The sequence below is a fragment of the Vigna unguiculata genome, chromosome 3 (genome assembly GCF_004118075.2).
Source record: "Vigna unguiculata cultivar IT97K-499-35 chromosome 3, ASM411807v1, whole genome shotgun sequence".
Classification (NCBI taxonomy): Eukaryota; Viridiplantae; Streptophyta; class Magnoliopsida; order Fabales; family Fabaceae; genus Vigna; species Vigna unguiculata.
Window position 1 is genome coordinate 28045992 of NC_040281.1, and position 72089 is coordinate 28118080.

At 35.6% G+C, this 72089-nt stretch overlaps 3 protein-coding genes across 3 annotated transcripts; 1 reads left to right on the top strand and 2 right to left on the bottom strand.

Annotated features, from left to right (window-relative positions):
* Positions 1-15703: 15703 nt before the first annotated feature.
* LOC114177764 (lecithin-cholesterol acyltransferase-like 4) lies at positions 15704-21742 on the top strand. Its single transcript, XM_028063275.1, has 11 exons — positions 15704-16115; positions 16953-17044; positions 17134-17252; positions 17827-17962; positions 18121-18172; positions 18560-18660; positions 19249-19431; positions 20117-20274; positions 20389-20443; positions 20859-20912; positions 21067-21742. The coding sequence occupies exons 1-11, from the start codon at positions 15869-15871 to the stop codon at positions 21472-21474; spliced, it is 1605 nt and encodes a 534-aa protein (XP_027919076.1). The 5' UTR covers positions 15704-15868; the 3' UTR covers positions 21475-21742.
* A 1125-nt stretch (positions 21743-22867) lies between these two features.
* On the bottom strand, positions 22868-24065 carry LOC114176735 (protein PHLOEM PROTEIN 2-LIKE A1-like). The gene is made up of 3 exons (XM_028061869.1): positions 23674-24065; positions 23456-23574; positions 22868-23372 (listed from the first exon to the last, which is right to left on the bottom strand). Exons 1-3 carry the CDS (start codon positions 24031-24033, stop codon positions 23003-23005), a joined length of 849 nt encoding a protein of 282 aa, XP_027917670.1. The 5' UTR covers positions 24034-24065; the 3' UTR covers positions 22868-23002.
* A 30786-nt stretch (positions 24066-54851) lies between these two features.
* LOC114175260 (uncharacterized mitochondrial protein AtMg00860-like) lies at positions 54852-55256 on the bottom strand. Its single transcript, XM_028060039.1, has one exon. The coding sequence runs from the start codon at positions 55254-55256 to the stop codon at positions 54852-54854; it is 405 nt and encodes a 134-aa protein (XP_027915840.1).
* Between the last annotated feature and the right edge of the window lie 16833 nt (positions 55257-72089).

The window sequence follows — 72089 nt, forward strand, 5'->3', positions numbered from 1 at the left end:
GCCACCAGAACTCCGGCAATGCCTGCGCCACTGCCCACATCTTCTCGCACCAACTGCCATTCTCGCGCCTCTTCCTCTCCTTCATCCCGATGCAACCACCGTCGCTCAATCGCCGGAAAACATAGCCCTCGTGGCTGAACCAGTTCTGCGCGACATCTGCATCCTCTTCGCAGTCCTGCAACCACCACCACACCGTGACAGCTTGCGTAGGGACAACGGCCGCCACCTCCTGCAACTCTCGCACCACCGTGAACCACCGTTGCGTCTTCTTCATCACGAAGTCACCACCAACGCGCGCACACCAAAACCGCAGCCCCTTCATCTTCGCATCATGCCAGTATCACCATGCCTGCAGCATTCTCTCACACGTCCAGACCCACCACTGCTGCACCAGGTCTGCTCTTGAGATCTGCAACGACCAACTCAAAGCTCCGCTGCGTTGCCATCGCCACCATCGTCTTCGTTCAGGATACTGTGGGAAACACCATTGCAGCGGCACTCGCGGCTTCTGCAGCAGCCACGACCACTCACGGAACCACCACCAAACCCTAATTGCGGAAAGGAAAACTGATTTGGGAAGAGAGAGACTGCTCCGACACGTGGCAGCCTCTAGTTGGGTTGTTAAAAAGTCAAGACTGGTCAACCAGTCAACTCTGAGCAAGGATTTGGTCAACAGTGGTCAAATTATCTATTTTATGCTATATCAGGCAGGTGGTTCCTCTATAGGAACCCTAAATTGGCCTAGGAAGGAAAAGATAGTCTGGCGGCAGTTCACCACTAACCAGACTAATTCTGGAAATTTCCCAGAATCACAATCTTTAAAAATGGAATATACAAATCCTACATAATCATACCAAATTCAGCATACCAATCAGAATTAAATTAATCAACGCATGAATTACCCTATTTAGCATGCCATTCAAATTAAAAATAGAGTTAACGCGTAAAAGCTCCCCTAACCTGGTTCCTTAGCTTAAATTAGACAATTGATGAAGCTCTCCCTTGATCACCAATGGCCACCTTTGGTTTCCCTCAATTCTGCCTTCAACTCCCTCACGTCAGCCCCTCTCACTCACCCTTGCCTCTGTTTTTCTAAGTCTAGGTTCAGCCTTGCCAAAACCTTGCCTAAACTCTAACTTTTTCCTTTTAAACTAGTACTTTAGGTTACCTAAAAATATTAAAACGAATTTAATTTCATTTACCTTTTAATAACCCTCCATCTCTCATCATGAATGAGAATGCAGCCCCCCCTTGGCCGTACTGCTTCCCATTGCCTCTGTTAACCTTTCCCATTTCCCTCTAAAGTCACCATTAGCAAAATAAAAATAAGCATAATTTCCATTTAGCCTTTCCAAGGTTTGAACCCATGACCCCATTGTTACCACTCAAGTGCATAACCATTTCAACCAATCATGTTTCATGCTAACCATCACAATTCAAGTATCATAACATACAAGAACATGTTTTCATAAATTTAAATAACAAACCATAACATCAAAAGTTAGCATACATAGGACTCGAACCCAAGTCCTCTCGCACAATCAAAGTGCTCTCAACCATATGAGCTAGCACTTTTCCACGTCTTACCAATCATAATTTAATGTCATAATTATTACCCCTCCAGTATTTATTAATTAATTATTTATTTAATTAATTAAATTCTACAGGTCTTACAGTACCCGTCCAGCTAAATGGGAATTTTGTACTCCCATCTGCGTTCAAGAAATAGGGCTTGCCTTCTTCCTTCACCACAACTTTGAAGTACCCGTCCTTAAAGTGCTTAAAAGACTGGGAAAATGCGTCCAGTCTACTGATACTAGGACGACTTATCAGAGACAGCCAAGTAGTCGGCTGGCGGGGTCTAGTGTCATAGAAGTACAGGAAAGCGTAAGGTGAAGGCTCCAAGTATAGAGATTGGAACAAGATGCGGAAGGCTTGCAAGTAAGCCCAACTATACGGGTGCAACTGTGTAGGTGCCACGTTCAGCGTGCGCAACACACCCATAGTGAAGTCATCTAACGGTAGTCGCACATGTAGCTGAGAAAAGTGACACATGTACATGTAGAAGAACTTCTCTGTGGCCCCCTCCTGCCCGTGACACACACAGTCAATAGCGCTAACCCTCTTCAGGGAAACAATATCCCCGCTTACACCCTTTGTGATGACAAGCGTACAGTTCAGCCAAGAGTTCAATAAGCGAGACCACCGGAATAAAGATGATTGATTGCGGACATCGACAACCACCCACCCATAACGGCCTTTGGCCGGCCAGTCACTCTCGGCCAACTCCTCTAGGGGATCTTCTCGGACCTCCCTCACCATTTCCATGGGGATCCCGCTTACCATACCTCCAGAACTGGTACCCTCTTCATCAACTTGCCTACCTCTACTCCTCTCCGACCCCATACTCTCACTACTAGATGTGGACAACGACACGCTATCACTACTAGACATACCTTTTCTCATGTTTTCGGAAAGATATCGGCTGAAATTGGGAACTAGTCGGACAGGAAAACGCACACAAGACCTTTGAATACGAAATTCTCGCAAATGAACCAAGTAAACCCTCGCTTGTTTTGAAATCCATATTTATAGGCCAAAATCCCAAACGGCGAAAACCCCTTCTCGCCAAAACAACAACTCATACCAATCGACACCATCATCACAAGAGACGTGACTCTAAAAAACGACGACGACAAAACTTCCTGATTTGATCCCTGACACCCCTTCCCCTACCATCAAACTGTTACCACTTTTTAGCCTTAACACTGTTCATCATACTTAAAGGCTAGGAGACTGGTGTACCACACCTAGCCGATCTCGCGAGCATACCAACACATAATCACCCTTGACCGACAACTCATATCGGCCAAGGCTGGGAGACTGGTGTACCACACCTAGCCAAAGTCAACCGAATAAGTAAATGATACATATATGCCAAGGCGGTCAAGTAGTCAGCCTAGGTCGAGTTGGTCTAAGCCTTACCAGATTAAACCGATAGCATAAACCGTCGAGGAAAGTAGTCGGCCTAGGCCGACTACTCCAATATACTTAGTAAAATTGAAGCCTCTTCGTGTTCAATAGGTCCTAAGAGCCTGGACTAGGGCCTAGGCCCACTTACAGCCCAAACTAAAGCCCAAGCCAAGGCCCGGCCCATGGCATAACCAAACATAATTAATGCTCTATAAATACACGTGGACCCCAGTAATTAAAGGTACGCATTCATTAATCATTGATTTGACCTTTTGAGAGTTTTGACTCACTTGAGCTTCGGAGTCCCTTCTGCAGGTAACCCCTCTTGGGTCCAAACCGACATGTACCAACCGGGAAAAGGCCAACTGAGGAGATAGCGAACTACATGGGTAAGGTGACGCTTGTGCCTAACTTATCTTGTTTGTTCTCTGCAGGAACACTATCATCACACAATGCAATCAATTTAAATAGCTAACCTCCCTTATATGACTACAAGCATAATACACACTCTTCTCTACCTCTAAGCACTCTTAATAATAGAGAAGGCGACATCTACACAAAAGATGTATAAATAATCACAGCCTAACAATCCTAATTCAATAAAGAATCATCAAGAGCTTTTAGACTAGAAATGCAACCATAAACATTGTCCAAGCCAACGACTAAACAACTCTGAAAAAGAGTAAAGAGAAACTTTTGTTCGATAATTTGATAAGTGGTACTCTTGATTTTCAAACAAAAGCTTAGAAAGAAGTTAATTGATTTCTATTTATATGAAAACTTTTTAATAACAAAGTAATTTAGTGTCTATTATAAAACTATTTCTCCTTTTAAGTATTTTATAAAGTCTTATAGGACGTATATTTATTATTTGAATGAAAATTTCAATTATGTGCAATTTGTGCAACTTCAATATCATATTTGATTTGAATTGTATCATGCACAAAGTAATTATTAATCACTCTTACTAGACAACGATAATTCACTTAAAGTAATTTTTTTTGTGGTCTCCACACTTTATTAGTTAGAATTAATCTACATTTTTTTAATCTTTTATATTTTGTAAAAGATTAATTTTTTTTGTATGAAATTTAGTCTTAATTTTTTAATTCGGTTTAATTGACTTTTCTAATTGTTGTATAATTAAGAGTATTATTCTCTTTTGATTTCTTTTGTGTCTTTTAAGTTTCTATTTTTTTACATAAACTAAGAAAATAAATTTTTATTCTAATAAAATAGTTGTAAAATTATTTATTTTAGTCATTTATATATATGTTTAATCAATATGTATATATGTGTAAAATATTTAAAATTAATGTAAGGGCTAAATGTATAATAGGTAAAGAAAGAGTAAACGTGTTTTTGAAATTCTAAAGAACACATAAATATCAACAATTTTTTTTTGCAAACTTAAGACATAAAAAGGAATGAAGGGGATAATAATTGAATCAAGTATTTATAAACTTTTTATATTTTCTTAAGAAAACTTTTTTTAAAAGAAGTGTTCACTGAGGATAGGAGAATAACTTAGGTTACCTTCTTTTCTATAATAACTAGAATTTTGTTCCGTGCAACGCATGTAGAGCTGTCAAAATGGGTTGGAACCTGCGAGCCAACTCGGCTTATCACAGGTTCGGGCTGGGTTTGGTTGAATTTTTTTTATAAATTTCAATACGGGTTAACTTTTGACCCGGTTCATTTAGAACCCGGCTCATCCGGGTTGAACCCGTGATGAGCCACCGGCTCACCAACCCGCAGATAAAAGGGTCACACAAGTGTTTTTATTTATTTTTATTAAGTTGGGCTTTACATTTGGGTCATGTTAGATTTTTTTTTATCCAACACATAAATAATTTGTATTTTTTTATTTTGGTTTGTATTTTGATTGTATTAAATTTTATTTAGATTTTAATTAGAATTACAATTTAGTTTTGACTAAAAAAATAAAAAAATAATTTTTTTTAATTAAGTGAACCCGTGAGTCAACCCGTTTAACCTGCCAACCCGTGGTGGGCCGGGCCGGGTTCGAATTTTTTTGGCTCGCTAAAAAGTGAGTCGAGTTAGGTTGGCTCACTAAATCATTAACACGTGATGGGTCGAGCCGGGTTACCCGTTTTGACATCTCTAAACGCACGAATTATTTTTTAGATGAATGAATTTTGGTTTTTTAGTAAATGGAAAAAAATTAAGTTAAAAATAGATATAAAAAATAATGATAAATATAATTTAAATTAGGAAATATCAATTTTATCATGTTTATAAATGAATTTAATAATTCTGAATATCTAGGATCATGACAATACTAATCGTGGTAATTATTGTTTTATCCAATATAAAGTTTTAACTTTCTGAACATTTATATATGTACCTGTTATGACATTTGTACAAAACTTCTAATTGATTTCATGGGTCAAAAGACCATTATAATCTGCAATATAAAATCGATATAATTTTATTAAATTTAAAATTGGATTAAAAAAAACAAGGGTTAAATATGTTTTTATCCCTTAACTTTCAGTGAATTTTGGAATTAGTCCATTTTGAAACTTTGAACCAATTTAGTCCTTCATCTTTTGAAATACGTGGATTTAGTCCTTTTAATCAAATTTTGTAAAGTTTATTTGACATTTCAAGCGCGTTTCACAATAGTATTTGACTTAACATTAAAGCAAAAATGTGTCAAATAGTATCAATTCAAATACAATCCTAAAATGCGTACGAAATATCAAATAAACCTAACAAAATTTGATTAAAAGGACTAAATCCACGTATTCCGAAAGATGAAGGACTAAATTGGTCCAAAGTTTCAAAATGGACTAATTCCAAAATTCACTGAAAGTTAAGGGACCAAAAACATATTTAACCCAAAAAACAAAAAACTGATAAGATTAATTTTAATTAATATAATAACATATAAAAATATGAAAATAATTAAAATAAAATAAAAAAGGAAAAATAAATTAAAAGAAGAAATTTCTTATCATTTTTCACAAATAACATTAATATAAATTTCTTTATACAATAAATAATAAATAATAACATTAGAATTAATAAATACGAAAAGTAATAAATACTAATGTTATAATTAATAGATACTAAAGGTTATTATGTTTTGGTTCTATACAAAATTGTGGTTGCAAAATTGAGAAATTATAATTGTATAAATAAAATCCAATTCAATAAATTTTCAATACATTACAAAAATTTTCAATTAAAAATTAATACAATTATAATTTCTCAATTTTATAACCACAATTTTGTATAGAATCAAAATATAATAACCTTTAGTATCTATTAATTATAACGTTATTAATTATAACGTTAGTATTTATTAATTTTCGTATTTATTAATTATAATGTTATTATTTATTATTTATTATATAAAGAAATTTATATTAATGTTATTCGTGAAGAGGAATAAAAAATTTCTTCTTTTAATTTATTTTTCTTTTTTTATTTTATTTTAATTATTTTAATATTTTTATATGATATTATATTAATTATTTTCATACTTTATATATTAATATTATTTGTGAAGCCTAATAAAAAAATTGCTTCTTTTTTATTTTATTTTAATTCTTTTCGTATTTCCATGTTTATTAAACAAAAGTATATATAAATCATTTCAAAATTATATATTAATATTTCATGTTTGAAACAAAATATTGTATTTTAAAAGTACACAATATAAAATAAATACTAAAAAATTAAATTAAATATTAAATTATGTAATTAAGTATTAATGAGAGAGTTTAAATACTTTCTTTTTTTATCAAAATCAATATTAAAATAAAATCACTAATTGTTCTACAAACTTAGAAGAAACTACAATTATAAAAGAAAAACTGGTCGTATCATGAAAAAAAAAGGTGGTAGATTCATTTCCTTTAAATTTAACTTTATTAGAGACAATCCTTCCATATCTAATATCATTAAATTTTTTTATCTCATGTTGAATATTATGATCTTCGTAATGTGTGCTTGAACTTGAAATATATATTGATTTTAGAAATAAGATAAAATTTTTTAAAACAAATATCATGATAATCTGATTTTTTTTCTTTTTTGTGATGTAACTGAATTTGTAAACAATTTTATCATACATAACACACATTACTTCGATGTTGGACAGTCCGATGCTTACTGATTTTAACATTGTATTGGGAGATTACGAAATCATCTCATGAAATTTATGCGACTTCCTTAAATCAAACCATGTGAGTGTAAATTTATGTTCTTTAAATTCTCAGATCTTCTTTTCAACTCTTTGCCTCTCTTCCAAACTGAGAAAAACCAGCACAACATCTTTGAGTGAAGTTACGTTCATGAAAATTGGGTAGGCAAAGTTGAAAGCAAGAAAAATCTACACTTTACAATAATTTACCATTAAACAATTAGATCAACACAAAATGCAGCAAATTTCTTTGTTATTTCTCCTCGTAAAAAAGCTAGTAGAAGTTTAGTTAAGCTGATCCACATTGTTGAACTTAATTTCTATAACAATTAACATGATCCATCTTAAGTAGCAAAACTATTAAATTATACTTTGAAGCATAGGAATGAAAGTAAAAAAGTAAACAACTTGCTCTTTCTTGTCCCTGGTTTGGATAGATCATCCAGTTTATTAAAAGCAAATCTATTTCAACATAAATTAGAGTCTAATGCTAATAATTTTCCAACAATTTTCCAAAAGCAATGTCAAAGCTATTTAATTTATGTGCAAAATAATATATAGTATGCCAAACCTGTAGAATAAATTTCATGAAAAACTATTAAGATAAATTATAAATAAATATGTTAGTGTTTTACCCAATGTATCAAAGCTCTTTAATTTATGTGCAAAGTATGTGTAGTATGCCAAACCTATAGAATTAATTTCATGAAAAACTATTAAGACAAATTATAAATAACTATGTTAGTGTTTTACCCAATGTATCACAAAAAAATATTAAAATAAAAAAAAAGAAAATCTATTATAGAATGAAATGATCAGAAGTATGTGTATTGTGTACTAGTTCACAGCTTCTACCAGTACCTTAATACAACAATATTTAACATGCCAACCGAAATAAACTAAAGAAAATGGGTGAAGGAGAATTTTGTTGCTGAGCTATTTCTTCAAGGGAGTTTGAGAGCATAAAGAGAACAGTAAATAAATAAAAATAACCTAAAATGCACAAAATTAAGTATGAATATCTAAGGGAAAAAATTGATGCTGAGTTAATAATTATATAAAAGGATGATGAGTTTTACCAAAATACAATTTTCCAAATCTTTCGTCTCCTAGTTCTCTGTCAGGATCAAAGAAGTTTGTAGTTTCTTAAAAGTGTTTACTTCCCTTCTCAAATTCTTCTAAAGAGGAACTATGTGAGATTATTTTATAATTAGATAGTACAAAAGATGTTATTGCATGGAGATAATTCTTTTTCATTAGACAACCATAACACAAAATCTAAATGAAAATAGTCAAATACAATTACAGACCAAAATTCTGATTATAATTTGTCTTTAGACAAACAACAACAACACAAATATCATAACATCAATCTTCCAAAATAATCTGAATGAAGACAAAATAGAAATGTTGATAATCCAAAAGTTTAGACAATTCATTTGCAATACACAACACACTTTTGTTTTTTAATATTTTTTAGCAACATCTTCAATGATAACTCATCATTGTATGTGATGGGGAAAACAATAACAAACAATATACCAGAGAATGCAGCGGATATAATTTCCCCTAACTTGCAAGAATCTATGAGGAGCAATAATCAAAGAGCAGCAATAATAAATCACCAAAAGCAGAAATAAAGACACCAAGATTTTTAACGTGGAAAACCCCTCAAATCAAGGGTAAAAACCACGAGTCGTCCAGACCAAAGAAATAGCTCCACTATGATCAACAAGAGTACAAAATAGTCTCAATCAATAGCACAAATTAGTGCCAACACCCAACCAAATAACAAAGCAACAAAGCTTTCAAATACTCATCACAAGAATACCTTGTAGAAGGTTGTTTCTGTCTATCAGACCTCCTGAGTTGGACTTGAGGTGATTCAGATATATCACCAAGATCATCATCATCATCATGTTCCTCTTGAGCATCATCAATTGGAACCTCTACTCCACTTCCAAACTGTTGATCATCAACATCACCATGTTGCTCATTGTCTTGAGCTTCTATTTCAACATTCTCCAAATTGTGAGCGGACAACCTCATCGGATTACCATCAGTGAGATTACTGTCTTTTTCGGGTGTGGTCTTCTCCACCTTATCAATGTCTTCAATGGTCTGGTCTTCCATGAATTGTACATCACGGCTTCTAACAAGCTTCTTCTCAACAGGATCATAAAACCTGTAGCCAAATTCATCCTCACCATAGCCAATAAAGATACATTGCCTTGTCTTTTTATCTAACTTGGATCTTTCATCCTTAGGAACATGAACAAATGCCCTGCAACCAAAGACACGCAAATGGTCATAGCTAACATTCTTACCAAACCAAATTTTGTCTGGCACCTCAGTATTCAAAGCAACTGCGGGACTGAGATTAATAACATGCACAGCTACAAGCAATGCCTCTCCCCAAAAGTGCTTAGGCAACTTTGCTTCCGAAAGCATACATGTAACCCTTTCAACCAAGGTCCTGTTCATCCTCTCCGCTAGACCATTCAACTGAGGAGTTTTAGGAGGAGTCTTCTCGTGTCTAATACCATGCTGCCTGCAATAAACATCAAAAGGTCCACGGTACTCACCACCATTATCACTACGGATGCATTTCAGCTTCTTGCCTGATTGCCTCTCAACCATAGCATGAAATTCCTTGAACTTTTCAAGTACTTGACCTTTCCGCTGAAGAGCATAGACCCATAGCTTCCTGGAACAATCATCAATAAAAGTAACAAAGTAAAGTGCACCACTAAATGACTTTACCTTTAATGGGCCACAAACATCAGAATGCACCAATTCAAGCAATTCTGACTTCCTTGAGGGAGGATGCTTCTTAAAAGATACTCTGGTTTGTTTACCAGCCATGCAATGAGAACATTTCTCCAATTCTGCATTTCTCAATCCCATAAGCACATCCTTTTTAGCTAAGCAGTTAAGCCCTTTCTCACTTATATGACCAAGCCTCCGGTGCCACAAAGATGCCTCCATATACATAGCATTCACACTGTCTTTAGCAACCAAAGCTTTAGTCCAATACAATTTAGATTGTTTCTCCCCTCTAGCCATAACCAAGTTACCTTTAGTGAGCTTCCATTTACTAGAACCAAAGTGATTGTCATAACCACAATCATCAAGCAACTGCACAGAGATTAAATTAAAACGAACATCTGGAGCATGTTTGACTCCTTTAAGCAACAACTGCACTCCCATGTTGGTTTGCAGGCAAACATCACCAACACCAATCACTTTAGACTCACCATCATTACCCATCTTCAACACTCCAAAATCACCAGAAGTGTAAGATGTGAAGAACTCCTTCCTAGGTGTAACATGCAATGTAGCACCACTATCAATAATCCACATGCTCTCATCAGATACAAGATTAACGGACTCAAAGTCACGAAGAAGAACAAGATCACCATCTGTAGCAGTAGTGACACGATCATCATTATCATGGTCATTCTCTCTCTGTTTGCCCTTCTTGTCTTTGTTCTCCTTTTTCCACTTAAAACAATATTTCTGAATGTGCCCAGTTTTATGACAAAAATGGCACTCTAAATTCTTGTATCTTGACTTGGACTTGCTCCTACTCTTCTCTCTACCACCTTTATGTTCCTTTGTCTGACTTCTCCCCCTAGCTTCTGTAACAAGCATCTCAGACTGAGATGAAGAACCATGTGCCTTCCTTCTCATCTCTTCATTAAGAGCACCGCTTTTTGCCATCTGAAAAGAAACAACACCATTCGAGGCAGAGTTCGTAATTGAAACCCGAAATACCTCCCAAGACTCTGGTAGAGTATTAAGCAACCATAATCCCATAACTTCGTCATCAAACTTTATGCCCATTCCTGACAATTGATCTAGGAGCCCTTGAAACTCATTTAAGTGATCAGAAATAGAAGAATTCTCCTTGTACCTCAAATTCATCAAGCAATTTAACAAATACAATTTATTATTGCCCGACTTAGAAGCATACAAAGACTCAATCTTCTCCCACAAAGCTCTGGCATGTGTCTCATTAGCAATATGATTATAAACATTATCTTCAACATATTGCCGAATAAAACCACATACCTGTTGGTGCTCAAAGTCCCATTCTTCTTCAGACATAGAATCTGGCTTCTGTGTAGTAAAGACCGGAAGATGCAATTTCTTGACAAATAATAAATCTTTCATCTTGCCCTTCCACAAATGATAATTTGTACCATTCAAAGCAACCATCTTTGCATTTGCCTCCATCATTCAAGCAAGTAAATATAGCCCAACCAAAAGCTCTGATGCCACTCTGATGGGGAAAACAATAACAAACAATATACCAGAGAATGCAGCGGATATAATTTCCCCTAACTTGCAAGAATCTATGAGGAGCAATAATCAAAGAGCAGCAATAATAAATCACCAAAAGCAGAAATAAAGACACCAAGATTTTTAACGTGGAAAACCCCTCAACTCAAGGGTAAAAATCACGAGTCGTCCAGACCAAAGAAATAGCTCCACTATGATCAACAAGAGTACAAAAGAGTCTCAATCAATAGCACAAATTAGTGCCAACACCCAACCAAATAACAAAGTAACAAAGCTTTCAAATAGAGAAGAACAAGAGGGAAAACCTCTACAAATCACTGCTGCAGTGCGAAATTAATATCTCCCAACTCAGACCTCGTATCAAAGATCCGACCGGTCAGAATGAAGAGCAATGAGTTCCGAAGCTGCTGTAAAAATTTCAGCCCGATCCAACGGTGAACGAATCCACAGCGCTGAATTTACTGCGACAGCTCTATGAAAAACGTGAACAGAATTTTCCCTCTACCTCTCCCTCTATGTGTTAGGACTTTCAGTGTATTCTGACTCTATTGTTCTGCCTCTCTCTTTATTTTATAGCCTCCTCTCCACTAGGTTTAAGTGAGACATGGGCTTCTCAAATTTTGGGCCTTTTCTCCACATAGGAAGGGAGCCCAATACCCAACAGTATGACTCTAACATAATTTCAAAATCTCTTTTAAGAGAAGTGGTTGGCAAATCAGTATGTAAAACTCTCCAAATTATTGATTATTTAGTAAACTTGCTCAACAAATCCTGATAAATAAATACACATATTTAGAATATAGACAATGATAAGTGCATTAATTTCTTAATGAGTAAAAGCTTATAAAAATAACCTACCAAATATAAAAATAACACAATATGACATATGAAATCATGGAAAAAAATAGAAAAAGAAAACCATACAAAAAAATTGTGCAAGCAAAGTTTAAAAGTTAAATAATTACAAAACACAAAAGGCTAATATCACGTTACAAAAGGATTCAAATAAAAAACACTTGAATATAGGCTATATATTTGATTTGTTGTTGACAATGTTATAATCATGTCAAAACTTAATCAATCAACCAACATTTTTTTAAAATAAACAACAATTGGTGAGCAAAATTAACACAACAAAGTATGACAAAAGATTGGAATCTATAAATACAAATGTTCATAATATGAGTAAACAACAAAGTGTGAAAAGATGTAATTACATGAAAGTATGACAGATAGAACAAAATATTTCAACACAAAATCAGCACCAATGCAGGTTAAAAACAAAAGAGATGAAAGAAATGGAAAACTTCAATACAAAAACTAAAATTTTAAAAAAATTATCAACCATGACCATAAGATCCAATGAATCCAAAATTTAAAAATTGCAGATAAAATGTGTCTCATAACTATTACCTTTAGGTATTCCAAAGGTTGAATGCATGTATTCCAATGCCAAGAGTTGTAGAGTAGACCACCTATAGAGTTTCTTAGCAAGGACAAAGACTATATGCTAACATACACATATAGTTTATAACATTAACAATGATTCACTACACAAATATACATAATCGTATTAGTACCTCTTTCCTCCATTGCACCATGTTGGTCCACAAGTGTTCTACTTTCTCAATATCAAATTCATTGCTTCTAAGAATCTACGACAACATCACAAAACTAAACTTCAGATCCATGGCTTACAAACAAAGGTGAATAAAGAAAATCAATACAATTTACAAAACATAGTATTAGCCATCTCTTATTACAAATTTAGCATGTATTTTTAGTTTATATTGCAAGTGAGAATAAATTCCATCTCAATGACTAATTTCAAACAACATTTTTTTACTTTTTCATCTCGAGTCGTCCACTTACCATGAAATTCCTTTTCATCAGTTAAGACCATTGGTTCTTTGAAAAGAGTCTCCTTTTCATCAATTAAGAATATCGAACATCAGTTGCTAGTCATCAACCATGGAAACATACATATAGTGAGGTAGATCGAAAGGAAAAAAATAATTAAAAAACAAAATAAATGTAAAATATATAACTACAAAAATCAATGGTGAAAAGAAGATGACAAAACCTTCGGAAGCGCGGTAAAGAGTCTCTTTTTCATCAGTTAATACCATCAGTTTCTATTCATAAACCATGGAAACAAAATATAGTGAGCCAGATCGAAAGAAAAAACAAAAACATAGAAGAAGAGAAAGATCCAAAACCATACATCCATAAAATGTAGGTCATAAGAAACCAAAATTAACGAAGAAAGAAAAATAGGGATTTGCTCGTAGAGGAAGAGTGAGGCGGCACAGGGGATGAGAGAAAAGTTGGGAGTGAAAAAATTAGGGTTTGAGGCGGCAGAGGATGAGAGAAAAGTTGGAAGTGAAACAATTTAGGGTTTGAGGTGACAAAGGGTGAGAGAAAAGTTGAGAGTGAAGAAATTAGGGTTTTAGCACATGAGATGAATTTTTCTTTTTGAATTTAAAGCAGAAAGAAGAGATCACACGTGTAAGAGCCACACTTTGCCACTTGTCAAAAAAAATGGAGTGTTTAAACTTTCCACTTTTAGTTAATTTTGTGTGTTCTTCTTTTTGTGGTTGATGAAAAAACTTACACTTTATACTACCTTCAATTGCATTATGTATAGATTTTATCTTAACAGTTCACTTTTTGGATAAATCTTTAAAAATTTATTAAATTACAAATATTGTTTTTGATCACTTTTAACATCTAGTCAAATATTTTTAACTTGTTTCTCAGACTACGTTTTAAGTATTATTTATTATACCCCTCTCTCAGATAAAAGTATAACTAACCGTAGAAAAATTTGTATTCACAATTGTTGGTTGATACCAAACTTTGAATGATATTCTCCGTTGTTTTATTTTATTTTCTTCTTTTATATATATATATATATATATATATATATATATATATATATATATGAAAAGTTTAAAAATTAGCTGTTAAAATACATTAGACTTAGATGAGAAGAAAAAAATAATTAAACATTAAATGCTTTTCATCAACTATATAATATAACTTAGTCAAGTTATGCTGCTTAAGTTGATAGGCTATTTTTGACTTTATACAATAGATTTGTCATGTAGCAAAATAAATTAGTTTTATTTTGTTTTCTATTCTTTTATGCTAATGAGTGTCTTTTATAATAATCCGTTGTCCAATATGTTATCTTAGTTTTTCTGTGAAAAATTATCTTCAAAATTATAATTAATTTAAATAGATGATTTTTTAAATCTAGGCTAATTTAGTTGCGAAATGACGGATCTGGATCTGATTTTAAAATAATTATCGAAAGAGCTAAGTCGTATATCTTAGAAATGACTTTTTTTTTTTTGAAAAAGTCATGAAATGCACCATGATTTTTGAAAATAAAATCGTGGAAGAAAAGAACAATTTCTTTAATAATGTTGAAGTTATACTTATCAAAGACAATTTCTATGAAAATTTAGTTTAATTAATCGCACATGATTAAGTCATCATAGGATTAATGACTTTAGTTAAAAAATTTGTTAAACTAAAGTCTAACCAGAAGTTGGTCTAACATATATTGGTCAAACAATAATGAAGATTTTTACTCCTCATTATTCAAACGTTTTAAATCAAAATTTATTTTGTGAAGAACTCCAAAATTTTCACGTTGGTTACTTGTTTTTACAATTTCGTGAAATTTAAAATTGTTTGAGGGTGTTACCTTGTGTATTTTGATCATTTCAACACAATAGAAAATTAATGATTTTTTTTTGTGACGTTGATAAAATAAAAATATATTTATGTAGTGAATTTCATGAAATTCAATTTTCTTTCATATATATATATATATATATTTATTTATTGAGTTCACGGTTTTTTTAAGTGACTTAACGTATCTATCATATAAATAAAATTAAAATTTGTTTCACTTTTAAGTTTAGAATGTTTACTGCCAAAGGAGAAACTCTTTTTTTAGGCACAAATATGGGTTGTGTTATGCATTGTGAAGCTTGTGTTATTATTTTTATTATACCAATTTTTTTAAACAAAAACATTGGCGTGAACTTAAGAAAAGTGGGGTAGAAATAGTAAAGTCTCTTTAGACATGTGAATGAAGCCCAGAAGACAACTGTAAATTAAAAGTTGTTGATGATAATGTTAAGAAATATATTTACTAATCATACCCTTGACTTTTTGTTTTCAGAGCGTGATTAATGGTAACCATAATAAACATGACAAGTGGCAATTAATTATTCCCTTCAATTCCACGCTATCGTTTCTCTTCTTCTTCAAACTGTGAACCTTCCGCGCAACGCAGAGTTGTGCTGGAACACTTATCCTGAAGAAATAACCATTTTACGGAACATAATAGCACCTTCCCCAAATCATCCAAAGATTCCAAACCCTAATTCGTGATTCTTGATGGCGATCTTGTTGGGCGAAATTCTTCAATCCGTGGAGCTGTGGCTCAAATTGATGAAGAAGCCACAGCCAGAGGCCTACGTCAACCCTAATCTCGACCCCGTTTTGCTGGTTCCCGGTGTCGGCGGCTCCATTTTACACGCCGTTAGCGACCCCGATGGGAGCCAGGAGCGCGTTTGGGTTCGCTTCCTCAGCGCCGAGTACAAGTTGAAGACCAAGCTTTGGTCGCGTTATGATCCTTCCACCGGTAGACCTAATTTTTCATTTTGCATAAATTAAGCGCATTGGAAGTTGAAACTGATGCTGTTTAGTTTCACCTGTTGCTTATTTATCTAATGATGTTTTCTGATAAAAGAAAAGTAAAAAGGTTAAATGTGATCAGCGAATGTGTTATTTTTTTTTTCTTTAAAAAAAATGTTAAATTGCAGCTTTATGTGGTAAAACACCGAATTGTGCTTTTTTTTTTTTTGTTTTTTTCCCTTTCCTATAATTAATTAATGGCCATAGTTAGTCAGGGAAACAAGAAATTGTATGATTGAAAAATGACGTATGTGGATTAACAGCTTAATTAAGCTTATGTATGATAAGAGTTATTACAGTGAGAGGTTATCTCTTTTGAAGCTTCCACATGAAACTCGTTGACCGTATGTTTGGTTTAACATGTAGCAGTATTTGATTCTCATCGAGCAAAAGCTATAAATAGTAGCTTCTGAGTTATACTTTTTATGTTATTGACATGAAAATGTCACCTGACTCACGAATTTGATGTGCAAACAAAAGCTAAGTAAAAAGCTTAGGAGCCACTTTCAAAAGCTTAACTACATTTTTAGCTACTTCTTAGTCAACCTTCAATTTTAAGCTTGAGTTCTGTATGATAACTCCAAACAAGCTCTGCAGAAGCTCTTCCAAGTGGCCCTAAATTGTACTCTTGTGTCTTTAACGCCTGCGCGTACCCAAGCTTCTGTGCCTGCCCAGTTTATTTATTTCTTTACTGAAATCATTTGTGTTTTGTGCTGAAGAGTGTGCTAGGAAAAACTTTGAATTTGGTGATCTGAACATCTACAATAATCTTCTTTGAAACCAGGAAAAACTGAGTCCATGGATCCAAATTCAACAATTATGATTCCTGAAGATAGGCATGGACTCTATGCAATTGATATTTTGGACCCTGACTTGGTATGCCTGTTTTATACTGAGTTGCTTATATCTGCACTGCAGATGTCCATCCAATTTATTCATGAATCGTATATAATTCTTTTAAGCAGATGATTGGAAGTGAGGGTGTGTATTATTTCCATGACATGATTGTTGAAATGCGTAAGTGGGGATTTGAAGAGGGGAAGACACTTTTTGGTTTTGGATATGATTTTCGCCAAAGCAACAGGTAGCTAATTAATTTAACGCTGGAGCAGTTTAATGATTCTTGAAAAAGGTGTCATTTCCTTTCTCATCACAAATCCATATGGCGATGTTGTTGAATGGTAGCACCATGTAGGAATGGAGTGATCCTGCTATGTGATGTTTCTGTGGCAGAATTTTGGCCTTCTGCCATTGGTAACACTGCATAACACTGAAACTAAGGAAATTCAAACACCCTACTCTGCACATATGTACAATTTGTGAGATTATTTAACTACATCTTTCTGCATGGAAAAACTATCTCATATTTATTATGGAATTGATTCTTTGTAAGGAATTCACTAGTTTTATAATTTGTTTTATTTTTATTAAAGGAACATTTTTCGGAGGAAGTGAAATTTTGATAAACTAACGTAGCCTAAAGTGAATTGTAATTGTGCAAATGGAACTTAATCTGATTGATGTCTCTCAAGTGTATCTTTTTAATTATTGGTTTCCTGGTGGTTTATTTCTCACCGAAGGATAAGGTCTCTACCAAGTATTTACTCAAACAAAGTGAAGGCAATTTTTCTTACAACTTCTCTGTTTATATCAATTAGGTTGCAGGAAACAATGGATCGGCTGGCTGCAAAATTAGAGTCAATTTATAATGCCTCAGGGGGAAAGAAGATAAACATTATTAGTCATTCTATGGGTGGTCTTTTGGTGAAATGTTTCATGAGCCTGCAAAGTGATGTAACACATCTGTTAAGCTTGTGATTTTGGTTTTATTTTATTTTGTTGTTTCCATTTAATCTTATCAGTGACATTTGTCAATTCATGGTTTATAAACTTCAATCTTGGAATTATCTACTGCTGAAACATGACTATATTTCTTTTGTTGCCTTCCTCAGATTTTTGAGAAATATGTTAAGAACTGGGTTGCGATTACTGCACCGTTCCAGGGTTAGTAATTATATTGTGTATTTATCAAAAGTATGGAATTATAATTAAGGATATTTGATGAATGATTCTTTTAGCATTTCAATGCAATTTATATAATGATAGGTCTATTAGAAATTTGTTTTCCTTGTTTAGTATATTTGAAGGCAATGCCATATTTTCTTCATATGCTAAAATAGTTAATGGAAAAACGTAGTGCATGATAGATCGCTACTATATTTTCACTTGATTTTAACCTAGATATTATTTGAACTCATAACATTGTGTAATTTAATAATTTTATTTAATTGCTTTCATGTGTTTTGTTTTAGCTGGTTAGGGGTTTTCTATTTATTTGTTTTTGCCATAGAAATTGCATGACGGTGTAGTTGTATGATTATATTTATGCAGGTGCACCTGGAAGCACCAATGCTACCTTTTTAAATGGAATGTCATTTGTGGAAGGATGGGAACAGAACCTTTATATTTCCAAATGGAGCATGCACCAGTTGGTATATATCAGTTATTTGTCTTCTTGATTTGTGCTATGAATTTGTTTATCAACTCTCTGGGCAATTTATCCTTCCTTACCATTCAGCAATGGCCACTGCCCGAAGTGTGGGTAGATTAAGTGTTTATTAACCAGTCTGAAGATATTAGAAAGCAGTGATGATGACATCTTCCTGAAATCCAAGTCAAATAACTTAATTGCTTAATTACTAGCCACACTTCACAATTATGCTTTCTAAAACTATGATTACACTAGAAGGAAAAAGAATTCAGAGCCCGAATATGGTAGAAAAAAAATATAATGGTAGTTTTGTCAGTTATAGTTTTGTAGAAGTTATTTTATTAATTGATTGCTTTTCATATTTTGTATGATCTTCGGATATAGTGTGCATGTTCTGATTTTCCAGTGTATGTGTTGTTGGATGGTTCTTTCTGTTGTTTGAGAAAGGATTATCTAAAGCATAATCTTGCATTGTTTTTGTTATTGTATTCTTTTGTCTTGTTTTGATTAATTTTGTTCTCTCTTTCTGATTTTGTATTTAGATACTTCAATATTGTAAATTATTTATTGAAGTTTGTTCCAATCACAGCTTATTGAATGCCCATCCGTGTATGAACTGAGAGGTTGTCCTAATTTTCATTGGAAACATGTTCCTGCTCTGGAATTGTGGCGTGAGAGACATGATTCTGAAGGGAAATCACATGTTGTTCTGGAGTCATATCCACCATGTGACAGCATTGAGATTTTGAAGCAAGCTCTTGTAAATAACACTGTGAGTTACCTGTGTTAACTTGCTCAGAATGGACATTAATGGAACTTCGTTAAATTTGAGTATGGAATTTTGATGGAATTGGATGCATTATAGTTTAAATTTTATTTTTGGAGCATTGGACACTTTTTGCCGTCGACTATTAAAATCTACAAATAATGATTAATGGATAATTTGGGATGGAAGAAATCATAATTTAAAGATGCTTTGCCTTTTTCTATCTAGAGATGAACTTGGAACTTTAACTTGGTCTCTATTCTCTCTTAATTTAAGGAAATCTTTAGAGTAAATTACACTAACACCCCTTGTGATTTCTTGACATTGCACACAACCCCTGTACTTTTCTATTGTTCACAACAACTTCACTTAATGTTTTTCAATCAATAAAAGGGTTAGCTTAATGAATAAAGGGTTTTAGTGTAATGCATAAAGGATATCAGTGTAATGTTTTTAAAACAATTAATTAGGCAGTGAACGGGTAGAAGAAACGAGGAATATTGGGAGAAATTTAACAAAACTGCGGGGAGTGTCAATTTAATTTATTCATCTTTATTTATTCCAGGGGTGGGGAAAGTGGAGTGGTGGATTTCTTTAGAATACATTAATGCATTTAAGGAGTACTAGTGTTGCTATTCAAGATCTAGTCATCTAGGATGTTTATTTATATATAGCTCTAACTGTGATCCAGGTTAATTATGATGGTGAGAATATACCCCTGCCCTTCAACTTGGATATCCTTAATTGGGCAAACAAAACATGGGAGATTCTATCTTCTGCCAAACTTCCCTCACAAGTTAAATTTTACAATATTTATGGGACCAATCTTGAGACTCCTCATAGTGTTTGGTAATGCCTCTATCAATTCTTTGTATGTTACTGTGGTTACTCTAGAACATGCAAATATTTATAATTCTTTTGGAAACATGTGAGTCGTAACTTGACACAACTATTATTCTACAGTTTAGGGAGTGCGGACAAGCCTGTAACAGATCTGCAACAGCTACGTTATATCCAGGTCAGTACATTTATGATTGTGTTAAATACGTGATTCGTGATTCATGTTATGTATTGATTGAGACGGAGAGTTGCCCAGGTTTAAAATACATTATTACTTTTGTTACTCTGAAGGAAAGTCCGGAACCATCTGGGTTTTGTCTGTCTGTATTTGATTAGTTCAATAAACTGTAGACTAAGAGAATTGTTAAATTTAAATAATTTGTTTTTAAAGCCCTTGTGGTATGCCTGACTTTGAAATATGACAACCTCTTCTCTTCATAACGTTATCTCACTTTTCTTTCTGGTGTGATAGAGTTCAAGTATTTTCTTAATTGATCATTTTTTATGCTAAATCTTTGTAAATTATTTCTCCTCATCATATGTATACTTTGCTTTGGTTGCCCATGCTTACTTTTATCTTTCTTAAAATCCAGGCCAAATATGTATTTGTTGATGGAGATGGAACAGTTCCTATAGAATCAGCTAAGGTTTGCTTATTTTCCTATACTCAATCCTTGTGCAATTGATATATCTAATCTAATTAAATGTTAGTTTTCTTGATATTATGTCTATTATGTGGCATTACTGTTGGTGGTAATTGAGCTAAGGCCCAAAATATATTTGGATTAAACCTAAATGCAGGCTGATGGTCTTAATGCTGAGGCAAGGGTTGGAGTGCCAGGTGAACATCGGGGTATCCTTCGGGAGCCACATGTATTCCGGCTTATAAAGCACTGGCTGAAGGCTGGAGTTCCTGATCCCTTTTACAATCCCCTCAATGATTTTGTGATTCTACCTACTGCTTTTGAAATTGAGAGGTATAAAGAGAATGGTGTTGAAGTAGCATCCCTAAAAGAGGAATGGGAAATTATTTCCAAGGACCAAGATGACCTGAGCAATACAGCGGATAAAATGTGCTCCATATCAGTTTCACATGAAGGAGCCAATCAATCTTACTCTGAGGCTCATGCTACCCTGGTTATTCACCCAGGCACTGAGGGTAAACATGTTCAACTCAATGCTCTGGCTGTTTCAGTTGATGCCTTGTGAATCACATTCAGTTGAAGTAACTTGGAGTGGAGGGAATAATTTCTATATAATTCATTATGGTTGGCAAGGCATCTCTTTGTATATAGTGAGTGATATTTGTTTGATTTGCTTTGCCATATTCCCCCCGTTTCATGTAAATGATATTTGTGAACCTTCTGTATCTGTTGTGAAAACGAATACCATCTTCCTCACATTCTTGTATATATTATGTGAATCTTATGAATCAGTTATGAAATGAACTGATTTATTTGTGACATTCTTAATTTCACGTCAATGGCGGCATGCTCTGTACAAAGTTGTTCGTTTTAGTATAGACTTTTGCATTTGTTTTTACGTTTTTCTCCAGTGTGTCTGTATTTTATTTTTGATCAAAGGAAAGTACTGCTGCATTAAACAAGAATGTAGATCATAAAAGGGAAGTAACTCTTTGATCCCCATTTCCTGCAGCCATGGTATTTCTTGGGGGTTATCTTTCATTTATTTGGAAATGTAAAATATACATTAATGCAAATAATTATTTAAAAACTACTATTGAAAAAAGTTATATATAAACATAAATATAAAGAAACAAATTTATTTTTATTCATATATCATGATATACCTGCAACTTTTTTCTGAAACAAATACACACAGAAAACAACAATGAAAACATCTAATGAGTTAAAATAAAATATAATTAACACAATTAAGAAACTAAAAGACTAAATAGATATAAAGAGTTAGTCCCATAAATATTAATAATAAATATAAATAAACTTATTTATTTAACCTTGATGTCTTAATTAAAAAAAGTCTTTAAAATAATCAACTACAAATAGATAACAATTAGTCTATAAATATTAATAGTAAATATGAATAATTTGCTTTATTTAACATTGACGAGTTTAAGTATTCTTTGTACTTTGAAAAAAATCAAATACGGACATTGCATACTGACCCACCCTATCTTAGGCGTCCAAATTTGACTAATGAAACGAAGACATAGACTAATCCACCTTATAATATCATCCTATATAAATGTAGGATTTGGTTCCATAAATATTAATAATAGATATGAACAAATTGATTTAATTAACACATGATAAATTTAATTTAATTATTTTATTTTCTTTAAAGAATTACATTCATGATTATCTTAAATTATTATATTTAACATTTATATACTTTTTGTGAGTTTTGATACTATTTTTGAAGATTTTTTAGTTTTGTCTTCCACTCTTGAAACAAAAGTTTAAAATTATCCCCATAAACACATTTGTGTTGACAAGGGGTCATTTTTTACCAAATAAACATGGATGAGTTATTACCATATCACATGTTCATATCAATGTGATAAAATAAAGTAAAAAGTAACAAGTAAATTTATAAGTTTGAGATTACTTTCATGATTCCATAGGAGAGAAAAAGAAAGAGAAGTAGATTAAAAAGCAAAATATAAAAGGAAACTAAATTGAAGTTGTAAAAGCTGAATTTTTATCTGCACTTTAGAAAGTGCAAATAAAAACAAGTGTTAAGTAGAAAATGCTTGCTAATTCTTTGGTTTGATGGCAACACCTTGAATGACAAGACCAGTTTTCCACATGCCACCATCATATTCATACATAGAAATCTCCATCTCACCAACATCTTTTTGAGAGGCAACAAAGTCACCTACTGGAACCTCTATCCACCTCTCCCTTGGCTTCTCCATTAAATTTTCCCTGTGCTGTTGTTTCCTCCCTCCAGGAAGAACAACTCTAACATTTACAGGAAGTTCCCACCCTTCAGCTGAATCTTTCACCATCACAATAAATGACACTTGATACAAAATTCCTGGTGAAACCATTCCAATGTCAAATTTTCCATGCACTTCTAGCCAGCACACCATTTTCAGTTTAGCCAAGTCTATCATAGTGCCACTGCAACACACACATGTTGCTATGAATCAAAAAAACTAAAGTCTGCATCACTTTTTATATTTATAAATATAAGAGATGTTTACTTTTCTACTTTCTGTTGTTCCCATTTCCAATAGTTTTGATTTTCTGCCCAGGTGATTGAGAGTGCTCTTGCATACAGCACGAAACAGTTGCTGTTGGACTTCTTCTCTACCCAATATTTCTGTGCACAAATAATGTTAATCACACCAAACATTGTTCAATCCGTAAATCACAATCTTAAATCGAGTTATTATCTCAAACTAGATGACATTGAACTTGCCTTTGTTTTGTGAGCTAAGAACACCCCAGCATATAGCTGATCCAACAGGTTTCCCCAGTTGGAAGAATTAGCAAGTGGAGAGTCTGCATCCTTGAGTATATGTTCATAGTTGTGTGGGATCTGTCCTTCAAAATTCCATGCTTTCACTGGCATCGAAGATTGAGTCTCATTGAGTTTTGTGGCATTATTTACCATCTTTGTGCTATTCTTGGAGGATTTTGTGTTCCCTTCAGGAGACAACGACCATGATTCCCTTGTAGCAGCTTCATGTCGCGGTGGTTGTTGCTGTTGGTGGTGTTGTGACTGTAGCTGAAACCGTGTTTGTGATTGTGGTTGTTCCTGAGATTGAGTAGCACCCATTTTTTCTTCCTCTACTTTCCTTCCTCATCTTCTAAATTATATAAGGTTTAGAACTTATTCTGTTACCTCTGAACCATTGTTATTGCTTCTTCTTTTTTTTTTATTCCCAGGGATAATATGCTTTATGATAAAGGAGAGATATATACAACTTATTAGCACTTATTACCTTAATTAATTTTTAAAGGGTGAAACATGTTTGTAGAGCATATTTACAATATTATTATTATTACTTTTTCTCTTCTCTCATTGTTTAGGTCCGAAAACAATAATTTTGTAATTAAAACTTGAAATCCTCGTAAAAAAAGGTATCATTATTCATACCCGAGAAAAATGAAAAAGAGAAATACAATAGATTAAGAATAATAAATGTGAAATTTATATATATATATATATATATATATATATATATATATATATATATTTGTATTTGAGTCTAGAGTAAATATTTATGAAGATAGTAATCTTTTTAAATAAATAAAAAATAAAAAACAAGATAATTAGTATATTTTGGGTGGAGTGTTATTCATTTTGGTAGAGGAGTTTGGTTTCAATATTTGGGTTTAGACCATTCTGAAAATATCTATTTTGGAAACAAATATTTAAAATTTTTACACATTTTTAATAAGATTTGTTTTGAATTTATCTTGAAAGCTTTATCCGGAAAGCATAAGAATATTTTATAAAGCTGCGTGGAATGTCTTTAAGCAAGAAGTTCTATTTGTTGATATATATATATATATATATATATATATATATATATATATATATATATATATATATATATATTCCTCCGTTAAAGGATAAATACACTGTTGCTGAAATTGATTTACTTGGTTTTTTCGTAAAATTTTATAATCTGAAATAAAATAAATAAAATAATTTTTAAAATTTCTTTTTATTTAAGTCGTCAATCATGATTTTCAATTATTTCAATTTAAATATGAAAATTAAATACATCAAGAATAAAAATTGATCAGGTAAAAGCATTCTTAAAATATTTAACATATTTATTTTTTAAACACAAAATAAGGTTCAATTTGTTCATTATAGATAGAGTCGAAAAGGAAGAATAACTAAAAAAGTATACGATAAACTACAATTATTAGGATAACAAAAGGAACAACTTAACTTTGAAATGTTCCGAAATTAAGTTTACTAAAAAGGACGTTTAAATAATCAATTATAAAGCTGGAAATCTAAAGCATGATAATCATAAACAAGAAATTCAACCTATAAAGGAATAAAAGAAGTGAAGAACAATGTTAGATGTAACACCGCATTTAATTAATAACCTTAATTAAAGAAAATGTCACATAGATAAATAAGAGGAAAAGTCCTGGAGTATAGACACTACCTTACAGTTATCCAAAAGAAACCTGAACAGAAATTAAGGCACACCATGATGCCAATAATCAAAATAGAGTAAGGGGTCGACAATATACAAAAGAAAGTGCAAAAACAAGACAATACATGGGCCATAGCCCTAAAAGAAAGCTGGAATCTAACCTAGAGACACTACTAGAAAATGGGCTTATAATGACAGGTAAAACGAGCTTACTATGACAGATATTCTAGTGTCATAGTTTCAGGAGTCATAGAAAATGCGCGCTTTTTATGACATTGCAGAAACTTGTCATAGTAAGTCAGACTTACTATGATAGGCAGTGCAAACTACGTCATAGTAAGTCAAATTTTTTTTTAATGATTTTTCTATTTTACCATTTTCCTTTCCATTCAATTTACTTGCAAATAACTTTCATATCACCAGACCAAACAATTCCAAACCAAACCAAGAACTTGTTGTATACTCTCATTTCAGTGGCCTCTTGATAAACATCAGCATGCTTTCCCCTTAGGCACTGTAAAGCAGAATCACACTCTTTCCACCGACCAACCTTAGCCTGCAGAAGATGACATGTGTTGAATATAATCATTTAACAAATAGAAGAAAAAACTTGGTTGCTTGTGTGATATGTGTCCAACATGCACTGATGAAAGAGAAAAATTCCAGAAGCTAAAAACAACTCACCAGCCACCTAGGAGAATCAGGGATGAAGGGAAGAGTCAGAAGGTGCACAATAGAAGGAACAGTTCTTGAGATAAAGACAAAAAATTATATCAGTTACTTGGAACCCTTTTTAATTTGGTTTTGTGAAAAAGAGCAACATAAGGAGGGTGAACGGCACGCGGTGCGCAGAGGACGTGCGGACAACTCGCGGACGGTGCGCGGAGGACGAGCAGACAGCTCGCGGACGGCATGCGAACAGTGCAGAGGACGCGCGAACAACTCGCAGACGTTGTGCGGAGGATGAGTAGACAACTCGCAGGCGGCATGCGAACAGTATGGACGGCGTGTGGACGACGAGCGAACGCGAGCGGAAGGTAAGCGAACGACGAGCGGAAGGTGAGCACATGGCGTGAGAATGGTGCGCGAATGACTGTTTCGAGAAAGAAACCATGCTTCTGAATGTTGGAGAAAATGGAGACGAGAAAGAGAAAAAGAAAAGAGGAAAGGAAAAAAATTAGGGATTTGAAGATATTATGACAGGTTTCCGTAAATCTGTCATAATATATTTTTAACATAATTTCAATTTTGCCACCGTGCCCATCTACTATGATAGGTCCTCTGCACCTGTCATACTAAATTTTCCCTTCTCACTTATTATGATAGATTCCTCTTTACCAGTCATAATAACTGTTACTTTTATTACAAAAATGCCACCGGTCAACTTATTATGATAGGTGGCTTATACCTGTCATAATAAGTCGTCATAGATTCCTATTTTTCCACTAGTGAGAGGCTATGCAATGGAATCACCGTTTCCCTGTTGACCACGAGGAGTTCTCGCATATGCTCACATCAATAAATTGATAATCATCGCAAAAGGAGAAAACCACACACACAAAACATACAACAAGCAAAAGGGCAAGCTAGAGTAGAAAATGATTTGTCATATAGTTACATACACTTTCATAGTCCAAAAATACATATATCAACCAATCATGTTATGATTTTCAAACAATACATTAAGACTCAAGACATGACTCATCCAGATACATATAATTAGACGGATTCAGTGGATGCATGCACTTGTGGTGGCCTTTACTACTCTACCGAGCTAATTGTTCTAATGTTTCATCCCCCACACACAAGGTTAGCCCTTAAAGTGTTCCAGGCCTCCTGCTACTCTTACCACTTGAGTCAGTACGCTCTATGTGAGACTAACTGACTCTTTAGAGTGTCAGGATGCAATCCTTACTAAATTATATAAATGAGGCACCACCATGAACTCCCACTAACAGGGGTCATGGAATTATGTCCTGACCAACTGAGACACCACCATGAGATCTCACCTAGAGATTTATGGAATTACGCCCTAACCAATGAGGCACCACCACGAAACTATCGTGGAATTACGTGCTAACCATACCAACAACATGTTCCATTAATCAATATAACATTCATGCTCATCCCAATTCCATGTCACTTTTATAACCAACCATGTTGGCACAAGCAAGCTTGAAGCAAAGAATTGATAAAGCCATGTGCATGAAGATCTTAAGTGTTTAATGAAGATTGATGAAAATCCTCTTGAAGATTAAGTTTTAGTGTGTTAAATCTGTAAATAAGATGTTAAATGTAATGTGTTAGTGTTATATCTTGTTGGTAGGCTATATGACATAGGTTAAATATCTTGTGTGCCTTTGTGTGTCTCTTTTAATCTGTTAAAATGGGTTTTAACAGGTTAAAAGGCTTGTTGTATATAGTTTCTTGTATGAATGCATTCAGTCAGTTGAATTATTTTTCAATCGATTGATTTCACTTAAGTCAGGTGAAATCAACTGACTGTACGAAAAATTCAATCGACTATTTTCACTTAAACCAAACTATATAAGTTGTGTTTTCGCGAGCAGAGGCGTGAATATGAGTTTTTGAGCACAAAATTTTGTCATTCATCTCTAGAAAGCTCTCTCTCTGCAATACATAACTGCAACTCGTGTTTTGAAGATCTTGGTTGATCTTGGGGGAATTTTGGCTTGTGAGTAGCTTGAAGAACACATGTATGGTTGGCTAGGGACAGCCACCATAGGTTTGGATGTTCTTGTGCCTCTAGGTGGTTTGCCTGATGTGATTCCAGGTCTGTAAGTGTGATTCTTGCAGGTTGTGTGTCTAGATTTTTGTGAGTCAAAAATCTTGTGTGTTTTGTTGTTCAAAAGTGTAATCTTGGTGTGTGATTTGTAAAACTTTTGAATATAGTGGAAACCAGACTCAGGTTGTCCTAGGAAACTGGATGTAGCTCTGTGATTGAGTGAATCAGTTTAAAAACAATTGTGCATTTCTTTTTCCCTTATCTCACTCTCTTTGAAACTCTTTAAAAAATCAAGAAAACCAAGCAATTTGATCTTTGGTGTGATTTAATGCGTTCTTGTGTAATCTGAGGCTATATAATTGTTAAAAATACTGATTGGAACAAGTCTTGTATGTAAGAGATTGTTGTTTGAGTTGAATTTGCACATTCTGCATTCTGCATAAATCTCTAGTATTTTAGCTGACTGAATTATCTTTTTAATCAACTGTTTTAGCTTCAAGAACAATTTAGTCTGCTGTTTTATATTGCATTTACATTCAAACTTTCCAGTCCATTAGATTCAATTAAAAAACTTTTAAGATTTCGAAAAAAATTATAAAACCAATTCAACCCCCCCCCCTTCTTGGCTAAAATCACCATTTCAAAACTAACAATTAGTATCTAGAGCAAGGTTCTTGAAAGGTATTCAAGTTTGATAAAAAATCTTTTGAAATGGCTGAATGTGAACTCCTTTTTGCTGAAGGTGCCTTTATTCATAGACCACCTATGTTTTATGGACCAAACTATCACTTTTGGAAAATAAGGATCAAATTTTCATTGAATCTATAGAGAAAGGAATTTGGGATGCAATAGTTAATGGACCATATACTCCTAAATGTGTTGTTGAAAATAAGCAGGTGGACAAGCCTTGAAGTGAATGGACTAATGAAGAAAGGAGAAGGGCTCAATATGATTGCAATGCCAAGAACATCATCACTTCATCTTTGAGTATGGATGAATTTTTTAGGGTCTCCCAATGTAAGAATGCAAAGGAAATGTGGGATGTCGTAGAGGTTACACATGAAGGAATAAGTGAAGTGAAGAGAGCAAGGAAGCATGCCTTGATTCAAGAGTATGAGCTTTTCAAGATGCAAAAAGGAGAGTCCATAACTGAAGTGCAAAAGAGTTTCACTCACAAAGTTAACCATCTCATGGGTCTAGGCAAATAATTTGACAAAGAGAAGCTAAACATCAAAGTGCTTAAGTGTCTTGATAGAAATTGGCAACCATAGGTGATTGCCATATCTGTATCCAAGGATTTATCCATCATCACAACAGTTGCACTGTTTGGCAAGCTTAGAGAGCATGAGATTGAAATGCAAAGGCTAAGTGTGCTTAAAACAAGTGAGAAAAAGGTAAAATCCATAGCCTTGAAGGCTAGCTCTAAGACGAGTGATGAAACCGAGGAAGAGGATGTTGAATGTAGTGATAATGAGAACTTGAATCTACTAGTCAAGATGTTTGGGAAGTATCTTAAGAGGAAAGGCAACAAAGGTAATTAAAGGAGGTACAATTCTAAACAAAATGATTCAAGTAATTCTTCTAAATTCTCATGTTATAATTGTGGAAAGCAAGGATGTATCAAGATTGAATGTCCTAATGTTAACAAAGAGAAGAAGAAGGTTAATGACAGGAAAAAGGAGAAAATTGACAAGGAAAGACGTGCCTACATAGCATGGGAGGACAATGATGATTCAACAAGCACTTCATCTCAAGAAGGAAGTGAGGAAGCAAACCTATGCCTCATGGCCGAATATGAATCATCCTCATCAAGCTAAGTAAGTTCCTTGTCATCTAAGGATAAAAATGACTATTACCAATTGTTGCATGACTTTGAAGAGTTGCAATGTGAGGCAAACAAAATTATTGTCATGAACAATCAGCTAAAAGGATTAAATAGGTGGCTAGAAAACAGAGTTAGCCAACTAGAATCAGAAACGGTCGATTTAAAAACTGATTTCGAACATTTGGAAATGATTTACAGTAATTCAGTCGATTGTTCTGAAAAACAGCTGGCTATAAAACCTTGTGAAAACTGCACTACTTTGAAAATCAAGTGAAATATCTTTTGAAAACATGTGAAAAGTTCACAAAAGGAAAAGCAAACCTGGAAGTTGTTCTTGGCTCTCAAAATTGTGTTTTTGGGAAGGCTGGACTTGGTTATACACCTATCCTTGAAAAGAAGGCCAATAAGTTCTCTAGTTTCTTTTCCAAGAGTGAGCCAAATGCTATGCCCTTCATTTCTTGCAACTACTGTATGAAGAAAGGTTATATTCTTAAGAATTGTCATGTTAGAAAGTATGATGTACCTAAGGGATTTATGAAATGGATCCCAAAAGGATTTAGAAAGGCATAACCATGTTGGACCCAAACTATCAAAGGGTATCATGTAATACTATGTTGTTTTGCAGGTCATAAAACAGGAAAAGAAGGATCTATGATACCTAGATATTGGCTGCTCAAGGCATATGATAGGAGATAAGACCAAATTTGCAAAGTTGGAACTGAAAGAAGAAGGATTTGTAACCTATGGAGACAACAACAAAGGAAGAATCCTTGGAAATGGAGTCATAGGCAATGAATCCTCTTTCAACATCAAGAATGTGTTGCTGGTAAAAGGGCTGAAACATAATTTGATAAGTATAAGTCAATTATGTGACAAAGACTTTAAAGTGATGTTTGAACCAAATGATTGTTTGATATATGATGCACATGGTAACATTGTCTTGATAGGAAAAAGAGTTAACAATATATATCTACTTGATCTGCATCATGCATCATTTAGCATCCATTGTTTGCTTACAAAAGAGGATGACACTTGGTTATCGCATAAGAGACTTTGTGACATACACATGCAACATTTTAATCGGCTAAACAGAAAACAGTTGGTTGAAGGACTACCAAAACTCAAGTTTGAGAAGGATAGAGTGTGTGAAGCATGTCAAAAAGGAAAACAGACCAAGGTCTCTTTCAAACCCAAAAATGTTATTTCAACTGAAAGACCTTTAGAGATGCTTCACATGGATCTATTTGGTCCATCTCGAACCATGATCCTTGGTGGCAATCTTTATGTATTAGTCATAGTTGATGACTTCTCTAGGTATACATGGACTTTGTTCTTAGCTGCCAAAAATGACACTTTTCATGCTTTTAAAAGACTTGCCAAGATTCTAGAAAATGAAAAGAGTTCCAAGATAGTGTCTATTCAAAGTGACCATGGTGGGGAATTTCAAAATGAAAGGTTTGAACACTTTTATGAAAAACATGGTATTAAACATAATTTTTCTGCACCAAGAACCCCACAACAAAATGGTGTTGTTGAAAGGAAAAACAGGTCACTTGAAGAACTAGCTAGAACTATATTAAATGAGAATTCACTACCTAAGTATTTTTGGGCTGATGCAGTCAACACAACTTACTATGTTTTAAATAGAGTGTTGATTAGGCCAATTTTGAAGAAAATACCCTATGAACTTTTCAAAGGGAGGAGGCCTATTTTAAGTCACCTAAAAATATTTGGATGTAAGTGTTTCATTTTAAACAATGGCAAATAAAGTCTTGGAAAATTTGATGCAAAAGTGGATGAAGGTGTTTTTCTAGGCTATGTTATACAAAGTCATGCATATAGAGTCTATAATAAGAGATTGATGAATGTTGAAGAGTCTATGCATGTTGTATTTGATGAAACTAATCCAAAATTGCAAGAGCATGTGCCTAAGATTGCATATGAAGAAGAAACATTGCAGAAAAAACAATCTGCCGCAGAACCGAAATCTACTGTAGAAAATCAGTTAGCTGAAAAGAAAATTCAGTCGACTGAAAAAGTTGCAGACAACAACTTACCCAAGGAGTGAATTGAACCTAGGGGATTATCAAGGACAACATAATTGGTGACATAGAACATGAAGTATCCACTAGACGCAAGCTTGCATTCTTTCAACATGTTGCATTTGTTTCTCAAATTGAACCTAAGAATGTGAATGATGCATTGTGTGATAGTAATTGGGTTGTTGCTATGCAAGATGAACTTCATCAATTCACTAGGAATGATGTGTGGTCTCTTGTTCCTAAAACTAATGCAAAGAATGTGATTGGTACAAAATGGGTGTTTAGGAATAAAATGGTAACATTGTTAGGAATAAGGCTAGGCTAGTTGCTAAAGGTTATAATCAAGAGGAAGATATTGATTTTGATGAAACATATGCACCTATGGCTAGGCTAGAAGATGTGAGGTTATTGTTAGCATATGCATGCATTTATAATTTCAAACTTTCTCAAATGGATGTGAAAAGTGCATTCTTGAATGATTTCTTAAATGAAGAAATGTATGTATCACAACCTCCTAGCTTTGAAGATCACCTCTATCTGAATCATGTTTTCAAATTGAAAAAGGCTTTATATGGTTTGAAACAAGCATCACGATAGTGGTATGAGAGGTTAAGCAACTTTCTTTTATCTAAAGGATATGCTAGAGGTGTTGTTGATAAAACACTTTTCATTAGAAAGAATGCAAGTGATGTAATATTGTTCAAGTATATGTAAATGATATAATCTTTGGATCAAATAATAACTCCATGTGTGAAGAGTTTGTTGCAGCTATGCAGGGAGAATTTGAGATGTCTATGATGGGTGAGCTAACCTACTTCCTAGGGCTGCAAGTGAAGCAACTCAAGCACGGGACATTTTTAAGCCAGTCAAAATACTATTTTGATCTATTGAAAAAGTTCAAAATGGAGGATTGCAAAGAGGCTGCCACTCCAATTGCTACAAACTGCCTTATGGATGTAGATGAAGCTGAAAACCAAGTTGATTCAACCAAATATAGAGGGTTAATTGGTTCCTTGCTATATCTAACTACTAGTAGACTAGATATACAGTTTGGCGTTTGCTTGTGTACAAGGTTTCAATCCAAAGGAATCACACTTCAAAGCTGCAAAACGGATTCTCAAGTATCTGAAAGGGACAACTAATGTTGGATTATGGTATCCTAATGAATCTAACATTGTTCTTAGTGGTTTTTCAGATTCTAACTATGCAGGGTGCAAAATGAATAGGAAAAGCACAAGTGGTAGATGTCATCTACTTGGATCAAGCCTAATCTCATGGAATAGCAAGAAACAAGCATGTGTAGCACTCTCTACAGCTGAGGCTGAGTATATAGCAGCTGGAGATGCATGTGCTCAAAGCATATGGTTGAAGCATCAACTTATGGATTATGGTGTAAAGCTAGAGAAGGTACCTCTTTATTGTGATAATATAAGTGCAATCAACCTAACTAAAAATCCAATTCAGCATTCTAAAACTAAACACATTGAAATCAGGCATCATTTTATAAGAGATCATATTCAAAAAGGTGATATTGAAATCATGTTTGTGAAAATTGAAAATCAATTGGCGGATTTATTCACTAAACCACTTGCACGTGATAGATTTAATAAGCTTATAACTGAATTAGGTATTGTTGACATGAAGAATATATGCTGATATTTGTTTGGCTTGTTAATCTTATTAAATCATGTGTGTCCTGCATTTAAAATGACAAAAATCTGCATAATTTGAAAACTGCCAGAATTTCAGTCAGCTAAATTTGCAATTTTAACACATAGATTTCATTTAAAATGTCAAAATCTTCATAATTTGTGTTCTGGAACTATTTCAATATGTTAAATCTCACAAAACAGCACATATATGTGATGCAAATTGGTTTGGTGTGAATTTCGTGAAATCTAAAATTTTTAGTTAGCTAAAACTACAAATTTAACACATAGACTTCACTTAAAACTGCCATTGCACCAAAAATCAGTTTTCTGGTACAGTTTTAGTCAAATAACTTTATATTTTTATGTGTTAAAATCACTTATGTTGATGTGGATTTGCTTGAATTGATTTTAATTGATTAACCAAGTCAAAGCATGCATCACATGACTGTTTTTGGACTGTAGCAACAGCTGTAACAACTATTACATCAGCTAAAATCAACTTTTCATATTGCATTGACCATAAAGTGCTTTAATTACATGATTTCCAATGAACATGCATTAAATGTGAACTATTTGTGAGTGGATTGTTCATAAAACGCATGGGAAACACATCACTACATCTCTGATACAAATTCCCTCACATTTAATTGTTGTGATTTCCTGTACTGCATTGAAACCAGAAAATTTGCACGATTTAATTGACTGATTTTGAAAATCAACATGCTGATTCTATAAATACTTGCATAAGCATCATGCATTGACATTCTCATTTGCTAGTAAGAGCCAAACCTACATTTCACCATGCCTAGAAGATCACAAATTGCCCCCTCAAATGATGAAAGCTCTACCCCATCTACTTCATCCTCTCCAAATGCCATGAATTAAGGAAGGCTTGAGATATGGTTTGAAGGCCATGAAGACAAAATTCAAACCTTCTTGATTGAGATCAATAGGAAGCAAATCATTCTTCCTAAGGTGATTCGCATGTCATGGCTAAGGATGGAAAACTTTGACAACCTTGAGCAATATCTCAAAGCTAAAAGAAGACTTTCCTTGAGCTTTCGGGCAAGGTGTATCCTGATTTGGTGAAGGTGTTCTATGCCAACCTCAAGTTCAGCAATGTCATTCTCAAAGCAAGTGTCAAAGGTGTGGAAATGGAAATCACTAGGCAAACATGGAAGGATGTGGCTGGCCTAAGGCAAAGAGGTCTGCAAGTCTGCAAAGGTGAAACTAGTCAAGTGGATGAATTCAACAAAGTGCAATACTTCAACCAATGTGTGCGAAATCAAGGTGAACAGGCTAGAAATTTCCATGTGGGAAGGCTTTGTGTGGAGGAAAGGTTGCTAGCTATGGTGGTGACCAAAATCATCATGCCTAGGGGGGTAATCATGCAACCTTGAATGAAGGTGATCTCGTGGTGATGTACTGCATTCAAAATGGTGTGATGGTGGACTGGACATACACAATCCGTGACCACATGATGAAGGCAAAGAGGCTCACGAATTTCAAGCTTCCATATGTGGTGCTCATCTCCAAGTTCATTGAGCATTTTGGTGTGGATGTGGAAGGAGAGCTTGAGGAGTCAACTGAAATTCTAAATCATGTTTCTACACTGAATATGCACAAGATGGGATTCACCAAGATAGGCAACACATGGCTGGTTGACCGAGATCAAGGTGCAAATATTGAAGTTAGAGCAAATGACCATGAAGCGGGAACTAGTGGAGGAAAACAAGATGAAGATGAACCACAGCCAATGGCAATTGAGTTGTAAAACCTTCATGAGAATACTAGACCTGCATACTCCCAATTTGAGAGAATGGTTCTCAACCAACTTCAAGACCTTAACATGGCACAAAATGCACATCATGCATACTGCACAACAAAGTTCCAAGACTTGGATGACCAGCTGCATAATGTTCACGACCTACTCTCCAATGTGTACAACAGAGAAAACCCTAGAAATGAGTGAAGGGGATGGCTCATAGGTCATGCATTGCATTTTCGTGCTGCATTTTGTGTGTCTGTATGTCTGTTCCAGTATTTTAATTGGCTATTTTCTCATTTCAGTCGACTGATTATATCAGTTTTTAGCTTCATGACGTATTTGTCTTTTTGTTTCTATTCTGCTGTGCTTGTATTCGTATCAGCTGCCCTGATACACCCCCTATGTTATTGCTTTAATGAAAATTTTCATCTTTCCAAATTGATCTATGCATTTACTTTCATTTGATGAATCCAAAGGGGGAGAAAAATGAGTTAAAATGAGTAAATTTGTGTTAAAATTGGAAAACCTGAAATAAATCTGCTAGAATAATATAATACTACAAATTTAATCTAAAATTTGAAGTTAAATCATATTATTAGTGATAGGGGAAGCATATGCATATGTGATATGTATGTATGCTTGCGTGCTCTTGCTTGGTTGTATTTTTGGAATATTGGGTATCTTGTATGCAAAAGCTTTTTCAGATTTCTCTATGGATCTTAGCTCATCAATTAACCTCTCATCAATTCAAATTGAGGATGTTGGCTTCATCAATTCATGGGGAGATTGTTGGCACAAGCAAGCTTGAAGCAAAAAATTGATAAAGCCATGTGCATGAAGATCTTAAGTAGAGATGGCAAATAAACCCGTCCCCGTGGGTATTGCCCGAACCCGTCCCCGTTTTGACGGGGAATCCCCGCATTGACTGGGTATGCGTATGGGTATGGGGAATCCCTAACTTTTTCAGTTGGGTATGGGGATGGGTATGGGGATGTACATATCCCCGCCATAATACCCATCCCCGCCATATCTTCATTCTCGTTTAAATTATTAAAATATTCACAGTTAATGAAGTAACCCTATATATATATTCTATTTTTATTTCTTTTAATTATTTGATTTGTCATGAAACTCATTTGCATCTCCAATATTTTTTTATCTTATCATAACCTTTATGTAATTATGTTAAAATGATATATGTGATGAGTTCAAATTTTTGCCCTCATTTAATATTTAAATTTGGGGATTAATTGAATTTTCTGTGCTTAAAGATTGATTTAATTAAGATTTGTGATTATTGGATTTATTGAGTAAGTTTGGTAAAAGTGGCGTAAAAATTGATTTTAGTTGCATAAAATATTATTGGATATTCTAACATTTGTTAATGCAGCTGGAATTTATTTTTGGTCAATTAATAGTGTGATTTTGAAATATTCAAAGTTACAAAATAAGTCCAAAATCAAGAAATTCTGAAAAAGAATAAATCAGGAGCTAAATGCACCCCCAGATTTTATTTGCACACTCCTCTCTCAAGTGGACCACAAAAACCTGTTCTGCACCCCCAGTTTTCACTAAGTTGCACCCCTCCTACCACTTAAACTCCACTCAACCAGATCATGCCATGTGGCAATCCCCACCTCTTAAAATTAGCCAACCAAAGCAAGCCACGTGGCAACAATCCTTGCACTAACAAGCTGTCCAATGGAAGGCTGCCACGTCATCATCTTCATCTCCCAAAACCCTAACCCTAATTTTCTCCTCTCCTTCCATCCACCATGGCAGCCGCCGCCGCCATCTCCACACCACGACCCTCCATTGCAGATCTGCGAAGCACTTCGCCGGAGCACCAACACCTCCAGCAACGCCGTCCGTTCACGCACCTGTCTTCGCCGGAAAAGAAGCACCTCGCCGGAGCAGCCGCGCCGTCACGAGGGAGAAAAGAAGAGTGTGAGAGAGAAACCCTAGTTCTGGAGAGAGACACTCTGCGCCACGTGTCAGGCTGCTATTGGACAGTCAAACTGGTCAACTGGTCAACTCTGGTCAACTGGTCAAAGTATGCAGTCAACTCTGGTTAAAACTGCAAATATGGTTAAATGAGAGGGGCATAATTGGAAATTGGACAGGAATTAAGTTGCTAATTAATTAAATAAAAATAAAAGATTTTAGCAACTGACAGATAAAGCCCAAAGTCCAGTGGAAGCCTATATAAAGAGACTTAAGGGAGCAGAAGAGGGGACTGAGAATTTACAGCTTACAGCTTAGACACTTAGAACTCTCTGGTTTTGGCAGATACCATCTCTACCACATCTCTCATTCTTTCTTTTATTTTCTTTCCTTCATATCATCATGTATTCAATCAAAGCCATGGAGGGCTAAGCTTTTAGGGTTGATTCCACTGTAATTTCTTAAATGGATTCTGAGGTTAGATGAATTTATATGTTTTGTTAATTTGATTATTGTTGTGGCTTTTGTTTATCTATGTCCTTTTCTTCTTAATCGAATAGAAAATAATGATTTTAAATCTACATACATGCTAATCATATGAGTTAAAAGGTTTTTAAATTAAATTGAGACTTTAATTTGATTTTGTTTAGAAACTTTCATTTGATTAAATAAGTTTTTGCCAATAATTGAGACTTTAATTTGATTAGAGATAATTACTTTAACTAAAATTAGTCAAGACTTTACTTTGATTAATTAAGTTTTCTATTTGGTAAAGAAACAAAGGAATAGACATGATTAGGCATAGTAAAATTAATTGAGACTGTACTTTGATTAAATTTACTATGGACAATCTAAATAATTCTCACTTTTAATTGAGACTGTACTTTGATTAAAAGTGAGGATGCCAACAAATGAATTGAGTCTTTACATTGATTTATTTGTAAATCAACAACAATAATTAATTTAACAATAATCTCTAGATAACCAATGAAGAATCTTATTTAGAAAAAGCAGTGGAATTGACCTATTTACTATTACTGTGTTTACAATCTTCCGTGTCATTTTCTTTGCACATCAAAACCCCCATATTTTTATAGTTGCTAGTTTTAAATTGTATTTTTGAGAATCAAATATTTGAGATCAATTCCGTATTCGTTGTGAGACGACTCAGGGTTATCTGAACCCTAACTATTTTCTTCACTACAAACTGGCAATACTGAAGTTGCTAAAGTAGTGGTAATTTGATCGCCTAACGACAGCGATATCAAATTTGGCGTCGTTGTCGGGGAATACGGTTAGTATTTCTTTTATTTTGATTCTGTTTTTATTTATTTTATTTATTTATTTAATTTAATTTAATTTTATTTTATTATTATTATTTTTATTTATTTTACGCATATACGTTTAATATTGTTTGTTATTTGTAGTCTTTAGTTTTATTTTAATATATTTCAAGCAAAGTTCTATTTTTGTTTTGATTAAGAATTTCTTTTAAGAAATTTTTTGAGACTAGTTTGGAAACTCTGTCTAGGAAAGACTTGGTATTTAAGTTGTCCACTGTGACACACCTCTCTTTCCTGGGAGTAGACCCAACGACATCTTAACTCATTTCTTTCTTGAAATCTTTCTCCAAAACAAGAATAAGAAGAAAAAAAAAACACACACAGGGAAACACTTTCACTTTCAGGTGGACTGCATAGTGCATGACTCGGGCCAATCCGGGTCAATTTTATCAACTTGATTCAGAACTTGAAAGGAACTTGCGTAAATCACGTAGGAGACTTAATCTCAGGTGTTCTACTGAAGGAACACCATCATCATCTGAACCTACCACTGAAAGTGTACCATTAGAGTCACCTCCAATGATTAACATATCTTCTGATCCATCACCTGAACCAGAATTTCAAGAAGATAGAATGGAAGAAAGAACAATAAGAGAGTTGGCTTCACCGGATGCAACAATTACACAAAACATGTGCATCCAATATCCAGATGGAGAATGTGAGCTTAAGTCTGGGTTAATCCATCTTTTACCCAAATTTCATGGATTAGCAGGAGAAGACCCGTACCATCACTTGAAGGAATTTCATGTTGTTTGTTCATCCATGAGACCTACAACAATGACAGAGGAACATATCAAGCTTAAGGCTTTTCCATTCTCATTGCAAGATGCCGCTAAGAATTGGTTATACTGCCTTCCGCCAGGATCCATCAATACCTGGGAGACTCTGAAAAGATTATTTCTGGAAAAGTTTTTTCCAGCATCTAGAGTTGCTGCTATTCACAAAGATATTTATGGGATAAGGCAACAAGAAAGAGAAAGTCTTCACGAGTATTGGGAAAGATTCAAAAAGTTATGTGCTTCATGTCCTCATCACCAAATAAACGAGCATCTCCTCATTCAATACTTTTATGAGGGATTGAGTATCATGGATAGACAAATGATAGATGCTGCAAGTGGAGGGTCATTGGTGGACAAAACGCGAACAAATGCAAGACAATTGATTGAAACTATGGCGTCGAACCATCAACAATTTTCCACAAGGAGTAATTCTATAACTCTATTGAAGGGAACCCATGGAGTAGAAGTTTCATATGTTGCAGATCACAAGAAATTAGAAGGGAAGTTGGATGACTTGGCAGCCATGGTAAAGACCTTGACAGACTTACAGAAAAAGCCTATCCCTTCTACTTTATGTGGAATTTGTGCTTCTACTAATCATCCTACAGATGCTTGTTCTATGTTAAAAGAGACATGGACGTTAGACAATGAACAACCTCAGGCATGTGCTGCAAACATCTATGGCAATAATAGACCACCTCGGCAGCATTACAACCATGATTTGTCCTCCAACAAGTACAACCCATATTGGAAGGAATATCCCAGCCAGAAATGGGGTAATCAACAGCCTCAACACCAATAAGTCTATGTTCCACCTCAACAGAGGCAACAATCACAACCAGCGGCAACCTCTGGTGATTCAAACATGGAGGCAATGATGAAAATGATGGCTGACATGATGAAGGGACAAATCAATGAGTTGAAACAAACGATGGAAGCAACCAATCAAAACTTGCAGAACCAGATTGGACAAATGGCAAATGAGTTAAATCAGATGAAGTCCCAACAAGGCTCGAGCAATTTGCCTGCACAAACTGTAATCAACCCGCGAAATGTAAGTGCTATTACTTTAAGATCGGGTAAGCAAATACAAGGTCTTGTGGATACCCAAGAAGATGAAGATAAGGACAATGAAGTTGTACCTAATAATGAAAGAGGAAGATTAGATGAAGCAACACAAGCAACATCTAAGATGCCTGCACCCAGTGATAACTCCAGGTTGGTATCCCCTAATACTTCCTCTGAAAATCCTTCTCCTTATTCTCCTCCTCCTCCCTATCCAAACCGTTTGAAACCAAAAACTAAAAAGATGGAGGAGCTAGACAAAGAAATCCTGAATACTTTCAAAAAAGTGGAGATAAACATCCCTTTGTTGGATGCTGTGAGACAAATTCCTAAATACGCCAAGTTTCTCAAAGAATTATGTACACATAAAAGGCGTATTATGGACAAAGAGGTAGTGAACATGGGAAGAAATGTCTCTAGCTTAATTAAGAAGCCTGTAGTCAGAATGCCGCAAAAGTGTAAGGATCCAGGTATGTTTTATGTTCCTTGCATTATAGGAAGTACTAAGTTTGACAATGCTATGTTAGATTTAGGAGCTTCCATTAATGTAATGCCTTTATCTATTTTTACTTCACTTCATCTTGGACCTCTTAAGTCTACTGGTGTGGTCATTCAATTGGCCAACCGTAGCATAGTTAACCCTGCAGGTGTGCTAGAAGATGTGCTTGTCCGTGTGGACAAGTTAATTTTTCCTGCAGATTTCTACATCTTGTATATGAAGGATGATGAAGGAATGAGTTCAACCACAATCATCTTGGGAAGACCATTCATGATGACAGCACGTACCAAGATAGACGTGCATGCAGGATCCTTGACTATGGAGATAGGAGATGAGAAGGTGCAGTTCAACGTGCTAGAAGCCATGAAGCACCCAATTGAAGATCATTCTTTGTTTTGTATTGATTTATTGAGTAATGTAGTAAACAATTATGCTTTTGGACTTTTGGACGCTTTATTTGGTTTTTCTTCTTCTTTGGATTTTTCTTTTTCGAATATTTCGGGCTCAATTTTAGACGAAGAGAAAATTGTAAAACAGGTGATGTTGAGGACGCGGTGTCACTATTTGATACCTCTGTGGCGTCCAAGTGTGATGCTGAGGTGGCTGAAATTACCTTAGGCAGTAAAATGTTGCCATCTGTGGAACAACCACCCACTTTGGAGTTGAAACCTTTACCATCTCATTTGAAATATGTTTATCTTGAGAGGGATGGGAAACTCCCTGTTATTATATCTGCCTTGCTTACTGACGAGCAGGAACAAAAGCTATTGCAGGTTATCAAAGATCACAAGCGAGCAATAGGCTGGACTTTGGCATATATTCTTGGTATTAGTCCTTCTTTCTGCATGCACAGAATACTCTTGGAGGAGGATGCTAAGCCAGTAAGGCAACCTCAGAGGAGACTGAATCCTCAGCTGATGGAGGTTGTGAAGAAAGAAGTCACCAAGTTGCTACAAGCAGGTATTATATATCCTATTTCTGACAGCACTTGGGTGAGTCCTGTACATGTGGTCCCCAAGAAATTTGGGATCACCGTGGTCAAGAATGTGAAGAAAGAGTTGATTCCTACTCGTATTCAGAATAGCTGGAGGGTCTGTATTGATTATAGAAGACTAAACCAGGCCACCAGGAAGGACCACTTTCCTTTACCATTCATGGACCAGATGTTAGATCGATTGGCAGGTAAGTCTCATTACTGTTTTCTTGATGGATTCTCTGGGTATTTTCAGATTTGTATTGCCCCAGAGGATCAACATAAGACCACTTTTACTTGTCCATTCGGTACATATGCTTATAGGAAAATGCCATTTGGCCTTTGCAATGCTCTTGGAACATTTCAGCGATGTATGATGAGTATTTTTACAGATTTGTTGGAGCATTGTATTGAGGTTTTTATGGATGATTTTAGTGTATATGGTTCATCTTTTGATCATTGATTGTCTAATCTTGCTAGAGTCTTGGAGAGATGTGAAGAAACTAACCTTGTTCTAAATTTTGAAAAATGTCATTTTATGGTGGAACAAGGTATAGTTTTAGGTCACGTTGTTTCCAAGAATGGTATATTTGTAGATCCTGCTAAAATTGATATTATTTCACAATTGCCTTACCCCTCTTCTGTGAAAGAGGTTCGATCTTATCTTGGACATGCAGGCTTTTACAGGAGGTTTATCAAGAACTTCAGCAAGATAGCCAACCCTCTCTCCAACTTGTTGCAAAGGATGTAGTATTTGACTTTGGAGAGAGGTGCAAAGATGCGTTTGATACATTGAAAAGGCGCTTACCACCACTCCTATCATCCAGCCACCTGACTGGGCATTACCGTTCGAGTTGATGTGTGATGCATCAAACTTGCAGTAGGAGCGGTGCTTGCACAAAAAGATGGGAAGCTATCACATGTGATATATTATGCTTCCAGAACGTTGGACACAACGCAGGCTAACTACACCACGACTAAGAAGGAATTATTGGCTGTTGTATTTGCCTTGGACAAATTCAGACCGTATATACTTGGTTCCAAGGTAATTGTTTATACTGATCATGCAGCATTAAAATTCCTTCTGAAGAAAGCAGATTCAAAACCAAGGTTGATCAGATGGATGCTACTGCTCCAAGAGTTTGACATTGAGATTCTAGACAGAAGTGGAGCACATAACTTGGTAGCTGATCTCTTAGCAGGATTGAAAATGGAGAAGATAACATTCCTATTAAGGATGACTTTCCTGATGAAGTCCTCCTAGCATTGACTGTTGTGAAAGGTATGTTTCCTGAACCTTGGTTTGCTGACATTGTTAATTATTTGGTTGTTTCTGCTATTCCTCTTTCCTTCTCCAAATATGAAAGAATCAAGCTAAAAAGTGAGGCAAAATACTATATCTGGGAAGACCCAATCTTATGGCGCATTGGTAGTGACCAAGTCATAAGGAGGTGTGTTCCAGATATCGAAATACCTCATGTGCTTGAGTTCTGTCATTCGTCTCCTTTTGGTGGACATTATGGCACACAAGAACAGGTAGGAAGGTGTTGGATTGTGGATTATATTGGCCTACTATTTTTAAAGATGCACAGAGGGTATATGAAAATTGTGAGCAGTGCCAAAGGCAGCCAGGTCCATTTCAAGAAGGGATGAAATGCCTCAACAACCCATGTTGTATTGTGAGGTATTTGATATTTGGGGTATTGATTTTATGGGTCATTTTCCTCCTTCTTTTGGGTTTTCTTATATTTTGCTTGCTGTAGACTATGTCTCCAAATGGGTGGAAGCCATAGCTACAAGGACTAATGATTCTCGAGTTGTTATGAGTTTTGTCAGGTCTAACATTTTCTGCAGATTTGGGATACCACGAGCCATCATCAGTGACCAGGGGACTCATTCTGTAATAGGCTACTTGAGAACATGTTGAAGAAGTATGGGGTGACACATCGCATTGCTACACCATATCACCCCCAAACTAATGGGCAAGCAGAGATCTCTAACAGGGAGATTAAAAAGATACTAGAGAAAGTAGTGAAGCCTAGTCGAAAGGATTGGGCCACAAGATTGGATGATGCACTTTGGGCACATAGGAAAGCCTACAAACACCTATAGGTATGTCACCTTTCAGGGTGGTTTTTGAAAGGCTTGTCATCTACCTGTGGAGATTGAACATCGGGCCTATTGGGCCGTGAAAGCATGCAACTTGGATTGGAAGAAGCAGGAATGAGCGAAACTTCAGTTGCAAGAACTAGAGGAGATTAGGCTTGCAGCCTATGAAAATTCAAAGTTCTACAAAGAGAAAACCAAGAAGTTCCATGACCAAAAGCTTGTGGCTAGAAAGGATTTCAAGGTAGGCCAGAAGGTGTTACTATACAAATCCAAGCTTGGTCACATGAGTGGTAAGTTGCGTTCTACTTGGGAAGGACCATACATTGTTACAGAAGTCTTCCCTTATGGAGCAGTGGAGATCAAGGAGAATCTTCAGCAAGAACTTTTAAAGTTAATGGGCATCGTCTTCGGATATTCAATGAAAATCAAGATATGCTGAATAAGACGATGGATTGGATGAACTTGACTTCTCCCTCATACCTTCCACCTTGAGGAGGTAAGTACACTTCATACTTTTTCTTTGCATTTTATACATATTGAATACATTGAGGACAATGCATGGATAAAGTGTGGGGGTGTGGGGAGATTTCCCCCTTTTCTGTTTTTGTTTTCTATTTGTTTTGTTTTTCCTTTTCTAATTTAAAAAAAAAAATGTTTCTGTTTTCAATAAAACATATTGACATTGGATTTTTGGATTGATTTACTAATTGGAACGATCATAATTCTGGAAAATAAGAGTCATGTGCTATGAATGGATTGTTTCTGTGATTTACTAATTGAGTTGATTTGAGAGTTTTTGGAATAAATCTTTTGTGAAAGAGTTTTTGACCTTGTGAGTTTTGAGCTTTATTGTAAGGATGAACTACCGCGTGTCATTCCTATTTTCTTGTGTGATTTGCTCATGTCTTGTTGGTACTCAAATGTTTAGCTTGATTCTGTTGTTTTGCATCTTAGTGAACATGCATGATTTGATATGACTGAGGCATTTCTTGTTTTTAGCTACTTAGCCAAATAAGCTAACCATGACATTGATCCATTGGTAGCCCCTTGAGCTTAAACCTCTTTTTCTGTTTTGAGCATATTGTTAACCTTAAAAAGAAAAAGACCATGTTTGTCCTTAGGGAGAAAGAAGGAGCTAGTGGATTATGTTGAGATTGGTTGAGGAATAAAGTGTGGGGGTGTGTATTTCCCCCACAAAGTTGTAAAAATGGCAAAGGAAAATAATTGTTGATGACAGAGTGTTGAAATGAAAAATGATTGCTGTCTGAAAAAAAAACAACAAAGAAAAAAAAGGATTGTTTTGAAACTATGCTCCATAACTCTTTTCCTTACTATTTCAAACACACGAATCCTGAAGTTTTCCTACCTTGCCTTGGCCTCATTATACCTGTGAAAGTCTCATGATTTTTGAATGCATGTTTTCTGGAAGCTGTGAAATTAGAGTCTTGCTAAGCATTGAGAGTGTTTACTTGCATGGGTATTTGAGTGAAAACACAAGCCAAAACACTTGAGCAAATCTTGGTGAGAAATATATATTCAACTTGGTGTTTCTCTTTCATATTTGATTATCTTGTAATTCAAAGATTAACTCATGTGTGAAAAACAGAATTCTATCCATTTGTTTGTGCATGACAACAAGATTTCTAGAAGATTGATCTGTTTCCATTGGTATTCATTTCTTTAATCCACTGAAAATATGGAATAAAAGACCTCAAGAAAAAGTTTTGAAATGTTCAATTTTGCCCAGGAGTGCAAAAGGATAAGTGTGGGTGTGTGATGAGTTCAAATTTTTGCCCTCATTTAATATTTAAATTTGGGGATTTAATTGAATTTTCTGTGCTTAAAGATTGATTTAATTAAGATTTGTGATTATTGGATTTATTGAGTAAGTTTGTAAAGTGGCGTAAAAATTGATTTTAGTTGCATAAAATATTATTGGATATTCTAACATTTGTTAATGCAGCTGGAATTTATTTTTGGTCAATTAATAGTGTGATTTTGAAATATTCAAAGTTACAAAATAAGTCCAAAATCAAGAAATTCTGAAAAAGAATAATCAGGAGCTAAATGCACCCCCAGATTTTATTTGCACACTCCTCCCTCAAGTGGACCACAAAAACCTGTTCTGCACCCCCAGTTTTCACTAAGTTGCACCCCTCCTACCACTTAAACTCCACTCAACCAGATCATGCCATGTGGCAATCCCCACCTCTTAAAATTAGCCAACCAAAGCAAGCCACGTGGCAACATCCTTGCACTAACAAGCTGTCCAATGGAAGGCTGCCACGTCATCATCTTCATCTCCCAAAACCCTAACCCTAATTTTCTCCTCTCCTTCCATCCACCATGGCAGCCGCCGCCGCCATCTCCACACCACGACCCTCCATTGCAGATCTGCGAAGCACTTCGCTGGAGCACCAACACCTTCAGCAACGCCGTCCGTTCACGCACCTGTCTTCGCCAGAAAGAAGCACCTCGATGGAGCAGCCGTGCCATCACGAGGGAGAAGAGAAGAGTGTGAGAGAGAAACCCTAGTTCTGGAGAGAGACACTCTGCGCCACTGTCAGGCTGCTATTGGACAGTCAAACTGGTCAACTCTGGTCAACTGGTCAAAGTATGCAGTCAACTCTGGTCAAACTGTAAATATGGTTAAATGAGAGGGGCAGAATTGGAAATTGGACAGGAATTAAGTTGCTAATTAATTAAATAAAATAAAAGATTTTAGCAACTAACAGATAAAGCCCAAAGTCCAGTGGAAGCCTATATAAAGAGACTTAAGGGAGCAGAAGAGGGGACTGAGAATTTACAACTTACAGCTAGACACTTAGAACTCTCTGGTTTTGGCAGATACCATCTCTACCACATCTCTCATTCTTTCTTTATTTTCTTTCCTCATATCATCATGTATTCCATCAAAGCCATGGAGGGCTAGCTTTTAGGGTTGATTCCACTGTAATTTCTTAAATGGATTCTGAGGTTAGAGAATTATATGTTTTTGTTATTTTGATTATTGTTGTGGTTTTTGTTTATCTATGTCCTTTCTTCTTAATCGAATAGAAAATATGATTTTAAATCTACATACATGCTAATCATATGAGTTAAAGGTTTTAAATTAAATTGAGACTTTAATTTGATTTTGTTTAGAACTTTCATTTGATTAATAAGTTTTTGCCAATAATTGAGACTTGATTGATTAGAGGTAATTACTTTAACTAAAATTAGTCAAGACTTTACTTTGATTAATTAAGTTTTCTATTTGGTAAAGAAACAAAGGAATAGACATGATTAGGTATAGTAAAATTAATTGAGACTGTACTTTGATTAAATTTACTATGGACAATCTAAACAATCCTCACTTTTAATTGAAACTGTACTTTGATTAAAAGTGAGGATGCAACAAATGAATTGAGTCTTTACATTGATTTATTTGTAAATCAACACAATAATTAATTTAACAATAATCTCTAGATAACCAATTAAGAATCTTATTTAGAAAAAGCAGTGGAATTGACCTATTTTACTATTAGTGTGTTTACAATCTTCCGTGTCATTTTCTTTGCACATCAAAACCCCCCTATTTTTATAGTTGCTAGTTTTAAATTGCATTTTTGAGAATCAAATATTTGAGATCAATTCCGTATTCGTTGTGAGACGACTCAGGGTTATCTTAACCCTAACTATTTTCTTCACTACAAATTGGCAATACTGAAGTTGCTAAAGTAATGGTAATTTGATCGCTAACGATGCGATATCAATATGTTAATGAAAAAAAAATATGCTCACATTTGAATATTTTATTATTTTTTAATATTTTTATTTATAATATATTTTTCTTCGCATGAGAATGTTTATATTCTCAATTTAAGGTAATAGAACAAAATTATTTACTTATTATTATTATTATTATTAATTATTTTGTTTAATCTGAAGAATTCTTTTGTTCATAAAAATAATTTTCGTTATTTTCAACTATTGAGTATATATGTTGATATTTGAAAAGTTTCTTAGTTTCTAAGATATTTTTCATCTTATCATACTTTAATATATACATTTGATTTCCTTTTGTGCGATTCTTTGATAGTTCTCAAATTAATTCTAAAACACACATTGTTAGTTTTTTAATATTTTATTTATTGTTTATTTCCATCATGTAAAAAAATATTTTGATATATTCTATCTAATTATTTTTTTATTTTATAATTCATTATTAATCATACTGTAATTTTTTCACTTTAAATTATGTTTGAAGTGGTTAAAGTTATATATATATATATATTATATATATATATATATATATATATATATATATATATAATGATATTAGGAATAGTATATGATAATTCACTACAAGAAAAAACATGAAATAGTGACTGATTTAGTCATTAACCCATATCAGTCACTATTTTTCGTCATTCGTGGTAGTAATTGATTTATTGTCTGAATCAGTGATTAAATTAGTGACGATTCAATGATCGAACTGGTACTTGATTTAGTAACCAATTTAATCACTAATTTATTGTAATTTAATGACAAACTTTTGTTGTCACTAATGATATTTCTATTTATTTTAACCACATTCAAACATAATTTAATAATTAGTTCTCTAAGGTATTTTTCATCTTATCATACCTTAATTATACATTTGATTTCCTTTGTGCAATTTCTTTCAATAGTCTCTCAAATTATTTTTAAAACACACATTGTTAGTTTTTTAATATTTTTATTTATTGTTTATTTTCATCATGTAAAATAATATTTCGATATATTCTATCTAATTATTTTTTTATTATAATTCATTATTAATTATACTGTAATTTTTTTCACTTTAAATTATGTTTGAAGTGGTTAAAGTTATATATATATATATATTATATATATATATTATATAATGATATTTAGGAATAGTATATGATAATTCAGTACAAGAAAACATGAAATAGTGACTGATTTAGTCATTAACCCCATATCAGTCACTATTTTTCGTCATTCGTGGTAGTAATTGATTTATTGTTTGAATCAATGATTAAATTAGTGACGATTCAATGATCGAACCAGTACTTGATTTAGTAACCAATTTAATCACTAATTTATTTGTAATTTAATGACAAAATTTTGTTGTCACTAATGGTATTTTCTATTTATTTTAACCACTTCAAACATAATTTAATAATTAGTTCTCTAAGGTATTTTTCATTTTATCATACCTTAATTATACATTGATTTCCTTTGTGCAATTTCTTCAATAGTCTCTCAAATATTTCTAAAACACACATTTGTTAGTTTTTTAATATTGTTATTTATTGTTTTATTTTCATCATGTAAATAATATTTTTGATATATTCTATCTAATTATTTGTTATTTTATAACTCATTATTAATCATACTGTGATTTTTCACTTATTGTATAAATAAATTTTATTTACTACAATATAAAAATTTAATGTAATTGTTATGAATATTTATTTGTCACTATCCAACATATATTGAAGTTCAAAATATACAAAATCTATGTCAAAATTTATTATTATGTTTATTATTTGTTCTTTGTGTCATTTGATCCAGTGATGTATTATACTTTTATTAGTCTATAAAAAAAGATTCATTAGAATTTAAAATATTGAAGTAAACAAACATTTAAAATATATTTTAATTTGAATATTTGTTTTCTTTTTATATTTTTTTGAAATTTTTTTAATTTATCAACTAAGTTTCATCAATGTTGTAGTTTGCAAATTTATAAATGTTTTGGTTCTCATGAAATTTTATTTGGTATTCTAATCAAAATGTAGACAATTATAATTTATTTTCAAAGTATTTGATATGGAAGAAATAATCATCCTCCTAATATTGAATATTTGATAATATTATGTTTTTCTTTACCCGTAATTTTTTTTTCTTTTATAAAAATTATATTGAAATAGTTAGAAACGGGTACGGGTATGGGTACGAGATTATACCCGTTACCCGTTGGGGATGGGGATGAGACAAAAGTTTAATACCCGTTGGGTTTGGGTATGGGGATGAGGATGAATTTTTTATGCGGGGATGGGTATGGGATAACGAAACCCGTCCCCGCCCGGCCCCGTTGCCATCCCTAATCTTAAGTGTTTGATGAAGATTGACGAAGATCCTCTTGAAGATTAAGTTTAAGTGTGTTTAAATCTGTAAATAACATGTTAAATGCAATGTGTTAGTGTTATATACAACAAGCAATTGATAACCATCGCAAAAGAGAAAACCACACACACAGAACATACAACAAGCAAAGAGTAAGCTAGAGTAGAAAATGATTTGTCATACAGTTACATACACTTTCATAGTCCAAAATACATATATCAACCAATCATGTTATGACTTTCAAACAATACACTAAGACTCAAGACACGACTTATCCAGATACATATATTAGTCGGATTCAGCGGATGCATGCACTTGTGGTGACTTTACTACTCTACCGAGCTGTTCTACCGAGTTAATTGTTCCAGTGTTTCATCCCCACACACAATGTTAGCCCTTAAAGTGTTCCAGGCCTCCTACTACTCTTACCACTTGAGTCAGTACACTCCTATGTGAGACTAACTAACTCTTTAGAGTGTCAGGATGCAATCCTTACCTTGAATCCTTACTAAATTATATAATGAGGCACCACCATGAATTCCCACTAACAAAGGTCATAGAATTATGTCCTGACCAATTGAGGCACCACCATGAGATCTCACCAGAGATTCATGGAATTACGCCCTAACCAATGAACACCACCACGAAACTATCGTGGAATTACGTCCTAACCATACCAACAACATGTTCCATTAATCAATATAACATTCATGCTCATCCCAATTCCATGTCACTTTTATAACCAACCATGTTGGCAAAGCAAGCTTGAAGCAAAGAAGTGATGAAGCCATGCGCATGAAGATCTTAAGTGTTTTAATGAAGATTGATGAAGATCCTCTTAAAGATTAAGTTTTAGTGTGTTAAATCTGTAAATAACATGTTAAAGTTAGTTATAATCTTGTTGGTAGGTTATATCACATAGGTTAGTTAGATGTCTTGTGTGCCTTGTATGTCTCTTTTAATCTGTTAAAATGGGTTTTAACAGGTTAAAAGGCTTGCTGTATATAGTTTCTTGTATGAATGCATTCAGTCAGTTGAATTATTTTTCAATCGATTGATTTCACTTAAGTCAGATGAAATCAACTGATTGTACGAAAAATTCAATCGACTATTTTCACTTAAACTAGACTATATAAGTTGTGTTTTCGCGAGCATAGGCACAAAATTTTGTCATTCATCTCTGGAAAGCTCTGTCTCTCTGCAATACACAACTGCAACTCGTGTTTTGAAGATTTTGGTTGATCTTGGAGGCATTTTGGCTTGTGAGTAGCTTGAAGAACACATGTATGGTTGGCTAGGGACAACCACCATCAAGTTTGGATGTTCTTGAGCCTCTAGGTGGTTTGCCTGATGTGATTTCAGGTTTGTAAGTGTGATTCTTGCAGGTTGTGTGTCTAGATTTTTATGAGTCAAAAATCTTGTGTGTTTTGTTGTTCAAAAGTGTAATCTTGGTGTGTGATTTGTAAAATTTTTGAATATAGTGGAAACCAGACTCAGGTTGTCCTGGTAAACTGATGTAGCTCTGTGATTGAGTGAACTAGTATAAAAATAGTTGTGCATTTCTCTTTCCCTCATCTCACTCTCTTTGAAACTCTTTAAAAAATCAAGAAAACCAAGCAATTTGATCTTTGGTGTGATTTAATGCGTTCTTGTGTAATCTGAGGCTATACTCACCATTTTAAAACTAACAAACCATTCCATACTCATTACATGCTAAGATCATGCCAACTCATCATTCACAACCCATAAACCATTTACACATGCATATTCACTTATCTCATGCTTTAACATAGCAATCCAACCAAACATGTGGGAACACCCAAAGACAAAGAAGGAAACAAAACCCAAACATTTTCAGGCGAGCTCTTTTCGCCTAGGCGAGAGCTCAAAAAGAGGAACAATAATGCCATCACGTCCTCTTGCTTAGGCGAGACCTCCTCACCTGAGCGAGATGAGTTCTCGCTGAAGATTGGAACTGGTTGCCTGAGCAACAGTTCGCGCAACACTTGGGAGGGTTTTCTGATTCTCTCTTCGGCGAGCTCCACTCGCTTAGGCGAGGTTATCAGATTTCCTCCATTGTTCACGCGTACAGTAACCAAAAATTTATTCAAATAGCACCCAATACATTATCATACCATCATAAGCGCCACACAAACATCAGAAACACATAACATAACTAAAAATGAGCCTAAAAGATAAAAAGACGTGAAACCCTAGCTTCCCTTACCTGGAAAGAGCTAGCAAAGTACTTCGACACCAAGCAGCAAAGCACGACAACTCTAAGAATGGATTAGTGAGCTGTACAAAAAATAACGGAACAATTTTAAAATAGGCTTACTACAAAACCCTAACTAGAAATATGAAAGATATGATTAGAGGGGAGAGGTATGAGCTGGAGAGTAAGAGAAGTAAGAGCACTGATTTTTGAAGTAGGCAGAAATGAGGGGGTTAGGCTGCCTTAGGTGGTTTGGGCACCCCAATAGGCCAGCCTTAGGCCCAACAGATTTGGGACAGCCCTTAAACATTAGGACAATTTAAAGTGGGCCTTACATTCTCCCCAAAGAGAAAAATTTTCGACCTTAAAAATGAAGGCTTACCAAGAAAATAGATGTGGATGTGACTTCCTCATATACTCCTCCAACTCCCAAGTAGAGTCACTCTTCCTCTGATCACAAATGACTTTGACAAGACTGACCGGTTTTCCCCGACGTTCCTCAACTCGACTATCCTCCAAAGCAACAGGTGGTATTTCCATAGTAAGGTCCTCCCTGATCTGTACATCTTCTGCTTCCAACACATGAGATGGGTCAAAGACGTACTTCCTCAATTGTGACACGTGGAACACCGGATGGAGATTTGCCAATTGAGGAGGCAAAGCAATCTCATAAGCCACAGGCCCAATCCTCCTCGAGATCTGATAAGGGCCAATGAATTTAGAAGAAAGTTTCTTCGAGCGGAGAGCCCTTCCACACCAGTGGTTCAAGTCACCCTCAAGAACACATGATCTTCAGTCACGAATTCCAAGGGTCTCCTTTTGCGATCCGCATAAGCCTTCTGCCTACTCTAAGAAGCCTGCATCCTGTCTCTCACCATCCTCACTTTCTCAATAGTCTGTTCCAATAACTCTAGCCCAACAAGCATTACTTCCCTATCCTGATACCAACACAAAGAAGTCATACATTTCCTGCCATAAAGAGCTTCATATGGCATCATGCCAATGCTCGCATAAAAGTTGTTGTTGTAGGTGAACTCTATCAAAGGTAGGACTTCATCCCAAGCACCCAAATAATCCAGCACACATGTCCTCAATAGGTCATCAAGCAACTGAATCGTTCTCTCTGACTGACCATCAGTCTGGGGATGATAGGTTGAACTCATGGTTAGTTTGCTACCCAAAACACTCTACAAGTCTGCCAAAACTGGGAAGTGAACCGCAGATCTCTGTCTGATACTATACTCGACGACACCCCATGCAATCTCATTATCTCCTTAATGTATAATGGGCCAACTTGGCCATAGGCATCCTCATATTCATTGCCAAGAAATGAGCACTCTTGGTCAATCGGTCCACTATGACCCAGATCGTATCATGCCCTCTAAAGGTTCGTGGCAAATGGGTCACAAAATCCATAGCGATGCTATCCCATTTCCACACTGGTATCTCCAAAGGCTGTAGTATCCCACCGGGTCTTTAATGCTCTACCTTTGCCTTATGGTATGTCAAACAAGCCGATACAAACTGAGCTACATCCTTCTTCATACCCTGCCACCAGAAGGTTTCCTTATGATCCTGATACATCTTAGTCATGCCAAGATGCAAGCTAAGATGACTTTTGTGCCCTTCCTCAAGGATTAACCTTTTCACCTCGGCGTCATTTGGTACACACACACTGCCCTGGAATCTTAGTATACCATTGTTACCTAAGGCAAAATCCTTCGTTTCATCTGACTCAAGCTGTTCCACCACTCTTTTCAAATTGGCATCCAACAATTTTCTTTTTCTAATAGAATCCAAGAAGTCACTAGATATAGTTAGGGTACTACATCTAATGAACTCTGACCCCAACTCCACCTACAGCTTCATGTCCCTGAATTTCTCTAGTAGCTCCACCTCCTTGATCAGAAGGTGTGTAGTATGCACTGTCTTCCTACTCAGGGCATCTGCCACCACATTTAATTTCCCCGGATGATATAGAAGAAGCTCGAAATCATAATCCTTCACGAATTTCATCCACCTCTTTTGTCTCATGTTCAACTCCTTCTGATCAAATAGATACTTGAGACTCTTGTGATCACTGAACACACGAAACTAGGCACCATAGAGATAATGCCTCCAAATCTTCAAGGCAAACACAATAGCTGCCAACTCCAGGTCATGAGTGAGATAGTTTCTCTCATGCACCTTAAGTTGCCTCGAAGCATACGCCACTACCTTCTTCTCTTGCATCAGCACACAACCTAGACCAAGATGAGAGGCATCACAGTAGACCTCAAAGGGTTTACCAACATCAGGGATCACTAGTATCGGAGCACTCATCAACCTTCACTGAAGCTCTTGAAAGCTCTCCTCACACTTATCCATCCAAGTGAAAGGTTGGTCCTTCCAGTAAGCTATGTCAGCGGCACCACTATCTTGGAGAATCCTTCTATGAATCTCTTATAGTAGCCAGCTAAACCCACGAAGCTTCTGATCTCTGTTGCTGACTTGAGACTTTCCCACTTAGCCACTGCATCAACCTTCGTCGGATCCACCACTATTCCCTGGGCAGATATCACATGTCCTAAGAATTGCACTTCATCCATCCAAAATTCACACTTGGATAACTTAGCATATAATTGTTTCTCTCTCAGAATACTAAGCACCAATCTCAGGTGTTTTGCATGTTCCTCCTGAGTTCTGGAGTAGATAAGTATGTCGTCTATGAAGACTACGACAAACTTGTCCAAGAATGATCTGAAGATCCGGTTCATGTAGTCTATAAACACAGTCAGAGCATTGGTCACACCAAAAAGCATAACCACGTACTAGTAGTGGTCGTATCGAGACCTGAAGGTCATCTTCTGCACATCATCTGCTGATAACGCTGTTGTTGACGCGATCAAATTAATACTACTGAACTATAGCAACTTTAGTATTGCTAAGATAATAGTTAAGGAAATAGAAAGGGTAAAGTTAACCCTAAGTCGTCTCCCAATGAACACGGAATTGATTTTTAACAAGTTAGTTCTTATAAAATCTATACAAAACAGTTAGTCAAATAAAATAATAAAAATATGGGAGGATTAAGATAAACAAGAAAGAAATAGAAAATATAAAAAGAGATAAAAACAATTGTAAAGAAAATATATTGATTCCATTGCTTTTTAAAAATAGATTCATCATCGGTTATCTAAAGATTATTGCTTAATTAATTATTGTTGTAGATTTACAAATTAATCAATGTAAAGTCTCAATTAATTTGTTGGCTTTCTCACTTTTAATCAAAGTACATTCTCAATTAAAAGTGAGAACTTTTAGATTATCCACAATAAATTCAACCAAAGTACAGTCTCAATCAAATTTTACTATGTCTAATCATGTTTATTCTTTTATCTCCTCACCAAATAAAAAGCTTAATTAATCAAAGTAAAGTCTCAATTAATTTTCGTTAGAGTAAATACCTTTAATCAAAGTAAAGTCTCAATTATTGGTAAAAACTCATTTAATCACATGAAAGTTTCTAAATAAAATCAAAGTAAAGTCTCAATTAGATTTAAAAACCCTTGAACTCATATGATCAACATGCATATAGATTTAAAATCATTACTTTTTACGTGATTCAAAGATAAAAGACATAGATGAATTAAAACCTCAACAATAATAAAAAGAACAAAGAAATTAATTGATCTAACCTCAGAATCCAATTAAGAAATTACAGTGGAATCAACCCAAGAAGTTTATAACTCCATGAATGCAAAATAAAAATACAAGAAGAATAGAGAGAGAAAGGAAACGAAATTAGGCCCCCCCTAAAGGGTTCCTAAACTCCGAAGTCCTAAGCTTGTCTTTTTTTTGCTTTTCCTTAGTCTCTTAACATAGGAATTGGATTGGGTTTTTTTGTTGCTAAAACCTCTCAAATATCTTTTAAAATAAAGATAAAGATAAATATTAAAAGATATTTGGAGAGATATAAACTATTTGACAAATATAGTTGGGTAATAATTTATGATATAATTAAATAAAGTAATTTTTAAAGATATATGATAAATTATCACCAAATAATATTTGTATTAATTTTCTAAATAACTCATTTTCAATCCTGTAGTCCAATTTTGTAGAGACATCCAAAAATATCAATATTACAAATAAACCCCTCTCCTTTGACCAATCTTTGACTTTTTTACCAGATTTGACCAACTTTGACCAGATTTGACCAACTTTGACCAGAGTTGACTGTTGGCTTTGACCATTTGACCAGTGTTGACCAGTTTGACTGCCCTATCAGATGCTGACACGTGGCGTAGAGACACTCTCTCTAGAATTATGGTTTGCTCCCCCTTCCTCCATTGGCTGCACGTGACGACATGGAAGGTTTCGGCAGCTGATGGACTCTGGCGAGGTGGTTGCTAGGTCACGGACTGCTGCTGGAGATGCACTACTGTGATAGAGTTGCTGTAGATGCAAAATGGCTCTTGCTTGCGTTTTCGCTGCTTGGAGGGTGATGGTGTTGGTCTGGTGCGGTGGCTCGCTGCAGAGATGGTGGTTCGTTGTTGCGTTTACGGTCGTAATCGTGATGATGGCACGCTGTTGCAGTGGTTTCTACTGTTTCGCATGGATCTGTGTGGTGAAAAGATTTGAGGTGTTACTACTACACCGCGAACGTGGAAGAAGATGATGCGATGATGGTGGAATGCAACTCCGATTTGGCTCGCATTTTTCTGCAGGAAACTCATGATGGTGATGGGTGACGACGCTGCAGTTGCGATTGCTCCGACGAGAGTGGCGGCTGTTAGCATGGTGGCGGCTAGGGTTGGAGGAGAAATAGGGTTTCTCATGGAGAGATGAATATGATGACGTGGCACCATTTGCTTGGCTGAATTTTGAGTGCTTGGATGCCACCACGTGTCATTCTCTAATTGGTTAGTTTAATAAATGGAGGATTATGACACATGTCATCATGTTTTATGAGTGGAAATAGGGGTGAAAATAGATTTTCTGTAACCCATTTTGGAAAAGGGGAGTGTATATGTAATTTAGGGGGTCCAGAAGTGATTTTTTCAGAACTTGCTAATTTTAAACTTATTTAAAGGTGTTCTATAACTTCAATCAATTTATTTTCCAACCTTTAAATGAGCTTAAAACTTAATTTCAGCTGCATCAACAAACGTTAAAATATCCAAAAATAATTTATGCAGCTAAAAATCACTTTTTAAGACATTTTTATCACACAAGATCAAACAACTTAATTATCAGAACTGTCAATTAAATCACTCTTTAAGCACACAAATTCAATTAAATACTCAGAATTAAACATTGAATGAGGACAAAATAAGCACTCATCATCTGCCTTCACTAGTATTTGATGATATCCCGACCGTAAATCAATCTTCAAGAATACCGATGCTCCATGCAACTGATCCATTAGATCATCTATCCTCGGGAAAGGGTACTTATTCTTGATCGTCATTTTATTTAATTGCCTGTAGTCCACACACAGACGTGAACTCCCGTCCTTTTTCTTCACCAACAACATTGGTGCTCCCCAAGACGAAGTATTGGGTCATATGAACTGTTTCCCCAACAACTCCTTTATTTGATTCTTGAGCTCTACTAGGAAAGCTAAACTCTAAGGAAAGAAAATATTGGTGACAAAACTTTCAACAAGACTAACACAAGAAAAGCAAATTTTAAGACTCTATGGAAAGTACTTGACAAGCATCTTCAAGTCTTAAATCATGCATACACCAAGAAAGATCATAACCAAGTCAAAGAATGGAACTAATTTGCCAATATCACCCATTTCTCAAGCATGAAAACTAGTAGCATAACACTTAGTGACAAACACACTTTGAGTTCACCAATGAGCAAGTTTGCTCTCGGTTTTTTGACAAATTTTAGTGTAAAATTTTTCTTCTTTTCACAACTAGCTTCATAAAATGGTGAGAAAGAGTTTTAGGTGGCTTGGACACTTAGTTCCTCAAGTTTTAGGCCAAAATCAATTTAACTTCAAGTTAACATATGACATATGACTCAAGCAAAAGTTAGACACATTTAAAGACTCAACATGACATACACAAAGACACAAACATGTAGCTATCATGCATTTAAACTCATGGATTTGAGGCTCATAGACTAAGCATCCAAAGACATGTTATCTAATCACATTTAGAAGCTTAAAGAGGTAATTTTTGGACCTCTGAGCTGGTGCAATTTAATGTTTTAAAATCATCAAGTTTTCTGCCAGCACTGTTTTTGTGTGTCATGGAAGTGGATTTGAACCATACCAAGATAGCTACAACAAGACAAGGTTAGCACATGAAAACCACCATATTCAAGATAACCTAGGCTCTAGATACCAAATGATGAAGGATTATCTTGTTTCTTTTTAAGATTATTGAATATGGTGTGAGTTGATTAAGAAAGCTAAGTGAAATCCCCACTGGACATTAAGATAGCAAGCTATCTATATGTGAAGGTTCCTTTCACAAAGCTCAAGAGAAGAAGATGATGGATGGATTCAAAAGAAAAGGAAATGGAAGGCACATAAACTATAGAAAACCAAGAACAATTAAAGGAAGAAGAAAACATAAAATGGAAAGGAAAGAAATGGTAAAAATGTGAGAAACACGCCACTACAAGGCTAGGCTAGAAGCCATGGCAACCTTGAAGATGAGTGGATGTGTGCCGCCACTTGCTATGCAAGATAAGGCTTAAAAGTATTCACTCCCTAGGGAGGAAACTCTCACAAAAGGTTGAGATACAAAAGTGTTTTTACTTCAAAATCTTCAACCCTTTTACAAGATAAGGAGCACCCTTTAAATAGGAGTTCATAGGGGTCCTTTAGCAAATACAAAAACATGAAAAAGAATTAACTAGCAAACCCTAAACCTAATGTGAGAGTGAGTCTTGGCCAAGTGAAGGGAGATGATTGGTGGAGGCATTCCCATGAGGATTCTAGGCCAAAAGAGGAAGGAGACCAAGTGACCTTCTAAGGCATAAACCACAAAGGCAAAAGGAGACAAGGTACATGTCTACTTTTGCTTTTGCTTTATGCTTTTTGCTTTCCTCTCTCTTCCACTTCATCCAAGTGCTCCAATCACCAAGTGCCACCTAGCCATGCTCTACTTTCTCTTAATTACCTACAAAACAAGACAAACAAGGATTAGCATGTTGGTTTAAGTTAATCTAATCTTGGTCAAAGGTCAACTTTGGATCAAAGTCAACAAGTCAACCAAAATAAGTCAACTAGAAACCAACTTAAAGAATTCAAACTAAAGTAATGCAAAACAAAGATAAAGGTGATGGAATAGAAGACTCCCCTCTAGACATGCTTCTAGTGATCCTTCTTGAGGGAGCTTCTAAGGAGGTGGTCACGCCTTCATCATCCTCCCCTTCTTGGAGAGAATTCGACCACGAATTCTTAAACCATTCTTTGGGGGAGGCCAATCCTTGATGGCCATCACTGTTTTTTTTGTCCACATGGACCCCATGTTGATTTATTTTGAAACCTAGGGAGATCACATGATCCATCCCAAACACACATTTCTCCATGTTAGCATACAAAGATACTTTCCTTAAGGTCTCTAACACACTTCTTAAATGATGCAAGTGGTCATCTTGAGACATACTATAAATGAGAATGTCATCAAAGTACACCACAACAAACTTCCCTAAGAACTCTCTAAGAACATGGTGCATGAGTCTCATGAATGTACTAGGTGCATTGGTCAAGCCAAAAGGCATGACTAACCACTCATATAATCCAAACTTAGTCTTGAAAGAGGTGTTCCATTCATCACCTTCTTTGATTCTAATTTGATTGTACCCACTCTTCAAGTCTATTTTGGAAAATATGGTTGCACCGTGTAACTCATCAATCAAATCATCTAATCTAGGAATAAAATGCCTATACTTGATGGTTATGTTGTTGATAGCCCTACAATCTATGCACATTCTCCATGTTCCATCCTTTTTGGGGACAAGAATCACGGGTATTGCACAAGGACTCATGCTATGTTGCACCCACCCCTTTTCTAACAACTCATTCACTTGTTTTTGAATTTCCTTAGCCTCCTCGGGAATAGTCCTATAGGCTGACCTATTAGGCAAAGATGAGCCTTGTATGAAATCAATTTGGTGTTCTATACCTCTTAGGGGTGGGAGACCCTTTGGAGGTTTTTGAAAAACATCTTTGAACTCATCTAAGACTAATGACAAGTCTAAGGGACATCTAGAGTGGGGGTTTTGGAATGAGGGGGAAGATTCACTAGGATAAGCTAGGATGATGGGTTTTTGGGCAAGCATTACCTTCTTCACCCCTTTGAGGGTGATCATGCTCTTCTTAGACTCATTGCCATGCCCTTGCGCCTTCTCTTCTTTTCTTTTCTTTATCATTTGCAATTGGTCCTCATTAACTTCTCTTGGTGAAAGAGGTAGTAATGTGATCTTTTTGCCTTGGAAGCTAAATGTAAATTTGTTGGCATGGCCATCATGAAAAGCTTTCCATGATGAAGGATTATCTTGTTTTCTTTTAGAGTTATGAATATGGTGAAGTTGTTTAAGAAAGCTTTTTGAAAATTCCCACTGGACATTAAGATAGCAAGCTATCTAGATGTGAAGGTTCATTTCTCAAGCTCATGAAAGGAAGAAGAGAGTTGGATTCAAGCTTAAACTCACACGACATTAACAACACTTAAAGAACCAAAATGAAAGAAGAAACATTAAAAATGGAAAGCATAGAAGATGAAGCATGGAAGAAGCACGCCACTCATAGGGGGGATCTAAGCCAACCAAGCCCTAGAGATGAGTGATGGTGCCGCCACTTGCAAGCAAGATAAGGCAAAGGTGAGTTCACTTCTAGGAAGGAGAGCTCACGAAAATTGGTGGTTGAATGCACAAAGTTTATAACAAAATGATCAACCCTTTTACAAGTCTAGGAGCACCCCTTATATAGAAGAGTTTAGGGGCCTCTAAGCAAATAAAAGATACCTAAGGATGTCTCTACAAAAACCTAACCCTAGCTTCTAGAAACTAGGTCAAATAAGGTTACAAAAATGAGAGACAAAAGAGCCAACTATGGTATGTGCAAGGCTAATTTCGTTCTAGCACAAAAGGAGACAGAGAATGTGTCTCATGTGTCTCCAAAAAGTAGCCAAAGTGTGCTAAAAACAAAGGAGACCAAAGGTACATAGGTACACTTCTTTTATGCCTTTTACTTTATGCTTTATGCCTTTGCTTTACTCTCTCATCCACATCATTTATGCTCCTCAATCACCATGCGCCACCTAGCATTGCTTTCTTACTCCTAATTAACCTACAAAGCAAATAAACATAGATTAGCATGTTGGCTTAAGTCAAGTCAACTATAGTCAACAAGTCAAACCTAGTCAAAGGTCAAAAGGTCAACTAAAGTTGATTCAACTAAGTCAACTTAGGGAATAAAAAATAACAAACACAAATGAAAGAGATGAAGGATTAGTGAACTTCCTTTCTAAACATGCTTAGTCTTCTTAAGCATGTCCCTTCATCCTTGGTTAGGGTAAATCTTTCATCATCCTCCCCTTCTTGGAGAGAATTTGACCACAAATTCTTTAAGCCTTTGTAGATGGAGCTTGATTTGATTTGGGGGAGGTTTTGCGCCTCCCTTTTATGAGCTCTTGTTCCATCTTTTCTAAAGGTACTACCCCTAGCTTTGGTTAGGCCATCTCTCTTTTCTAGACCACTCTTCTTCTCATGCTTGCGCATTAGGTCTTCCTTTTGAGCCTTGCAAGAGAAGGAAGAATGGTGATGTCCATCTTGCTTTTGAAATCTTTTTTTAGAGGCAAGTAACACTTTGGAGGTAACTTGCTCTTTTTCTTTTTCATCTTTTCTCTTATCTTTCACTTTATTTGGTCCTCATTTGCTTGATTGTGTGAGAGAGGTAGGAGTGTGAACTTCTTGCCTTGGAAGGAGAAAGCATAGGTGTTAGCATGGCCATCATAAAAGACTTTTCTATCAAATTGCCATGGCCTACCTAACAAAATATGAGTTTCATCCATAGGCACAACATCACACAACACCTCATCTTTAAAATTTCCAATTGAAAAGTTAATGAGGACTTCTTGAGTTACTTTAATGTCTTCTTTCTTATGCCATGATAGCTTGTAGGGCTTGGCATGAGGGATAGTTTTCAAGCCAAGCTTGTCCACAACCCTTGTGCTAGCCACATTTATACCACTTCCATTATCTATGAGGAGGGGACATAGTTTGTCTTTGATATGACACCTTGAATGAAAAAGGTTTTGTCTTTGAGAAGGGTCAAGTTCCTTGGAAACTTGTCTTAGTTGGTGCCTTATCATTAGCAATCCACCTTCAAGGGGTTTAATCCTTTCACTTGAAGAAGAAGTGTGGGAAGAAGTACTTTTGGGGGAAGGGGGAGAAGAATGTTCACTCTCTACTTCTTTTTTAAGGTTTAAGGCCATGGTTCTTTTGGTGGGACAATTTAAAGCTATGTGCCCATATCCCAAACACTTAAAACATTTTATAGAACTTGTCCTTGTACCTTGAGAAGAATTAGGAGTTTCATTAGAAGGCCTAGATGAATTAGTCCTAGGAGGTGGGTCTTTGGAACTCTTGAATGGTGATTTATCATGTTTTCTTTCTTTATCTTTCCAAGTACTAGAATAGTAATCATTGTATGAACCACTCCTCTTGGCCTCTTTTTTCTTTTGCAATTGAGTTTCAACTTTGATGGCCAAATGTAAAACTTTGTCAAGAGAGGAGTACTCATATAACTCTACTAAATCTTGTATGTCCCTCCTTAACCCACTCACAAATCTAGCTACCTTTTCCTCTTCACTTTCAAATTGGAGTCCTACTTTTAGAAGCATGGACTCCATTAACTTGTAATATTCATCCACACACATGGACCCTTGTTGAAGCCTTTGGAGCTTCAAAAGAGTCTCCCTCCTATAGTAGGAAGGAACAAATCTAGCGCGCATCAAATTTTTAAGGTCCCTCCAAGAAGTCGCGAGTGACTCTTGGTTAATATTGTCCATACATAATTGATGCCACCAAGTCATGGCATAATCCTCAAACTCTAAGACTACCAAATCTACTTGCTTTTGATGACTAACTACATGAATGGTAAAAATTTGGTCCACTTTTTGTTCCCACTCAATGTAGATGTTTGGGTCATTTTCTCCTTTGAACTTAGGAATCTTTGGAGTTTGCTTCTCTTGTGATGGGTTGCGCCTAGAATGCCATCTTTTCCTAACCTCTCTTTCTTGCTTTTTAGCTTCAAACCTTTGAATGTGCTCTTGGATTCTTAGGTCACTTTGCTCCTTGTCCTTTCTCAATTGTTCAAAGGCCTCCTTCCTAGACAACTCCAAATCCCGAAGCAATCTCATCAATGTATTGTTTTTGTTTGGAGTAGGTGCATTTGATGAACTTGCCATGATTCCTACAACAAAACACTCAAATCCAAAACAAAATAAATGAATTAGGGGTTAGACAACATGAAAACCAAGACCAATTCCAACCCAAAATGTAACCCAAGTGTTTAGATCACTCTCCCAAAGTAACAAGGCAAGGCTAGCACTCCAAAATCCACCAAAGGAGTGAAGCAAACACCTTTAAAAACTTGTTCAAAACCTTTCAAATGCAAGATAAGTGATTTGGCCACAACATCTCAAGAGTTTCAAGAAAAGAAAACTACTAAGACACAACAAAGAACACCTAGTGACAAGCAAGAAAAGCACAAAAACAAGAAAGTTTAACTTCTATGGAAAGCACAAAAACAAGAAAGTTTAACTTCTAAGGAAACTTGTTTTTAAAGACAAAACTTGAACAAGACTAAAACAATGAAAAACACTTTTAAGGACTCTATGGAAAGCATTTGAACAAGCCAAGATTATACCTCAAATTATGCATACACCATGAAAGATCATAACCAAGTCAAAGCATGGAACTAATTTGCCAATATCACCCAAAATCCAAGTATAAATTTTGGTAGCATAACATCTAGTAAAAATGGCCAAATGGATTCACCAAGCATTGTAAAAGCTCTCGGCCAAACTGTTTTTGGTCTTGAAAACACTTTTTCTTTTCAAAACTAGGTACTTAAAATGATGAGAAGGATGTTTTAGGGTGTCTTGAACACTTAGTTCCTTAAAATTAGGTCAAAATCAATTTCAAGGAGCATACAACAACACAAGGCATAGATCTTATGCAATAGTTCAAAAACTTAGAAACAAGAACAAGAAAACTCAAAGAAGCATATGACAAGAGACTCAAGAAAAAGTTAGACACATTTAAAGACTCAACATAACATACACAAAGACATAAACATGTAGCTATCATGCATTTAAACTCATGGATTTGAGGCTCAAAGAGTAAGCATCAAAAGACATGTTATCCAACCACATTTAGGAGCAAAAGAGTCACAAAACCGAAGCCAAAATTGCCACAACATAACCTGAAAACGTTGTTTTTCGTATTCTCGGCAGCTCTGACCTTTCCTCACTCATTTGATCATAACTCTCTCCACAGAACTCCAAATGCGTTAATTCTTTTTTTGTTGGAAACTAGACTCACAGAGCTTTCTTTTGATATAAAGAACGTTACTTTTGGACCACTGAGATAGCTGCAGTATTTTTTGCAAAAACGCACACGTTGCTGCCAGCACTGTTTTTATGTAGACAATTCAAAGATAGCTACACAAGACAATGTTAGAACATGAAAACACCATATTCAAGGACAACCAAAGCTCTAGATACCAAGTGATGAAGGATTATCTTGTTCCTTTTTATGATTATTGAATATGGTGTGAGTTGATTAAGAAAGCTAAGCGAAATCCGCACTGGACATTAAGATAGCAAGCTATCTAGATGTGAAGGTTCCTTTCACAAAGCTCAAGAGAAGAAGATGATGGATTGATTCAAAACAAAAAGGAAATGGAAAGCACATAAATCATAGAAAACCAAGAACAATTAAAGGAAGAAGAAAACATAAAATGGAAAGGAAAGGAATGATAAAAATGTGAGAAGCACGCCACTACAAGGCTAGGCTAGAAGCCATGGCAACCTTAAAGATGAGTGGATGTGTGCCGCCACTTGCTATGCAAGATAAGGCTTAAAAGTTTCACTCCCAAGGGAGGAAACTCTCACAAATGGTTGAAACACAAGAGTGTTTTTACTTCAAAATGTTCAACCCTTTTACATGTCTAGGAGCACCCCTTATATAGAAGAGTTTAGGGGCCTCTAAGCAAATAAAAGATACCTAAGGATGTCTCTACAAAAACCTAACCCTAGCTTCTAGAAACTAGGTCAAATAAGGTTACAAAAATGAGAGACAAAAGAGCCAATTGTGGTGTGTGCAAGGCTAATTTCGTTCTGGCACAAAAGGAGACAAAGAATGTGTCTCATATGTCTCCAAAAAGTGGCCAAAGTGTGCTAAAAACAAAGGAGACTAAAGGTACATAGGTACACTTGTTTTATGCCTTTTACTTTATGTTTTATGCCTTTTCTTTACTCTTTCATCCACATCATTTATGCTCCCCAATCACCATGCGCCACCTAGCATTGCTTTCTTACTCCTAATTAACCTACAAAGCAAATAAACATAGATTAGCATGTTGGCTTAAGTCAAGTCAACTATAGTCAACAAGTCAAACCTAGTCAAAGGTCAACAAGTCAACTAAAGTTGATTCAACTAAGTCAACTTAGGGAATCAAAAATAACAAACACAAATGAAAGGGATGAAGGATTAGTGAACTTCCTTTCTAAACATGCTTAGTCTTCTTAAGCATGTGCCTCCATCCTTGGTTGGGGTCAATCCTTCATCAGCATGGCCATCATAAAAGACTTTTCTATCAAATTGCCATGGCCTACCTAACAAAATATGAGTTTCTTCCATAGGCACAACATCACATAACACCTCATCTTTAAAATTTCCAATTGAAAAGTTAATGAGGACTTGTTGAGTTACTTTAATGTCTTCTTTCTTAAGCCATGATACCTTGTAGGGCTTGGCATGAGGGATAGTTTTCAAGCCAAGCTTGTCCACAACCCTTGTTCTAGCCACATTTACACAACTTCCATTATCTATGAGGAGGGGACATAATTTGTCTTTGATATGACACCTTGAATGAAAAAGGTTTTGTCTTTGAGAAGGGTCAAGTTCCTTGGAAACTTGTCTTAGTTGGTGCCTTATCATTAACAATCCACCTTCAAGGGGTTTAATCCTTTCACTTGAAGAAGAAGTGTGGGAAGAAGTACTTTTGGGGGAAGGGGGAGAAGAATGTTCACTCTCTACTTCTTTTTTAAGGTTTAAGGCCATGGTTCTTTTGGTGGGACAATTTGAAGCTATGTGCCCATATCCAAAACACTTGAAACATTTGATGGAACTAGTTCTTGAACTTTGAGAAGAGTTTGCACTTTCATGGGAGGTTCTAGACGAATTAGTCCTAGGTGGGTGGTCTTTGGAAGGTGGTTTCTCATCCTTTCTTTCCTTTCCTTTCCAAGTTCTAGAATAGTATTCATTGTATGAAGTATTTCTCTTGGCCTCTTGTTTCTTTTTCAATTGACTTTCAACTTTTAAGGTCAAGTGTAAAATTTTGTCAAGAGTGGAGTACTCATATAACTCTACTAAATCTTGTATGTCCCTCCTTAACCCACTCACAAATCTAGCTACCTTTTCCTCTTCACTTTCAAATTGGAGTCCTACTTTTAGAAGCATGGACTCCATTAACTTGTAATATTCATCCACAGACATGGACCCTTGTTGAAGCCCTTGGAGCTTCAAAAGAGTCTCCCTCCTATAGTAGGAAGGAACAAATCTAGCGCGCATCAAATTTTTAAGGTCCCTCCAAGAAGTCGTGAGTGACTCTTGGTTAATATTGTCCATACATAATTGATGCCACCAAGTCATGGCATAATCCTCAAACTCTAAGACTACCAAATCTACTTGCTTTTGATGACTAACTACATGAATGGTAAAAATTTGGTCCACTTTTTGTTCCCACTCAATGTAGATGATTGGATCATTTTCTCCTTTGAACTTAGGAATCTTTGGAGTTTGCTTCTCTTGTGATGGTTTGCGCCTAGAATGCCCTATTTTCCTAGCCTCTCTTTCTTGTTCCTTAGCTTCAAGCCTTTGAATGTGCTCTTGGATTCTTAGGTCACTTTGCTCCTTGTCCTTTCTCAATTGTTCAAAGGCCTCCTTCCTAGACAACTTCAAATCCCGAAGCAATCTCATCAATGTATTGTTTTTGTTTGGTGTAGGTGCATTTGATGAACTTGCCATGATTCCTATAACAAAAACACTCAAATCCGAGACAAAATAAATGGATTAGGGGTTAGACAACATGAAAATCGAGACCAAATCCAACCCAAAATGCAACCCAAGTGTTTAGATCACACTCCCAAAGTAACAAGGCAAAGCTAGCACTCAAAATCCACCAAAGGAGTGAAGCAAACACTTTTAAAAACTTGTTCAAAACCTTTCAAATGCAAGACAAGTGATTCGGCCACAATACCCCAAGAGTTTCAAGAAAAAAAACACTATTAAGATAAAACAAATAACACCTAGTGACAAGCAAGAAAAGCACAAAAACAAGGAAAGCTAAACTCTAAGGAAAGAAAAATATTGGTGACAAAACTTTCAACAAGACTAACACAAGAAAAGCAAATTTTTAAGACTCTATGGAAAGTACTTGACAAGCATCTTCAAGTCTTAAATCATGCATACACCAAGAAAGATCATAACCAAGTCAAAGAATGGAACTAATTTGCCAATATCACCCATTTCTCAAGCATGAAAACTAGTAGCATAACACTTAGTGACAAACACACTTTGAGTTCACCAATGAGCAAGTTTGCTCTCGATTTTTTGACAAATTTTAGTGTAAAAATTTTCTTCTTTTCACAACTAGCTTCATAAAATGGTGAGAAAGAGTTTTAGGTGGCTTGGACACTTAGTTCCTCAAGTTTTAGGCCAAAATCAATTTCATGGAGCATACATCAAGCAAGACCTAAAGTGAAAGCAAGATTCAAATACTTGGAAAAACAAGAATAAGAAAACTTCAAGTTAACATATGACATATGACTCAAGCAAAAGTTAGACACATTTAAAGACTCAACATGACATACACAAAGACACAAACATGTAGCTATCATGCATTTAAACTCATGGATTTGAGGCTCATAGACTAAGCATCCAAAGACATGTTATCTAATCACATTTAGGAGCTTAAAGAGGTGCAAAAACCGTAGCCAAACTGCCACAACAAAACTTGAAAACGCTGATTCACGTATTCTTGGCAGATCTGACCTTTGCTTAGTAATTTGATCATAACTTTCTCCACAAAACTCCAAATGCGTTGGTTCTTTTTTTTCTGGAAACTAGACTCATAGAGCTTTCTTTTGACACCAAAAACGTAATTTTTGGACCTCTGAGCTGGTGCAGTTTAATGTTTTAAAATCATCAAGTTTTCTGCCAACACTGTTTTTGTGTGTCATGGAAGTGGATTTGAACCATACCAAGATAGCTACAACAAGACAAGGTTAGCACATGAAAACCACCATATTCAAGATAACCTAGGCTCTAGATACCAAATGATGAAGGATTATCTTGTTCCTTTTTAAGATTATTGAATATGGTGTGAGTTGATTAAGAAAGCTAAGTGAAATCCCCACTGGACATTAAGATAACAAGCTATCTATATGTGAAGGTTCCTTTCACAAAGCTCAAGAGAAGAAGATGATGGATGGATTCAAAAGAAAAAGGAAATGGAAGGCACATAAACTATAGAAAACCAAGAACAATTAAAGGAAGAAGAAAACATAAAATGGAAAGGAAAGAAATGGTAAAAATGTGAGAAGCACGCCACTACAAGGCTAGGCTAGAAGCCATGGCAACCTTGAAGATGAGTGGATGTGTGCCGCCACTTGCTATGCAAGATAAGGCTTAAAAGTATTCACTCCCTAGGGAGGAAACTCTCACAAAAGGTTGAGATACAAAAGTGTTTTTACTTCAAAATCTTCAACCCTTTTACAAGACAAGGAGCACCCTTTAAATAGGAGTTCATAGGGGTCCTTTAGCAAATACAAAAACATGAAAAAGGATTAACTAGCAAACCCTAAACCTAATGTGAGAGTGAGTCTTGGCCAAGTGAAGGGAGATGATTGGTGGAGGCATTCCCATGAGGATTCTAGGCCAAAAGAGGAAGGAGACCAAGTGACCTTCTAAGACATAAACCACAAAGGCAAAAGGAGACAAGGTACATGTCTACTTTTGCTTTTGCTTTATGCTTTTTGCTTTCCTCTCTCTTCCACTTCATCCAAGTGCTCCAATCACCAAGTGCCACCTAGCCATGCTCTACTTTCTCTTAATTACCTACAAAACAAGACAAACAAGGATTAGTATGTTGGTTTAAGTTAATCTAATCTTGGTCAAAGGTCAACTTTGGATCAAAGTTAACAAGTCAACCAAAATAAGTCAACTAGAAACCAACTTAGGGAATTTAAACTAAAGTAATGCAAAACAAAGATAAAGGTGATGGAATAGAAGACTCCCTTCTAGACATGCTTCTAGTGATCCTTCTTGAGGGAGCTTCTAAGGAGGTGGTCACGCCTTCATCAACCTGCGCCCCTCTACCTCCACTGGACAACTAGCACACAAGGACGATGTCCTAATCAAACCCGACGTCGGAGTAGATACCACAAGTTCACATTGCAGCTCACACACCGACAGACCTAACTGTTTCACACAAGCATTTGACACAAAAGAGTGTGTCGCTTCAGAATCATACAACACACAACATTTCATCCTAGCAATCACACAACAACCCATAATAAGGTTACCTGAGCCTGCTGTTTTTGCTCCAGTCATGGCGTAAACTCTGCCTGTCACCTAAAGCCTGTTGCCTCCTCTCCTTTGCTGATTCTGCGCAAGAGTCTGAACTGGGGCATGTGTCACTGCCCTCACAAGGGTGGGGCAATCCTTTCCAAAGTGGCCTTTATTGCCATAATTGTTACATTTGCGGTATCCTTCCATATGTGGGCAAACACTCATCACGTGAGGGCTTCCACACCTGAAGCACTGGACCCTGCCCTGCTGTGAAGCGAAGTTCCTAGACCCCTGGGACTGATGGTGGGGTCTATCATGCGATTTCCTCCGCTCCTCATGTCTCGGTTTGGACTTAGATGGTCCGTCAATCCTCTACTACTACGGACGCTGAGTCTTTACCTCATTCTTCATCTTCTCCATCACTATGGCCTTCTCCGCCAGCGCAAAAAAGTCCTTGATGGATAGTGGGGCTATCATCAAGCGAACGTCCCCATGGAGGTCGTTCTCAAACTTACGGCATCTTCATTCTTCATCGAGCAGCAATGTATAGAAGTGGCTGAGATGCTTGAACTTCTCAGCATATTCGGCCACGGTCTTGCTCCCTTGTGTTAGCTGGAGGAATTCCACCTCCTTGGCGTACCTGACGCTGTTGGGAAAATACTCGGAGAGGAACTTTCCCGTAAAGGCCTCCCATGTGATTGGTTCCTCTCTCTCCTCCATGATGGATTTCATGCTGATCCACCAATGCTCAGCTTCCCCAGTGAGCATGTATACTACAAAAGCTAACTTGTTCTCCGCAGGGCACATCTTTGCATCAAAGATTATCTCTATGTCCTTCAGTCATTGATTAGCGGCGTCAGGGCTAGTTTTTCCATTAAACTTTGCCGAGTGGTGTTTCAGAAAGTCTTCCAAACTCCACTCCCTGACTGGAGGTCGTGACTCGGGACCAATGACAAGGGCAACTATCTTGTTCTCCTACAGTTGGCAGAGAGCCTCCATATGCTATCTGTGGGCATCCTCATCAGCTACCCTAGCAGCCTCCATCTGCTACATCACCAGTTGTTGTTGATTCAGTGACGCTACCTTTTGCTGCATTGATGCCTCATGCTGTTGTATCATGGGAGTACTTTGCTGAGTTATAGTTGTCATCATAGCCTTTATAGCTCTGGTGATGTCTGGTACGTCGCCCTAGGAAGATTGAGGAGTTCTATGAGGAGGTGCCATATCACTAGCACATAGGAAAACCATTAGTCAGATTGATAAGATAAGAAACTTAGCTAAAGACACTAGAAAGACACAACGAAAGCCAAGCGGACACCCAAGTCCACAGACTCTAAGGAATGACCGCTCTCATATCATAAATGTAACACATCATTTAATTAATAACCCTAATTAAAGGAAATGTTACACAGATAATATAAGAGGAAAAGTCCTGGAGTATAGACACTACTTCTTACAGTTATCCAAAAGAAACGTGAATAGAAATTAAGGCACACCACGATGCCAGTAACCAAAATAGAGTAAGGGGTCGACAATATCATGGAATTACGTCCTAACCACACCAACAACATGTTCCATTAATCAATATAATATTCATGCTCATCCCAATTCCATGTCACTTTTATAACCAACCATTCCATACTTATTACATGCCAAGATCATGCCAAACTCATCATTCACAACCTATAAACCATTTTACTCATGCATATTCACTCATCTCATGTTTTAACATAACAATCCAACCAAACATGTGGCGAACACCGAAAGACAAAGAAGGAAACAGAACCCAAATATATTCTCGCCCAGCTCTCGCTCAGGCTGAA

Coding starts and splice junctions, on each gene's coding strand:
- LOC114177764 (XM_028063275.1), top strand. CDS start 15,869: ATGGCGATCTTGTTGGGCGAAATTCTTCAATCCGTGGAGCTGTGGCTC. Junction 17,045..17,133: donor ATATTTTGGACCCTGACTTG/GTATGCCTGTTT, acceptor TCTTTTAAGCAG/ATGATTGGAAGTGAGGGTGT. Junction 17,963..18,120: donor TCATGAGCCTGCAAAGTGAT/GTAACACATCTG, acceptor TGCCTTCCTCAG/ATTTTTGAGAAATATGTTAA.
- LOC114176735 (XM_028061869.1), bottom strand. CDS start 24,033: ATGGGTGCTACTCAATCTCAGGAACAACCACAATCACAAACACGGTTT. Junction 23,575..23,673: donor TCTTAGCTCACAAAACAAAG/GCAAGTTCAATG, acceptor ATTTGTGCACAG/AAATATTGGGTAGAGAAGAA. Junction 23,373..23,455: donor GAACAACAGAAAGTAGAAAA/GTAAACATCTCT, acceptor TGTGTGTTGCAG/TGGCACTATGATAGACTTGG.
- LOC114175260 (XM_028060039.1), bottom strand. CDS start 55,256: ATGCTTTTTGGTGTGACCAATGCTCTGACTGTGTTTATAGACTACATG.